At 50.0% G+C, this 71,100-nt stretch overlaps 1 protein-coding gene across 5 annotated transcripts; it reads right to left on the bottom strand.

The window, feature by feature from the left end:
- Positions 1–2,476: 2,476 nt before the first annotated feature.
- Positions 2,477–40,472, bottom strand: ZBTB17 (zinc finger and BTB domain containing 17). Of its 5 annotated transcripts, none has more exons than XM_073317224.2 (15): positions 40,338–40,472; positions 24,827–25,033; positions 20,645–20,833; positions 19,604–19,783; positions 19,207–19,332; positions 14,640–14,884; positions 14,347–14,552; positions 13,371–13,671; positions 10,217–10,304; positions 8,818–8,934; positions 6,619–6,739; positions 5,455–5,585; positions 4,816–5,031; positions 4,093–4,182; positions 2,477–3,009 (listed from the first exon to the last, which is right to left on the bottom strand). In XM_073317224.2, exons 1-15 carry the CDS (start codon positions 40,342–40,344, stop codon positions 2,744–2,746), a joined length of 2,490 nt encoding a protein of 829 aa, XP_073173325.2. In that variant the 5' UTR covers positions 40,345–40,472; the 3' UTR covers positions 2,477–2,743. The 5 variants fall into 5 exon arrangements, with proteins under 5 accessions (XP_073173325.2, XP_073173328.2, XP_073173327.2 ...); XM_073317227.2 differs by having other exon boundaries at positions 14,410–14,552; positions 40,338–40,420; XM_073317226.2 differs by lacking the exon at positions 40,338–40,472 and adding an exon at positions 39,492–39,709.
- Between the last annotated feature and the right edge of the window lie 30,628 nt (positions 40,473–71,100).

The following is a 71,100-nucleotide window of genomic DNA, read 5'->3' on the forward strand; positions in this document are numbered from 1 at the left end:
TGCTGCCAACCAGTGGAACCCCCCTCCCCAGGTCATGGCAGACAAGGCCCCTGCCTGCTTCAGCCCGTCCTACAAATCCTACAAAGCCCCCCTGCTGATCTTGGACTAGAGCCCCCTGTACAGCTTGGTGCAGGTAACCACAGGCGTGTCCCTGAGGTCTGCTCTCTTCTCTGCACCCTGTCCCCATGAGCGCCTGGACCACAGCCAGCCCCCTGCTCCCACAGCCTTATCTCCAGTAATAGACCTGGCTTTGCTCCCGCACCCAGATTTGCGGTTGTAACATCAGGTTCCTGCAATTTAGCCCCTCTCTGAGGTTGGACCCAGCAGTGGGATTGCATGTGCTGTACTGCAGCCTACTGGACAGACAGGGAACTGCAGGCACTGCCTGCCTGATTTGCTTGCAGAGACGGGCTGGCAGGTTGGGGATTGGCACCTTGGCCACAGGCAGGTCAGTTGTTTGGTGCAAACTGCTCCCTGCCAACACCACTCGCGGGGGCAGGCGACAGGCCAGACCTGCAAGGCTGAAATGCTGAGAGCCGCCAACCCAGCTTTGCCCACCCGTGATACTGAGCCTCCTACACTAGCTGACCGACTCAGTGGCATCAAGCTAGGTGGGGCATGGGAAACTACTAAGGAGCCAGGGTCACACTTCGCCCTTGGTGTCTGTGCTTACTGGCCCTTGCACAGCCTTAGGGGACTCTGGGCTCCTGTAGGTGCCAGACAATGGCCCCATTACTCATGCACACGTTGTGCTGTGCCTGAGAGCAGGGGCCACATCCATGGCCCAGGGTCCCATTCTGCACTGTACAGGGCGCGTCCCTGTGCCTGTCGGGGCCCCTTTGGGAGGAGTGGTGCATTGGGAACATGCATCTCCCTCTAGCTGCCAGGGCCAGCGGTTGAGTTTGTGCAGAAACCCTCCCAGCCAGACACATGCCCTTGCTGTGCAGTGTTGAAGCTGGGGCTGGCAGGGCCCCGCCCGTGAAATCCCCATCACTGGAGCAGTTTGCCAGGGGGCTGCACGCTGATTGGGCAGAACCCCTTGGAGAGCAGGTAGGTATCAAGTGTGGCTGGTGGGCCTGGAGTAGGGGGAGCTGGTTTCCTACTGGGGGAAGGTGCTGGCTCAATGGGCCTGCAGCATGAAACTCCACAGCCCAGGTGGAGGCAGTGAACTGCCAGTGCCCACCTTGGGGAAGCAAAGGGCAGCTGGAGAGGAGGCCAAGCTGCAGGGCCCAATCTCACCTGGGCCCCCTGTGCTGAGACAGCTCCCCCTGGAGCAGGTTTCAGAACCTGCAATACCCAGGGTGGACACAGCCCAGCACAAGGGAGACAGCACAGGCCTCCCTATAGCTCCGGAGCGAGATCACTGCAGTCGCTCCCAAACTAAGTTGTTTTATAACAACGTCCTTCCCCTTCCTGGGCTCTCAGACAGGTCGCTCTTCCCCCTGTACCTCGCCTTAGCTGCTGAGTCCTTGAACAAGTGTCACTGGCCAGAGTGAATGCACCTGCACAGGGAGGGGGCCAGCTGAGCAGCTGGTTCCCCCTTTCGCCTCTCCACTGTTTCTCATTCCATGAATTAGCTCAGCCCCCCGCATTTAACTGCCTTGTGATCAGCCCTCCCTGCCCTGCCCGAGGCCCAGTTTGTAGGGCCAGTGACCCACAGGTACAAATCACCGAGGGATGATGTGGAATCCCCATCACTGGAGGGTTTTCAGAACAGGAAAGCAAACCCCAGTCAGGGATGGGCTAGATCAGTGGTTCTCAACCCACAGCCTGCAGGTGGCCCAATCAGCACACAGTTGTGGCCCATGTGACATCCTCAGGGCCATACAAATAGTATATATATTGTGTGGATGCGGCTCACATAACACACAGAGGGTTGTATGTGTGGCCCACAATGGTAAAGATGTTGAGAACCACTGGTCTAGAGGATACTTGTCCCGCAGCAGTGCAGGGGCTGGACTAGATGGCCTATCGAGGTCCCTCCCAGCCCCACATTTCTATGATTCTAAGGCGCAGCAGCAGGGGCTCCCCTAGACGGCCCTTCGATCCGGATGGGCCTGAAACTGGCTCCATGGGAGGTGTCAAAACATCGAATGAGCTTGTGGGCAGCAGATGGGGATGAAGTTTTGTCTGGCCAGCATCTTCTCGGGCTGTGCAAGCTTCTCTCAGCCCAGCTATGCTGCAGTGAAGCTGGGCCAACTCTAGCCACCCGAGCAGAGAGCTTTTTCTACAGTTCTCACCCTACAATCCCCCTTTGTTGGGCCAGAAACACCCAGTAACATCCGGCAGTCTCAGGAGGGTAGCATGGCCCCTGGCCACAGCACATGGCTCAGCCCCGGGCCACGGGCTTCGCCCGAGACTGGAAGCAGAAGTGTAGCTCTGCAGCTGGCCCTAAGTGCTCGGGGAGGTTTGAGTGCAAAAGGCAGAAAGCAGAGACGGCACCAATCGGCCGGGGAGGGGGGTCGGTTTTAAATAGGATTTAGAAAATAATGGATTTATTTTTCTCTAGATATTACACAACTTAGTGCGGATTCTCTCATTACAGAAATACATTTTTTACATCATTCCATGGATCTGTCTTTAAATAACTGGTCAGGACGTGTCCAGCAGCTGACTCAGCAGCGCCCCCATGTGCGCTCCTGCTTCTTTTTCAGACCATTAGTAGCCAAATGCTGTAGCATGATCGGTCTCCTCTCCTGGTCCCCACTCCCAGGGGCGTCCTGACTGGCCCGGTGCTGCTGATTCACTCTGCAGGGTTCTGGCACTCCTCAGCCATGGGGGTCTGCACCTCCGCCCCATCACGGGCTCGGAAGAGCAGCTCCCCTGACTGAATCACTTGCTCAGCCTGCCACGTGGTGGCGGCTCCGTACTGCTGGTAAAAGTCCGTGTCTGCCTGGAACATCACCAGGGCCTGCGCCGTGTGGATCCGCACGTGCTGGGCCAGGCTGTTGGCATCCAGGAACTTCTCCCCACACGAGTCGCAGGCGTAGAGGATCTGGGTGTTGGGGTCTGTAACGAAGGGGGGAAGTGACTCACCCAAAGGCCGTGCAGACGGACAGATGCCCTGGGAGCTAGGGCTGGGACCCTGCCCCTGCTCACACACAGCATGACCCTCTCACGAAGAAATCCACCCACCGGGGGAACAGTCCCCATCCAGGGAGTGCAGGAGGGACCCAAAGGGCTGAGTTCTTTACACACTAGCACGGCCATAGCCCTGGAAATCTCCAGGGAACCACCCTGCCCGGTCCCCAGGGGATGGGCTAAACAGTTAGCAGGGATGGAAGGACTGAGGAGAGTGTTCAAATCCAGCCAACCAGAGGCCAGGGTTCCCCACGAGCCCTTGACAGCAGGAGTGCTGCATTGCTTGCCCCCCCTACCCCGCAACTGTTAAAAACACTGTGAGGATCCCGTGCAGCCCAAGGTGTTGCCCAGCCTCCATCACCATCAAGCCTAGACTCCAAGGGCAGAAGGCGCCAACTTGCTCTGCTCTGGACCCCATCCCCATGGGCCCAGCAGACAGGAGAGTGGAGAACCCTGAGTCTTCTGATCCTTTAACGGCCCGCGTGGGGCTCTGTGTCACCCCAGATCTGCAAACAGCTGCCTTCACTTTGCTGAGCTCAGCGGGGAAATAACTGCGGCTGCCTCCTGGTGCGAGCGGGGCCAGCAGAGAGGGGCTGGAGACATGAGGCGCAGGCAGAAGGATGTTGCAGAGGGATCAGGCATCTCTGTGCTGGAGCATTAAGCCCTGCATCAGTGAGAACGGCTGCAACGCCAAGCTGCGAGGACCTGCTCCGAGAACAAAGGGAGCCCTGCAAACCCCTGCAGTGAGTCAGCCCAGAGGCTCCCGGCCAGCGTGGGGAGGGTGCATTGACGGACGCTCCCCAAACGTATGGGCTGCTCCTAGAACGCCACTAGACCACTGGAGTTCAGTATCTCCTCTCTGGGACTGAAGCAGGTCCCAGGTTTGCTCCCCTTGGAACAATCGGTACGTGGCCGTGAAATGCCCCCTATAGGCTCAGGAGTGGGAAGCCCCCATGTGCACAGACTGGCGTCTCCCCTCCCCCAGAACGCAGCCCTTCAGCTGCTCCTCACCTGCTTCCTGCACCTGCTTCACAGCCTTGGTTATCTCTGCCTTAAGTGCTTCGGTCTCGTCTGCCGTCACGGCGGCTGTCACGGGGACCACTGCAGTTTGAGGAGGGGAGAAGGAGGGTGATTTGGCTTGAATGAACCTCGGTGCTCAGCCACCCCCTTCTCCAGCCAGGCTGCCGGCTGATCTAGCTCAAGAGCCCACGTGGGGCCCACAGGTACAGTCCAGTCCCTGCCAGTCCAGTCCCTGCCAGTCCAGTCCCCTGTTCCATGCAGGTGCTGGCGGAAGGGGACAGCTCCACCGGCCTAGAGAGCAGGGACAGCTGGTTCAGCAGCAGGGCGGGTGTCCCACCCCATGCCAACGAGCATGGAGCCAGCCCTAGGAGCAAGAGCGGCACTCCCTCGGCAGGCGGTTCTGACTTTGGCTGCTGCTGAGCCTGCCAACAGGTGGGCAGTTAGTGCCAATGCGGGGCGTGAATTGGCCAAAGGACCTACAGGGCAGCCGAGCTGTGTTCAGATGGTAACGACCCCCAGCCATGCTCCACAGCGCAGCAGACTTGACCCAGAGACCGAGAAGGGGAAGGGCCCTGGGACCCCAGGGGGAGGCGAGATCCTCGGAGAGCCGTAGCTAGGTTTCCCTTTGGTGCAGCAGGCCCCTCCCGCCCCACACCCAGTGCAGGGAGGGTGGCTCCCGCTCTGCTAACAGTGCAGGGAGACTCCCAGGCTCACCTGTCAGCTGCGTGACCGCCGTGGCTGCCAGCGCCTCCGTGGCCAAAGTGACCATGTCGTCTGAGGCCACGGTGACGATGTTGACCTCGTCGCCTTCCTCCGGCTCCAGGATCTTGATGCCGGCCTTGCCCTGGTGCACGGTTTTCACGTGGGAGCGCAGGTTGTCCACGCGGTTGAAGCCGCGGCCACACTTGTCGCAGAGGAATGGCTTCTCTCCTGCACGGAACCAAGCCCCGGCCTGGGTTAACTCTGCAGGGAAACGCTACAGGAGCGGGGAGCGGAGATGGCTCAGGGGCAGGGCCAGGGAGTCGGTCACAGCCTGTTGGATGGACGCCCAGGTCGTTTCAAGAGCACAGAATAATCAAGACCCCAAACATGGGTGAGGAACAGGACTGCCAGGATCCCCCTCCCCACCCTCTCCCAACCCAGCGTGTGCCTGGCTCTGACCCATGGTATCTCCCCGTGGCTGTGCAGGGGCAGAGCTGCTAATGAGTGGGACATGATTCTTTTCCAGTCGGGTCGCAAGCAGGTGCCCGGCAAGAAGGGCCTTCTCCCCATGGGTTTTCCAGGTTGCGGGGCCCAGCAGTTTCCAGGTGGGTGAAGAAGCTGTGTCTGCCGGAAGGGGGAGGTGGGACCCACCGGTGTGGATGATGATGTGCTTGGAGAGGTCGCCCACATTCACAAAGGCCTTGTTGCACACGTTGCATTTGTGTGGTCGGATGTTGTCGTGGTGACGGATGTGGTTGGCCAGCTGACTGGACTGGACGAACCTAGTGGGGAGGAAGGGGGAGGCCATTAGTGGGGAGCCGAGGGAGCTGGGTGCAGTCCTAGGACCCCAGCACAGAGATCAGTCTGACGCATGGGCCTCCCCTGAAAGCAGAGAGAAGGCCTGGTTCAGAGCCTACAGCCTCTTCACTGAGCTGACCCAGTGCAGCCTGCAACGGCTGGGAGCATGCGGCAGGTGGGCACCTTGTGCCCCCAGGTTCCCATCGCCAGCCCTGCCCCTTTAAACCGGAAAGAGACGGGATAAGCTCACATGCTCGGCTCCCATCAAATGGCCCCCGAATGCGGAGCCTCATCGTAACAATCCCCAGCCCTGGACAGAGAATCATTCTGACAACATGCAGTCAAGCATAGGCCAGGCCAAGAAATGGCAAAATCACACCCCCTCACCCCGCACTTTGTCCAGTGCCAAGTGGCGCACGTCCTGGCACAAGCAGAGATGGGCCTGGACTGTGCTCTGAAGGTTAGTCCCTCGGAGCTAAGAGCCCCACTGAGAACCCTTCGCCTGCGTCCCCTGCCATGTGCAGCCCAACCCCGCAGCTGATCTCAGGACCAAGGGGTACCAGCGAGGCTGAGAGGAGACCAGCTCCCAGAGAACCAGGGCCCAACCATAGAGCTCTGATCTCCCCCACTGCGGGCACCCCCTGGGAATGGAAGCAGTCCCTTGGCACCAGGCTGGCAGACCCCTCCCATCCTCAGCTGGGCACAACAACCCTTGTGCTTCACTGGCGATTCCCCAGACTAGTCTGGCGCTCACCCCGCTCCTCCCCAGGACCATAAGGGAAAGAAAGCGCCAAACCAACGAAAGCAACTGTTCCTCTGCCAGGCCGGAGCTAGATCCTGTGCAGCGGGCGAGGTGCCCAGGCTGCAGGGAAGCAGGAGCACACGTGGGTAGCAGGGGATCCCCACGGGGCGGCAAGAATTGAGCCCCATTGCTGTATTTGCTGGGCTAAGATCCAGGGCTGCCTGGGAGGGAGGCGGGGCCCAGCCAGGAGCCTGGGAAGGGGGGCGGGGCCTCACCTCTTGCCGCAGCGCTCACACACGTAGGGTTTCTCTCCGGTGTGCTGGCGCACGTGGGCGATGAGGGAGCTGGCCTGCGTGAAGGCCTTGCCACAGATCAGGCACTGGCAGGGCTTCTCGCCTGGGGAGAAACGGGGAGAGCTCACACAGCTCAGCAGCCAGACGCAGCAGCCCCCAACCCCACCCATGCCTACAGCCAGTGGGGTGCCACCCCATCCAGCTGCCCCACACATGGCCATAGGGGCAGCGGTCTAGAGATCCTGAGGGCTCTGCTGCTTCAGGCCTTTCCCAAGCTGGTGGAAAGAGGCAGCTCACTTGACCCCTTGGGGCCTGAAATGAAGAGCTCTGGGATGGACGGACATGGGCGCTTCACACGTGCTTGGGAGGCCCAAAGGGACACATGAGCCGCTCCGAGGAGCCGACTCTCATTCAGACATGGCACAACATAAGAATAGCCAGACTGGGTCAAACCCAAGGTCCATCTAGCCCAGTGTCCTGTCTACCGACAGTGGCCAAGGCCAGGTGCCCCAGAGGGAATGAACAGAACAGATAATCATCAAGTGATCCATCCCCTGTCACCCATTCCCAGCTTCTGGCAAAAAGAGCCTAGGGGCATCTCTGCCCATCCTGGTTAATAGCCATTGATGGACCTATCCTCCATGAACTTATCTAGTGCTTTTTTGAACCCTGTTATAGTCTTGGCCTTCACAACATCCTCTGGCAATGAGTTCAACAGATCGACTGTGCGTTGTGTGAAACAATACTTCCTTTTGTCTGTTTTAAACCTGCTGTCTCTTAATTTCATTGGGTGACCCCTACTTCTTGTGTTATGAGAGTGGGTAAATAACACTTCCTGATTCGCTTTTTCCACTCCAGTCATGATTTTATAGGCCTCAATCAACTCCCCGCTTAGTCCTCTCTTGTCCAAGCTGAAAAGTCCCCGTCTTTTTACTCTCCCCTCACACGGAAGCTGTTCCACACCCTGAATCATTTCTGTTGCCCTTCTCAGAACCTTTTCCAATTCTAATATCTCTGTTTGGAGATCTACACGCAGTATTCCAGATGTGGGCATGCTATGGATTTATACAGAGGCAATATGATATTTTTTGTCTTATTATCTATCCCTTTCCTAATGTTTCCTAATAATCTGTTTGCTTTTTTGACGGCCGCTGCACAGTGAGTGGATGTTTTCGGAAACTATCCACGATGACTCCGAGATCTCTTTCCTGAGTGGGAACAGCTAATTCAGACTCCATCATTTTATATGTATGGTTGGGATGATGTTTTCCAATGTGCATTACTTTGCATTTATCAACACTGAATTTAATCTGCCATTTTGTCACCCAGTTTTGTGAGATCCCTTCGTAACTCCTCGCAGTCTGCTCTGGACTTAATTATCTGGAGTCATTTTAACGAGCTAAAGGAATGGGCCAGTGTATGGCAGGAGGGGGATAAAGAGGAGACCATGTCTCAGACCAGGCCCTCGGCATGTCTGTCACAACAGCACTGTTCCGTTGCTCATCAGCAGTGTGTCATTACTACGGTCACACTGAGCACATCGGCTTCTTATGCCACTTGCTTGACCCCGGGCAGCCACCAGTCTGTGCTCTGGTGAGTTACAGCCTGGCTGGGCAGGTCGGCTCTATGCTCTCCCAAATAGAGCTCTGGCACCAAAATGGGGTGAGTGTCAGAGACCCCAAGAATCCACCAGAGACTTCGCTTTTGCTGTTGATTTTACACGGAGAGCGCCCAGATACTGCGATGATGGGCAGCAGACCAGGTCTCCGAAGGACCCGGGCCTGGGTGTCCCACTACACTGGGGTACGCCGAGTACATACGTATGCTCTGGAATCCCGGGAGGGGGTAGCACAGGCCCCTGGGCGTGGGGCGGGAGGGGGAGTGTTCTGAAGGGCTGGAAACACACAGCTGTTGTGTTTGTGCACACAGGAGACCCCACTGTTTGTTGCACAACAGACACGCGAAACCAAAGCCTCTTGGCAGCTACTGCTGGCACTTGGCAGAGGTCAGAGAGGAACGTGGCCCTGCAAAGTCAGCCCGGCCCCAGTCCTGCTTCTTGCTTTGCTTCCCACCAGCCCCTGCTGTCTCATCGGCAGAGCTGGAGCTAAGTCTAGCCCCCGGAGCAAGAGGATGGGGGTCTCGGGGCCTGGTCTCTCGCTGGCCCAGGCTGGGGTTCCCTACCTGTGTGAATGCGAACGTGCCGCTGCAGGGCCCCAGGGTCTGCAAACTGCCTCTGGCAATGCACACACACGTACGGCTTCTCTCCACTGTGGATCCGCAGGTGCCTCTTCAAGTTCCCTTGGAGGACCAGACAAGAGGGAGTCAGTAGCCCAGAGGGCTCTGCGTGCATGAGCGCTCCCCCCACCCCCTCCAGACTGGCTCACTCGGTATGTGCTCAGCCGGTGAGAAATCCTCTTGCTCCACGCCCACGGGCCCAGCTAGCAGCTGGCACCAAACGAGAGCGGGCACTTTCCATGGCCTCATGCCTCCTTAGCTTTCCATTTCTGCTGAGGCCACAGGGACGGGTATTGTTCATAGAATCATAGAATATCAGGGTTGGAAGGAACCTCAGGAGGTCATCTAGTCCAACCCCCTGCTCAAAGCAGGACCAATCCCCGACTAAATCATCCCAGCCAGGGCTTTGTTCAGTTACTGAGTGCAACATTCGGGGAGGCCCCGGGATTTCTAGCCTGTTTCACAAATACACACTGGCTAGTGTGCTCTCAGCCACACTCAATGCAGCAGGAAGCGAGGGATCCATGTTATGCCATGAGGGGTGCTTTGTGTTGGCAAACAGCAATCCAGGGCGGCAGAAATGGCTCAGATCAAGAAGTGACTCCCACTGCCTGACCCTAGCAGTGGCTTTAGAGGATTTTAGATTTAACTCCCCCACTGTATTAAATGCTAATGGGCAGCGTTGTCAGCTCTCAGGTTGGCAGCACAGGTCTCGCCATATTTGGTGTTCTTCTTAAAGCCCCAGCTCCTGGAGTCAGGTGATTACACAAGAATCTCAGCTTCCATTTTAAAAACCAGAAATTTTCTAGCCTTCATGGCTACAGAGAAAAGCCTGGAGCTCTGACCCCTAAAGGCTCAGACACCTGAGGGCAAACCACCACCACAATTTCATTATTTATTTCTGTTTAAATCATGCATGTCTTAAGCCCAACTCATGATCTTTTGGGGCCTGACTCATGATCCTTGAAGTCTTGGGGCTGATGATAGTGAATAGGGTACCAGCTGTCCCTCTGCCACCTTACAAGGGAGCTAGGCTTGCTTCTAGCAGTGCCAGAAGTTCCTTTTGCTAACCTAAGCAGTGCTTTCTTTCCAAGCAGGGGGTGCCCCTGGGAAATCTTGACCTCAAGGATGCTGCGCCCATGCTGAGTATCTGGTGTCTCACTGAGTGTCTCTGAGGTCTGGTGTCTCACTGAGGAGTAGCTCACCCCACCCCTAATGCTTCTTCCCAAGCCAGCCTAAGCATGCAAAGCCGCGGCCTCTACTCTAGGTGGCGCTGTCTGCAAATGCCAGGAGACAGCCAAGCGTGAACACGCTTGTACCCAACCACCTGTGCCCCATATGGTACCTGACGTGGTGAACTGCTTGCCGCATTCCCGGCACTTCAGTGGCCCGTCCGCGATGTGAATCTTCAAGTGCGCCTTTAAATTCCCCACCTGCAGGAAGACAAAACAGCTCCTTTGAGCCTTGCTGCCCTCTGGGAACAGAGGGATTGCTGTGGGCAGCCCCGTGTACATTAGAAGCACGTAGGTGGGCAGCATTTAGGGTTGCCAACTTTCTAATCACACAAAACCGAACACCCTTTCCCCCTGCCCTGCCCCTTCCCAGAGGCCCTGCCTTTGCCCCACCCTTTCCCTAAGGCCCCGCCTCCAGCTCACTCCATCTCCCCTCCCTCTGTCACTCACTCTCCCGCACCCTCTCCCCCACTCACTTTCACCAGGCTGGTTCAGAGGGTTGAAGTGCAGGGATGTGGGGGTGGGGGGCGCTTAGGGCTCTAGCTGGGGGTGCAGAATTTGGAGTGGGGCCGGAGATGAGGGCTTTGGGGTGCAGGAGGGGACTCAGGGCTGGGGACGGGGGTTGAGGTGCAGGCTCCAGCTAGGGGTGTAGACTCTGGGGTGGGGCCAGGGATGAGGGGTTTGGGGTACAGGAGGGGACTCAGGCGTGGGGTAGAGGGTTGGGGTGCGGGTTCTGGCTGGGGATGCAGATTCCGGCTGGGGGTTTGGGTTCTGGAGTGGGACCGGGGATGAGCGGTTTGGGGTGCAGGAGGGGGCTCTGGGCTGGGGCAGGGGGTTGGGATGTGGGCTCCGGGAGGGAGTTTGGGTGCGGGTTCCAAGCTAGGGTAGGGAGTTGGGGTGTGAGAGGGGTGCGTGTTCTGGCCAGGTGGAGCTTACCTCAGGTCGTTCCCGGAAGTGACCGCCATGTCCGGTTCCTAGACAGGGGGCCAGGGAACTAGACACCACCCCCTCAGCTCCCATTGGCTGTAGTTCCTGGCCAGTGGGAGCTACGGAGCCTCCCTGGCCCCTGCGCCTAGGAGTTGGACACGCCAGCCACTTCCGGAAGCCACGCGGAATCAGGGCAGGCAGGGAGCCTGCTTTAGCCCCACTGCGCCGCCAACCGGACTTTCAATGGCCCGGTCAGCGGTGCTGATAGGAGCTGCCAGAGTCCCTTTTTGACTGGGCATTCTGGTCAAAAACCAGACGCCTGGTGACCCTAGCAGCACTGCAGTGACAATGTTAGCGTAGCACAGACGTGTGAAATCTGTTAATCCGCCACTGCTTCGTCCTGGGTTCGTGCTGCATACTCGTGGCAAACCGGCATTCGTGCTGTACCCAAATCTGGCCTTGGGGTTCAGGTGCTGGACCGGGGGCATAGGTTGGAGCGAGATGGAGAAAGGCAGAGGATGCAGCGTTTGCTGGAAACGATCCCATTGCTAGTCCTGACATACGACCGACCTGAGCAGGGGACTGGCTCCCTAGGAACACACTGGGTGCCCAGCACATCCAGCCCCACTCAGCACCTACCTAGAAGCTGAATCTTCACCTCCTGTACTCAGGAAACTCAAGGGCATGGTGAAGAGAACCTGATATCAAAGAGGACGCTGAAATATCAGCTCCATAATAAAATACCCCTGGAGGTCTGGTTAAGGTGTCCGCACAGCTGTGAGCCAGTGCAGCCCAGCAATCCAGCATTGCTACCTAGACCAAAGCCTGGCAAAGGTGCCCGCTTTGGTACGGTGCTTCCTTCACACAGACTTGGCAGGATATCAAGAACCATCATCCTGGTCCGAGAGGAAACATCAAGGGGCTGATTGTCTTTGGTTCTGGCTGAGCTCAGGCAGTCCGATGTCAAAACCAGAAGCCACCCAGGCACGGGGCACAAGCCTGTGTTGAAATCAGAAGCTGGCACCATAGAAAGAAAAGGAGTACTTGTGGCACCTTAGAGACTACAGCTCACTTCAGACCCCATAGCAAACAGGAGATGCAGCCCAGAGAGACCCATTTACCGCGATCGGCCTCCCTCCAGCGGCTCTGGATTCGAGGCTGGTGAATGCAACCCAACCAGCAACTTCTCTGGCAGACAGTGTTAGGATAAAGATATTCAGGCCTATCTGCAAAGGCCTGTACTTTAAGAATTTAGGTGTATTCTTATCACTTGGCTAGTTCTAGAAGTATAAAAGAAGAATCAAAATCACTGTCTGCTGGTGTAAGGGCCTTCTCTTACTGTGACAATCTCAGGCCCTGTTCTTAGGCTAAGGCCTTTGGCTAAGAGGCAGAGGCAGCCATAAGCTAGGAAGCGAACAGTCACATCCTCACATTCCAAACCAGTCACATTGAAATAAGGTGTTATTGGGCTGTTAGGCACTATCAGGACAGGATTGTATTCCTATCACCTCCAGAGAAAGGGAAGTGCCTAGAAAATGTAAAAGGAAACTTAGTTTGATAGCATCCTGTCTGGCAAGAACTCACTTATCAGTAGCTGGGATGTGAAATCCTCACTTCTGTATTGTTTTGTCATTATAGTTCCCACTTTGCTGTTGTTTGTCTATATAATCTCTGTCTGGTTCTGTGATTGTTCCTGTCTGCTGTATAATTAATTTTGCTGGGTGTAAACTAATTAAGGTGGTGGGATATAATTGGGTACATAATCATGTTACAATATGTTAGGATTGGTTAGTTAAATTTCAGGAACATGATTGGTTAAGGTATAGCAAAGCAGAACTCAAGTTTTACTATATAGTCTGCAGTCAATCAGGAATTAGGGGGGTGGGGGTGGGCATGTGGGTGAGGGAAATGGGAACAGGGAATGGGGGTAAGAAAATTGGAATCATGTTTTGCTAAAGGGGGAAATAGGAACAGGGAATGGGAGTAAGGAAGTTGGAATCATGTTTGGCTAAGGGCAGGAATGGGAACAGGGACACAGGTGTAAGGCTCTGTGGTGTCAGAGCTGGGAAGGAGGATACTAAGGAAGGAAACTGGAATCATGCTTGCTGGAAGTTCACCCCAATAAACATCAAATTGTTTGCACCTTTGGACTTCGGGTATTGTTGCTCTCTGTTCATGCGAGAAGGACCAGGGAAGTAAGTGGGTGAAGGAATAAGCCCCCTAACAGACAGAAGGACAAGCAAGTCTGTGGTGGGGGTGCTTGCTGCCCACAGGCGCTGGGGGTGCCCCTGGAGGTCCTGGCAAGCTGTCGGAGAAGCTCCCCAGCCACTGTCCACTCACCTGATTGAATTTCTTGTCACAGTGAGGACACTTGTGCTCCTTGTCTGTGTCGTGGGTCTCCAGGTGGCGCATCTTGGAGGTGGGATCGGAGAAGGAGCGCCCGCAGTAGTCACACTGGTAGGGCTTTTCCCCGCTGTGCACCAGCTGGTGCCGTTTGAGGTTGCCCGAGGTGGTGAAGAGCTTGCCGCAGTCGTCACACCGGTACTTGGCCTCTCCCGTATGCCGCTTCTTGTGCAGGTTCAGCAGGCTGATGAGCCGGTAGCTCTTGCCGCACTCTTCGCAGCCATAGGGTTTCAGAGGGCTGAAAGAGAGATTCAGAAGGGACTGAGGTACTCCACACGGCAGCCAGGTGACTTGTCTGTTCAGGACAGACTTTTCTGATCCTTCTCCTTTTGGCAGCTCTAAGATCAACTCTCACACAAGACACCTGCCTAGAGAGTCAACATAGGCATGTTCTGGAATACCTCCCTGCATCAAGACGTCAGCACCAGAGACTAGGACTCCAGTGGGCAGTAATGGGTGAGCTCTGCTGTAGCCAGGCAGCAGAGATGGATTGTTCCCTGGGTCAAAGAGACTTCACCCCTTTAGAAGCATTATAGTGAGCCGGGGCGAAAGCAGGCAGAGGAAGAATTAGACAGTGCATCAACCTGGCTGAGCGGAGTTCACTCCGTTAGCAGCCCCTCACTCCACCTACTAAGCCCTTTCAACCTCCCAGCTGCTGGCACGCAGTGATGGGATCTGCAGCCCGTCCAGGCATCCCCAAGCTAGGGTGAATCTAGCTAACTTGATAAAAATAAAAGTGAGAATGCAGCAGTGCAGGCTGCCCAGCCAGTACGTATGTGGGGGGCATCAGGTGGGCTTGGGCAGCCCACAGCACACTTCTGTTTTCATTGAGCTAGCTAGATTAAAGCTAGCACGGGTACGTCTACATGAGCTGCAGCTCACACACCTGGCTGCAGTGCAGGCCGGCACTGACCTCAGCTGCAGCGAAGAGCAGGCGCTCACTGGCACGTTGTTCTTGGTTGGCAGCAAGCCGTACCTGTGTGTCTTCTCGTGGGCTTTGCAGGCCGCCGGGTCGGAGAACGCTTTGTTACATTCCCTGCAAGAAAAAGGCTTTTCTCCGGTGTGGATCCGGATGTGCCGCTTGAAGTTACCGGTGTGCGTGAATTCCTTTCCGCAGTCCTATGGACAAAGACACACGAAGTAAAGAACCAGCCCCGCAGTGGTCCAGGGGAACTAAGGCCCCGGAGGAAGCTGCTCTGGCCTTACCTCACACTTGTGAGTCACCGAGCCGTAGGCTTTCGACTCAGTCCTGTCGCTGTAGGTGCCTGATCGCAGCAGCCTGGCTTCCCCGGAGTTCTCCTGCCCGGAGTCTGTGCCCCCTGACTCGTTATCCTCGGGATTGTCTCCGTTTTCCAACCGTGGTTTCTCTTCCTCTGAGATTTTGGCTTCCTCCTCTTCCTCCGCTGTCATCTCCTCCTCTTCCTCCTTCCCTTCCAGCTCCACCTCCATTTCTGCAGGTTTAGGAGACAGAGGGATGCTGAAAACCAGGAATAAAAGGTGGGAGACAAAAATTCGACTGCGGCATTGCACATGGTTCATAAAACAAGCCTGGACACTTGGGAGACAAAGACCCTGGTGTGAGAGCTGGTTGGAAAAGGGAGTTACACCCCCAGGGGACATTTTGAGTTTTTGGCAGAAACAAAAAATCAAAACCTGAATTTTTTCGGCTGAAAACCAAAAAAGTTTGGAATCTGACAGGCAGCCACAGCGCTGCAGGCTTCCAGTCTCCTCGAGATGCCAGGCTCCTGGTTTAGACTCCGTCTGCCATGCTGGGCCACAGCCCCTGCCCTGTGTGAGGGGAAGGGGTGCTTCACAGCAGTCACATGGCCACAAAGCGTCAGGGGAAACCAAGTCTGACCGGGGAGTCCAACCCAGAGCAGGGGCTGGGAATATGAGACACCAGAACTACAATTCCTATGAGGTTCCATGGGGTTTTATTTGAGAATTGAAACATTTTGGTTTTCAGCTACTCGGATTGATGGAAAAAAAAAATCTAAATTTTTCCATGGAAAGCAGACCCTGTTTGTGCAAAATTTTGTTTAGATGCCAAATTGTTTTTTGGCAAAAATAGGTTTTGATGGAAAGCTTCCAACCAACCCTGCTATATATAGTTCCTAAATATGGGTCCCAGGCTTAAGGGACCAGTGATGGGATATGGCTAGTGATGAGCTGCCAAAATCTTAACAACCAGTTCCCTCCTCACCCCACGAGGGGGTCGTGGCCCGCCCCCCGGGACTCCTGCCCCATCCCCCTCAGCATTCCTTGACACACACCCCCCGGGGACCCCTGCCCCATCCACCCCCCTCCCCTGTCCCCTGACTGCCCCCAGAACCGGGCAGGAGGGTCTCGTGGGCCACCCTAGTGAGTGCCCACCCCACCCTGCCCCTAAGAGCCAGAGGGACCTGACAGGGGGCGAGATGGGGAGCCCCGGGGGTGCTTACCAGGGGAGGCTCCCAGGAAGCATCCGGCAGGTCCCTCTGGCTCCTAGGGGCGGGTGGCGGCTGCTCCCCCACTGATCACATCAAAAATGGCGCCTTAGGCACTAGCACCCATGGGGAAAATTTGGTGGGTTCAGAGCACCCACCGGCAGCTCCCCGCCCCATGCCCGGCTCCAGCTCCGCCCCGAATGCACCCCCCCCAGTTTCCCGTGAATTAGCTGTTTGCGCGGGAAGCCTGGGAGGGCTGAGAAGTGAGCGGCAGCTTGGCGCTCAAGCCCTGGGAGGCGGAGGTGAGCTGGGGCAGGGAGCAGTTCCCCTGCGTGTCCCCTGAGTTACCTGCTGCGGCACGGGCCGCCCTCCTCGCGCCCCCCCACCTCAGCTCACCTCCGCTCCACCTCCTTGGGCCTGAGTGCGAAGCTGCTGCTTGCTTCTCAGCCCTCCCAGGCTTCCCACGCGAACAGCTGATTCGTGGGAAACAGGGGGGGCGGGGAGAAGCAGAGTGGGGCGGTGCATTCGGGGAGGAGACAGAGCGGAGGTGAGGTGAGCTGGGTCTGGGTGGGGAGCTGCCGGTGGGTGCTCTGCACCCACCAAATTTTCCCCATGAGTGCTCCAGCCCCAGAGCACCCATGGAGCCTAAGGCACCACTTTTGGCCGGTTGTTAAATTTAGAAGCCCTGTTAGAACCGGTTGTCCCTCGTGGGACAACCGGTCTAAAAGGGCTTCTAAATTTAACAACTGGTTCCAGCGAACCGGTTCCAGGTCACCACGGGATACGGCCTTTCACTTCTAGGTTACCGATGCAAAGAGTCGGGAGTGACTGAAAGATCTTCCCCCTGGTGTGCTGTTTGGTGGCCCCCCAGTCTGACGATCTCAGTTCAGTTCCCATTGGACAGGTGCTTACACAGCAGTAAATCCACCATCAACTGAGTGGCTGGCAGGCTCAGCAGTTTCCATGGCCTGAATGGGAACCCAAGCTATGCCACCACGTGGGAGCGGGGCAGGCTGGCAGGACAGCACCGGAGAGCTTGCATTGCTGTTGTCTGTGGGGTACCTGTGCTGTACATAGAAGGCTCCTGTTTCCAGGTCTGTCCATTGTTCAGCACCTACTCCCAGAGTCTCTTGTACAAATGCAGTTATATGGCCATGCAAATGGGCCTCTAACTGTCACTTCTTGCCGAAATTGCTACACCTTATAAATATGATAAAGGACGTGTTTGGCATTTAAAGAAGCAGTGCATGAGGAGTTTGGGGCTTCTGACCAGCCAGCCTTCCCCACGCCCGTCAGAGGTAAAAGTAAGCTGGTACGCCCCGGTACGGCGTACTGGTAAGAGCCGGTGCGCCGTACCAGGACTGGCTTTCCCAGAGGGCAATTTAAAGCCCTGCGGTAGTGGCGGCAGGACTGGGATTTGAAGGGCTCTGGAGCTCCAGTCGCTGCTACCGCCCTCGCCCTTTAAATCCCCGCCACCGCTACCCCAGGGCTCGGGCAGCAGGGCTCAGGCGGGGATTTAAAGGGCTCGGGGCTCTGGCAGCTGCTACCACAGCGGAGCCCCAGGCCCTTTAAAGCTCTGCCAGAGCCCAGAGCCCTGGGGTAGCAGTGGCAGCCAGGAGCCCCCAGGGCTCCTCATTGATTTAAAGGGCCCGGGGCTCCACTGCGGTAGCGGCAGCTGGAGCTCTGGGCCCTTTAAATTGCCCCCGAGCCCTGGGGTTTCGAGCCGCCTCTGCAGCTGGTAGCTCGGGGGTGATTTAAAGGGCCCTGGGCTCCCATCCACCACTACCGCAGCTGGAGCCCTGGCGCTTTAAATCAAGATTGAAAGGGCCCGGGGATTTAAGGCCCTGCCTCTTTTGGTTGAGGCCAAGCCCCCTGCTCGGGACTCCGGCGTACCGGTAAGTCCTCTAACTTACTTTCACCCCTGACGCCCATACACTTCCTAAAGTGCACAGAAGTTGGAACTGATTTGATCCCTCCGTGCCCTTCTGGTGTTTGCGTGCTGGAGCAGCAGAGAGGGCTCAGGGAACAGGGCCACTCAGATCTGGCGTCCCCAACATAATTCAGGACTAATGTGCTGCCTGGGACATGGGGCCTCTCTCATTGCTTGGGATGTGAGATCTGCAACCGCTTTAATGGAAAAAGTTGTCTAGAGTTACTGTAACTTCTCTACGTGCCTCTATTAAAGCTACTGAAATGCTTTTACCAACATCAGAGGGATAGCTGTGTTAGTCTGTACCCACAAAAACAACGAGGAGTCCGGTGGCACCTTAAAGACTGACAGATTTATTTGGGCATAAGCTTTCGTGGGTAAAAAAAACCTTACTTCTTCAGATGCATGGAGTGAAAATTACAGATGCAGGCATTTTCATACTGGCACATGAAGAGAAGGGAGTTACAAGCAGAGAACCAGGGTTGACAAGGCCAATTCAGTCAGGGTGGATGTGGTCCACGCCCAATAATTGACGAGGAGGTGTCAATATCAAGAGAGGGAAAATTGCCTTCTCTGCGCATGTCAGTAGATTTATGCCCGTGTCTGTAATTTTCACCCCATGCATCTGAAAATGTGGGTTTTTTTACCCATGAAAGCTTATGCCCAAATAAATCTGTTAGTCTTTAAGGTGCCACCGGACTCCTCATTCTTTTTCTAACCATTCTTGGTGTTTCACAACAGCTCCCCCGTGCCTGGCTCACCTGCCCAGCTGTGGTATGCTGAAAGGCTAGGTTTCCTCCTCCTCTAGGGGTATTAGCTTTTTGCCAGCATGAAAGGGATCTAGGTTTATGTATACAAAACCCAGGGAAGTCCCGTGCTTTCAAACAGGATGTATCTAACAAGCAGGATGATCCTCAGTTCCTCTATTTTCAAATGTAAGCTCCTGCACCAATGAAAACTACAGCCCTTAAAATTCCCAACTTAAGCTCCAGCTATTTGCTGCTCAGAGCAATGCAATCCTGATGTACTTGACAAACTAGACAGCCCAGGCTGCAGGTTTCATGGCCTGCTGCAACAGCAAGGGCTGTACAGCATACAGTGACACCTGTTCCAATCCGACTTCACATCCTTCTGTGGCATTCCACTCGGGCCTGTTCCCTGTGGAGCTGGGAGCAGCCAAGTATCTGGGCGAGAACCAGAGGGAGCAGCGAGCTCCACACTGGTGAAATCAAACACACAGGGCAGAAACATCTGACAAGTATGGGGGTGTAGCCATGAGGAGCCTGGGGTCTGGAGCTATTCCTCTGTGCCAAAGGACGCAGAGACAACAAAGTTGGATGTAAGGGGGGGAAGTTACTGTCACTACTTTCATTTCAAAATGGCAAACCACCATCCTGTGCCAGCTGTAGGTCAGCACCTTGCTCTGAACTCTGGGAGGAGCTGCACTTTGCAGCCGGGCTGGCACTGTTGGGCCTGGTACCCTCTGGCTGCTGGCTACTGGGCATCTCAGAGGGAGAGTCCTCCCGTACAGCGTCGCCTGGACCTAGAAACAAAGAAGAGCACGTTCGAACCATTCACTGCGACGGCTGCGATGTGCTGTGCGGAAACAGGGCAGCCTGGCAGCAGCTCAGCTAAACAGATCCCCGGGGGTGGGGAGGGCAGAGCAGGGAGGGCTGTGGAAAGGATTAGGAGAGAGTAAGGGGTGTGGGGGAGGCGAAAGGCTGCCCCAAGGGCTAGTGGCAGCACAAGTGAAGGCGTGAAGCTGGGAAGCTTAATTACCTTCACTTTCTATACATAACCTTCCTTGGGCTGACCTGCTCTGATGCTGGTCTCCTTGCTGCCCTCCTCCTCAGGCTCTTTCTCCTTTGGCTTTGCTGCAGCCTCCGTCACCTCCTCCTCCTCTTGTCTCTTGGACGGGACCTGCTCAGCTTTGTCGAGTTCACCGAACGTTTCTGCTGCTGCTGCTTTACCTTCTTCAGGTGCTTTTTCGTCCCCTGCCGGGGAAACACACACAAGCAAACCACAGTCCCTTCGCATTCGGAGACAACAGAGGGGCAAAGCAACCAGAACTGCCGCATTGTACTCTCCGAGAGTCCAAACAACGGACACAGCAGTCAGCAAGGCCAGCCAATAGCACTAATTGTCTTAAGTATCGACACATACTAACAGAGGGACAAGAAAGGAAAACTAACATTTAGTAGCAAACACATGACGCCTGGTGCCATCCATGGGGGTGAGACGGATACAAAAGCTTCATCTATATCTGGGGAGGGTGAGTTAGAGGGAACAGATCTAAGCCAGGACTCATGATTTGCAATACTGAAACGTGCTGCATGTCTGACCAACCTTAGTGCACCAAATCCCTGTCCCCTAAGTCTTGCAGTGCCAAGATTAGGATTTGGAGCCACTGAAGCTACAGAGAGGGACAGAGCAGCCAGTGACCAGGAGATGGACGTTGCCAGGTGTAGCTGTGCTCTTCATCTGCCCCCAAAGCCTGGGAGCCAATGTTCTGCATTCCGATCTGCGGCTTCACAGGCCACATGCACAGCTTGTGGTGACCTCACCTGCACCTTCCTTACATTTCTTTTGGAAGGAAATGTTCTTTATTGACTGACTAACCACTGAGTTCACCACAGTCTACAGGCCAGCTTATTACAGTAAAGAAAACATCTGGCTGGGGATGGATCAGTGTTTAGCTTCTCCTCTCAGCTGCTTCCTGATTTAAGTATGCTTCAGTAACAGATCCACACTAAAGAGAGCAATCAAATCCTGGCTGAACCAGCATCCCCTGAGAACCGTTTTGAACATATTCCTATGGGGAACGGGAAGCCCCAGGGGGTAAGAAGGCTGCATACCGGTCACTTCAGGGACCTTGTGGCTTTCTGAATGGGGTTCAGCTGACACGGTGAGAGACTTCAAAGCATTGCAAGCACTGACAATTTCCTGCATCTGGAGAAAACCGGCAACTGCTAGCACATCCTCCACGTTCTCTGGGCTCAGGCTGAGCTTGGCTGTGTACATGAACTCCAGTACCTGACCAAGGCCTGCAATAAAACAGACCCAGAAATAAAATAAACACAAATCAAAGCTCCAGAGATGAGTGGCCTTTTTCATAGCAAGCTAAGTTGCCAACATTTTAGAGACTGAACATGCACTAGTGACTGAATGCCAGATTTTTAAAAGGGATTTAGGTGGCTAACTCCCATTGATTCAAAGGCCCTAGAAATTTATCCTATATGCTGCAATAAAACTCCCTGAAAAGCCTACCCGAAACTATGCCAGATTCTTACTTTCTAGGTAAGAGTAACAAATAATTATACTTTAACCAGCTGGTGCCATTGTTAGTGTTAGTTTAGCACAAGAGAGGGGGGAAGGTAAAATTCTGTAGGCTGAAATAAATAAGATCTTGAACTCAGCGAGTGTGACTGTCTGTACCCTTATATTCATCCTTTTTATAAGACTATGATAAATTTTGTACAAAGTATGCCTTGTGAGGTATCATTCGAAAACTCATAATCTGCTGAACATTATTGTCCTAGTAAAACATATGTGGCCACAGTGTTACTGTCTAAGACATATTCCAAGTCTAGGGAAGCAGCCCAAACCAGTTCACCAGAGACAAAAGGCAAACTGACGCCTCAGCCAAGTGTCAACAAAATCAAATGGAGCATCACCTGGGTAAACAGCTTTTCTTTGGCAGGAAGAAAGATGTGAACGAGAAGTTTACATCTTGGCAACAGAACAGCTGGGGGTTCCCGTGCAAACAGACTGGCTATTGCCTGAACCCCAGCTGGTGATGATTCTCAAAGAGGAGGCAAAGATACAAAAATCAGGAACAGAGACCTCAAATCACCTCTCACCTCTACTCACAGCACCAACATTTGAAAGAAAAAGGAAGCATCATTGAACTGGGGGAGTGGTCATGGCTGAAGGGATCCAGCCAGATTGCTGTGAGCAGGTGGTGAGATAAAACTTTTGTGTTGAATTCACTTAACTTATTAAGTATTAGTTGCATTTTATCTTTTATCTCTTTGTAACCAATTCTGACTTTTATGCCTCATTACTTGTAATCACTTAAAATCTATCTTTCTGTAGCTAACAAACTTGTTTTATTGTTTTATCTAAACCAGTGTGTGTTTGGATTGAAGTGTTTGGGAAACTCCATTTGAGATACCATGGTTTGTGCATATCATTTTCTATTAATGAAATGACGGACTTTCTATGAGCTTGTGTTGCACAGAAGGAAAGAGCTGGGAAGTACAAAACGCACATTTCTGGGGACAAGTCTGGGACTGGGAATACGCTGGAGTCACTCTGCAATACAATTCAGGAGTGGTTGGCTAAAAGCACTCATATAACTCAGCTGGGAGTAATTTACATGCTAGAGGCTGTGTGACAGCAGACCAGGAGTGGTTGCTCTCACAGTGAAGCAGTGTAAAAGGCACCCCAGACTGGAGAATTGAAGGGACCCAGCAGTTCAGCAGTCCAGACTGTACCCTGAGGAATGTCAGAGCGAGGCAGGATGATTCTGTGGTTATGGCTCTAGACTGGGACTCAGGAGACCTGGGTTCAATTCCTGGCTCTGCCACAGACGCCCTGTGTGACCTTGGGTGAGTCCCTTCCTCTCTCCGGGCCTCATTGCCCCATTTGTAAAATGAGGATAATAATACTTCTGTTCTCTCATCCTTTGGCTTGTCTGTTTTGACTGGAAATTCTTTGAAGCAGGAACTGTCTCTAACGATGGTGTTAGTACAGAGCCTAGCACAACGGGCTCTGCATCTTGGTGGGAGCCTTTAAGTGCTAATGCAAGACGATTAATGAATCTTCTTCTAATATTAACAATAAAAATCTTCCTGTTCTACTCTAAGACCATTAGCTTCCAGACGCGATGCACATCTGTCCAACCACACATACTGAAGTAATAGCTATTGGGCATATACTATATATTGGCAGGATCACTGTTTCCCTTTTCCCTTTAGATGATTGTTAGACAGCTATCTCTACAGTGGTGCGTGTTTGTATAGGGTACTGGCCAAACAGGAATCCAATAGGTTGTATCTGGCTGGCTGTTGAGCTGCCATAGGGGTGACTCAGGGAATTACAACAGACGAGCAAGTCCTACATCTGTACCTAGTACGTTGGTTGAAAGGACAACTAAAAATAGAACAACAAAACACGTGGAAGATCATGATATGATGGGTCTCATCTCACTGATGTATCAGAATTCTTTGAACACGTCAATAAGGTAATGGTTTACGGAGAACCTGTGAACATCCTTTCAACTTTCAAAAGACCTTTCACAAGGTTCTGCACAAGAAGCTACTAAAGGAGCTAAGTATTCATGGAGGGAGAGGCAAGGTATTGTCATGGATCAAAAACTGGCTAAAAGACAGAAAATAATTAAGAATAGGGATAAACAGCCAGTTTCCATCATAAAAGATTAACAGTGGGGTGCCGCTAGGTTCCTACCAGGTCCTGAGTTGTTTAATATATTTATTCATGATCTGGAAATGAGGTGGAAAGAATGATCAGTGAGGAGGCAACCTTCTCAGAAGGCACAGAGTCATTTAGGTTAGTCAAGCCCAGAGAAGACAGAGAAACTTCAGCACTTAATCATGCTAGGTGAATGGACAATACAATGGCAGACGAAATTCAGTGTTGATCAATGCCAAACAATGCACATTGGAGGGAAAAATTTAAACCAGACAGGTTCATGAACCTAGCAGAGTTCTGAACGAATTGATCAACTCAGGAAAGAGATCAGGGCATCACCGATGATAATTCATTGGGAACCTCTACTCAATGAGCAGCTGCAGTCGAAGAGCAAACAAGATGGTAGGATACATAAGGAATGGGATGGAGAATAATATAAAAAAAACTGTAATGCCACGATCTGAATTGATGGTACCCTCCCACCTCTAGAATACTGTGCACAGAATTGGTCATCCCATTAGAAAATAATACTGTAGAATTAGAACAAGTTCAGAGAAGGGTGATGAGAATGATTGGGGGCATGAAAACACTCCCTGTGAAGAGATATGGAGAAGACTGGGCTTGTTACCTTAGGCTTGGTCTACACTGAAAAGTTATATCAGCATAGCTGTGTCAGTCAGGGGCATGAGAAAACCCACACGATTGACTGGCACAACTATGTCAACAACCCCACCCAGTGTGGACGCAGCAGTGTCGATGGAAGAGGGCCTAGCTAATGGCGTTCGGGGAGGTGGAGTTCTCTGCATCAGCAAAAAAACCTTCTTCTGTTGGTGTAGGCTGCGTCTATTGTAGGCGGCTATGCCAGTATAGCTATCCGGTATGGTCTCCGTAGTGGAGACACAAGGAGATGAATAAAAGGACTCATGATAAAGTCATATAAAACAATGAATGGTTTAGAGAAGAAAGAGCAGGAGCTGCTATCCTCTCTGTCTCGTAACACAAGAACCAGGGGACAGTCAATGAAACTGAAAGGTAGCAAGTCCAAAACTGGTCAAAGGAAAAATACTTTGCTGCACAAAGTATAATGAGGCTGTGGAACTCCCTGCCACAGGAGGTCATTGAGGCCAAGAACTTAGCAAGATTCAAAGAGCGAGTGGACATTTCTCATGGATAACAAGAATAGGCAGAGTTATAACAGTTATTACAAACCAAGTTCTAGAAACCTTATGCTTTAGGGTTTAAACCAGTCTCTATTAGGGATTAGGAGGAGACCTTAATGAGGTCAGATTATCCCATGTCTGTTACTTCATGGTTCCTGCACTCTGGGGCATCTGGTGCTGGGCACTGTCAGAGATGGGACACTGGGCTATGGCAACTCCAGTGTTCAGGAGGAACGTCACTATCCCCACCACAGCCCTAATGTTTTCTAGGAGGTTCTGCACACTTTGGGTCTGAGTCACAGCTGGCGTGACTTGGTGCGGCTCCACTGACTTCAACAGGAACACACTGATTTACACCTGCTGAGGATACGGCCCGCCATCTCAGGGCCACAGCTCCTCTCCCAAGTGCAGCCTTGGCTTCTCCCAGGAGCCGCACCTGCATACCTGCTGCATTGCTGATGTCAAGATGCACCACATCCTTCTGATCCACAAACAGCATCCTGAAGTACTCGCTGCAGGCTGCCAGCACGGCCTTGTGGGCCTTGAAGTCAATGCCGTCCACCACGAAGGTGCAGTCACACAGCAAGCCCAGCTGCCTCTGCTGGTTCAGCTGCTCCAGGACCTGCTTGCTGTGCTGAGGGAAATCCATAGCTGAGGAGAGAAAGCACAATCACCTGGCTGACCAGAGCCTACGCTCCATCCCTCCAGCTACTGTGCTTGAGCCTGGTGCTGGAGCAAGGGAGGTTTTATTAAAATCCATTTTTATGGTGTGCAAGCACCCACTGACGGTGCTTAAAACTGAAGCAGTGCGCAGACCAACTTCCACCCACGCGCCTCAGCCTTGATCTGGAGGAACCGGTAGGGCTGAGAAGCTAATTCAGTCTCCACTGTGCAGTTAGTCATTGGTCCTGCAAGAAAGTCGGCCTCACACTGCACCATTGGTCATTATTATGCATTATTTGTATTGCAGGAGCACCTGGAGGCCAGGACTTTACTGTGGCACACACATAGGTCCCTGCACCAAAGTACAAAACTACAGACAACAGGCGGATGAAGACAGATGGGAGTATATGAGGAAACAATACGATGATACTGTCGAGTGGGTTGTAGGAATCATGACTGAGAAGTGTTTTAAGGAGAGCTCTGAGGGAAGACCTGGCATCCTTGCAGAAGCTCCTGAGGCTCCTCCCGTGCACAAGGACCGGTGTGGGAGAAAGCGTGAAGGTGCTTCTTGGAAAGTTTTTTAAATGGGCAATCAAGGTTAGGAGGAGGCTGTTAGGAATTTTTGCCTCCATCTGAAGTACTGGCCACTGCTGGTGGGATGATCAAGTGTGCCGAATGCTACGGCCCTCCATGGTCAATTGTATCAGACCCACCTGATTAAACATCCCCCTGCAAAGCTGCCGGCCGCAGCTCTGTTTTAAACCTGGTTTGGCATAAAATCTGCTTCTGTTATTTTGTCACATTCTCTTTCAAAAAGAGACTGCTGTTTTCTGACTGAAATTCACTGGTTGAGGCCTGCAAATGAAGGCCCACCAGTGGCTGTAGGAGCAACACTAGGAAGTGCCAAAAGGAATTTTAAATACTGATTTATAGTATCACATTTACTAACACTTCCCCTGGTCCTTCCAATCAGACAGCCATCTAAAGCGGAAAGTCCTACTGATCAGCCTCCTATAACCTCTTCTTTGCACCCAGCTTGGCTCCATCCAACTGCAGCTGCTAACATCAAACCATCCGCTTGGCCTGTTTTCACCATGTTGCAGTTTCCACCAGCTCCCACTTTCCCAGTACTGCCCCTTACACACAGGACTCTCCCTGAATTAGCACATAAAGCCCTGACCCTCTTCCTTCTTCAAATCCCTCCCCAAACCCCACTTCTGCTGTGAAGTCCCTGGACATCAACTGATCCCAGCTTAAGAGGGCGCGGTGGGGACTGCCAATATATATTTATATCTTTTAAATATTTCAACACATGTCAAATTGTACATGCAGGCAGCCTATGTAACTGCAGGAACATACCTGATGCTCCCTCACCCCATTCTATCCTATGATTACATCTAAAAATAAACAGACAAAAGATTAAGGCTGCAAAAAGTCAAGCACTCCAGAGTTTAAAAACGCTAGATTTAAGGTAAACTGTGCAACCTTAATACAGCCCCCTGTGCGTATGCATTAGGACACAGTCTTTAACTGCATGATCATGTATTATGTTCTCACAGGATCCCTGCCTCCTTCAGAGAGTGGCTTTATCCTCCTCATTCAATGCGTGGTCCCGGGCGTTATTTAACGCACACCATCCATCCTTGCACTGAATACAATATGACTAATTTCCTCCCAGGCATTTGTACGGTGCTCTCACCACCTGAGCGAGTCACAAACGTTAGGGGATTTATCTTCATAACACTCTAGAGAGCGGGGGGGAGGGGGTGGGGATGGCGTCATCCCCATTTTCCAGCTGAGGAACTGAGATCCAGCTAGATTTTCAAAATACTTTATTTGACAAAATTGCCAAGTGACCAACTCATGATGCCCAGGGTCCAATTTTTCAGAGTGTTCAGCATTTTAATAGTACTTTAGGAGGCCAAAGCAGAGCTCCAGTCAACTTCAGCTGCAGGTGTGAATCCTCTGCACTTCTGCAAATCAGCCCCCAGGTGTCTCATGGTACCCAGAACCACTGAGGAACATACAAGGACCCCAAGAAGCACACTTTGGCACAAAGTAGAGCCGATTGCAGAAGCCCTCATCTTCAATATGAAGGTGAGGCTCATAGAGACTACGGTGCCATGGGAAGCTCCACCTTGATCTCAGTGGGAGAGGTGGTCACAGACCACATTAGAATGCCTTTGGCTACACATGGCCACCTACCCAAAAGGAATCCTCTATCTTTACGCAGGCCATTCCAAATTGAAGAGAAAGGTTTAACTCAAACAAGCTGCCCCATGCAGTCAGTGTGCTGTAAAGAGCAGCCGCCCTGAGTGATTATCAAACTGAAGAGCAGACAAACAACACTTAATAGCGATATCTCAAGTGGCCCAGGAACGGGGGTGGGAAGGCTGGTGTTGCAATGTATGGAAGGCATCCTGTCTTTAAATAACCTGCGGAAGGAACTCTTGTTGAAAGCACCTCTCACAGCAAAGTGGAATGTAGTGAGGGGGGAGAAGACTCCATCTGGGCTAAGTATAGCCAAGTGATATAGAGATCTTAGTGCACTGGCAAATTTCAGCTTCAGTCTTTCAACTGGATCTGTATAGGCAGACCCTTGTGTCTGTACACAAGCTAACTGGGCTCCAGACAGGTGCAAGGGTCTGTCCATGTGGACTCAATTACAAGACTGGGGCCTTAAAGTAGACTTTACAGTAGATTTCATAAGCAGTCATGGGAAAGGAGGGAAGGTCCTCTCATGGATCAATACCTGGTTAAAAGATAGGAAACAAAGGGTAGGAATAAATGGTCAGTTTTCAGAATGGAGAGAGGTAAATAATGGTGTGTGTCCCCCAGAGATCTGTACTGGGACGGGTGCTGTTCAACATATTCATAAATGATCTGGAAAAAGGGGTAAACAGTGAGGTGGTAACATTTGCAGATGATATAAAATTACTCAAGATGGTTAAGTCCAAAGCAGACCAAGAAGAGTTACAAAAGGATCTCACAAAACTGGGTGACTGGGCAACTAAATGGCAGCTAAAATTCAATGTTGATAAATGCAAAGTAATGCACATTGGAAAACATCATCCCAACTATACATACAAAATGATGGGGTCTAAATTAGCTGTTACCATACAAGAAAGAGATCTTGGAATCATTGTGGATAGTTCTCTGAAAATGTCCGCTAAATGCGCAGCGGCAGTCAAAAAAGCGAACAGAATGTTAAGAACCATTCAGAAAGGGATAGATAAGACGACAAAATGAGGAGAGATTAAAAAGACTGGAACTGTTCAACTTGGACAAGAAACGACTAAGGGGGTATATGACAGAGGTCTATAAAATCGTGAATGGTAAGGAGAAAGTGAATAAGGAAGTTTAATTTACTCCTTCACATAACACAAGAATCAAGTGTCACCCGATGAAATTAATGGGCATCAGGTTTAAAATAAACATAAGGAAGTACTTCTTCAACACATAGTCAACCTGTGGAACTCATTGCCAGGGGATGTTGTGAAGGCCAAAACTATAACAGGTTTCAAAAAGGAGTTAGATAAGTTCAGGAGGATAGGTCCATCAATGATTATTAGCCAAGATGTTCAGGGATGCAATTTCAGGCTCTGGGCGTCCATAGCCTCTGAGTACCAGAAGCTGAGAATGGGCAACAGGAGATGGATCACTTGGTGATTGCCTCTTCTGTTCATTCCCACTGAAGCATCTGGAATTGGCCCCTGTCAGAAGACAGGATACTGGGCTAGATGGACCACTGGTCTGACCCAGTGTGGCCGCTCTTATGTACTATCTGGAAGAGTCATAGATTCTAAGTCCAGAAGGGACCACTGTGATCATCTAGTCCGACCTCCTATATAACACAGGTCAAAGACCTTCCCCGAAACAATTCCTGTTAGAATTAGAGAAGCTCTTTTAGAAAAAAACAGATAAGTTAAGATTTTGAGAGGATACAGTCTTTACTTTGAGTTATATAATGATCAAGTTTTCTATTATAATATAAACGGGTGTGTGTAATTTCATGGACGTAATCCCTGTTCTTTCCTGCATGACTGCCAACCCTTAACAAAATGAAAAATATTTCAAGCACAAAAAAGGGCAGCTGACCCCACAGGAAAACCTTGAAAGAACACTCTGTGACTCATCTGCTCATTTGGGGGGTGTGGGGTGAATCAAGGCCATTTGTAGGAGAGAGAGATACACCTGTTCTCAAGAGCTCATCAGCTCCCACAGTTTATTTGCCACCTGAAATCCTAATCCTCCATTTGTGACTCACTTGCACAGCAGCTATCTACAATGTCACAAACACAGGGTTTACGGTTTCAAATGCGGAATAAGCAGCAGGAATAGACACTAAAATATATGGATAATTAAATAAAAAATAAACCAAAGACCCTGTATTCATGCCCCTGTTAATAAAGGCAAGGAGAAGAGAGGCAGAATGTGAGCTTTTTTTAACTGAAGAACTCTTATAACAGAATTAGAGAAACCATAGGAAATGATGCAAACAGAGCAAAAAGTACCCCCATGCTAGATGATATTCAACAGCATCCGTTTCATGCTCAAAATGGGCTTACAAATGTTGTATATACTTTGTGTGTGCTTGCAGCATTGGTAAAGGGAATCAAGTCTCAATGACATATAGAGAAGAAGCCAACTTTAAAGTTTCTAACTCTTGCTCAGAATTACCCAAGTGCAAAGTTTCTGATCTCAGAACACATGGGGGAAAAGTACATTTTCACACTCAAACTAACTCAAAAATGGTTGCACAAAATTTGATCACATTTCCCAAAAGCGTGTGTGTGTGTGAGTGCGTGTACACACACCCTAACGATAGCAAGGGAGCAGTCACAGTCCTGAACAGAGAGTTTTGTGCTGTAGAGTCTAAGGGCTTGTCTATACTTGAAATGCTACAGTGGCACAGATATACACAGCGGCAGACACTACCTCTGCTAATGGGAGGGTTCTACCATCAGTGTAGTTAATCCAGGTGCCCAAGAGGCTGTAGCTAAATCAATGGAAGCATTCTTCTATCAACCTAGCATTGTCTACACCAGGGGTTAGGCCAGCTTAACTACTTCACTCGGGTGTGGATTTTTCACACCCGAGTGACATAGCTGGTTTGACCTAATTTTTCAGTATAGACCAGGCCTCCACTAGAGGCAATGAAGGATAAGAATGGATTCACCAAGGGCAAGTCATGCCTGACTAATCTAATTGCCTTCTATGACGAGATAACTGGTTCTGTGGATGAGGGGAAAGCGGTGGACGTGTTGTTCCTTGACTTTAGCAAAGCTTTTGACACTATCTCCCACAGTATTCTTGCCAGCAAGTTAAAGAAGTATGGGCTGGCTGAATGGACTATAAGGTGGATAGAAAGCTGGCTAGATTGTCGGGCTCAATGGGTAGTGATCAATGGCTCCATGTCTAGTTGGCAGCCGGTATCAAGTGGAGTGCCCCAAGAGTCAGTCCTGGAGCCGGTTTTGTTCAATATCTTCATAAATGATCTGGAGGATGGTGTGGATTGCACCCTCCTCAAGTTTGCAGATGACACCAAATTGGGAGGAGAGGTAGATACGCTGGAAGGTAGGGATAGGATACAGAGGGACCTAGACAAATTGGAGGATTGGGCCAAAAGAAATCTGATGAGGTTCAACAAGGACAAGTGCAGAGTCCTGCACTTAGGACGGAAGAATCCAATGCACCGCTACAGACTAGGGACCGAATGGCTCGGCAGCAGTTCTGCAGAAAAGGACCTAGGGGTTACAGTGGACGAGAAGTTGGATATGAGTCAACAGTGTGCCCTTGTTGCCAAGAAGGCCAATGGCATTTTGGGATGTATAAGTAGGGGCATTGCCAGCAGATCGAGGGACGTGATCGTTCCCCTCTATTCAACACTGGTGAGGCCTCATCTGGAGTACTGTGTCCAGTTTTGGGCCCCACACTACAAGAAGGATGTGGAAAAATTGGAAAGAGTCCAGCGGAGGGCAACAAAAATGATTAAGGGACTGAAACACATGAGTTATGAGGAGAGGCTGAGGGAACTGGGGATGTTTAGTCTACGGAAGAGAAGAATGAGGGGGGATTTGATAGCTGCTTTTAACTACCTGAAAGGGGGTTCCAAAGAGGACGGCTCTAGACTGTTTTCAGTGGTAGCAGATGACAGAACAAGGAGTAATGGTCTCAAGTTGCAGTGGGGGAGATTTAGATTGGATATTGGGAAAAACTTTTTCACTAGGAGGGTGAAACACTGGAATGCGTTACCTAGGGAGGTGGTGGAATCTCCTTCCTTAGAAGTTTTTAAGGTTTGACAAAGCCCTGGCTGGGATGATTTAGTTGGGGATCGGCCCTGCTTTGAGCAGGGGGTTGGACTAGATGACCTCCTGAGGTCCCTTCCAACCCTGATATTCTATGATTCTATGAAGAATAAAGTCCTTTCCAGATGGCCAACATTCTCCCTTGTTACCAACAGCAAAGACACTATGTTGGTCTGGGCGCAAGACCTGGGTTGAAAACTAATTATTCCAGAAACAGACAAGAGAAATGGGGATGCTCACCCACAAGAGGCGTTCGGCAATCTTCATCTGGCTGGATGACAACTGCTCATATGATATCATTTTAAGGCAGTGGTTCCAGCAGAATTGGATGGCCACAAAGTAGTTGGAGAATGGTAGCCTGACATCACAACACAATGTCAAGGAGTTGTGACCACTCTGTGGTTGTGTGACTCCATCCAGTGCAACAGTCTCACTTTCTCCTGCCTCAGGGTGCTCTAGAGGCATAGAAAGGGATCACAACAGCCAGGATTGATTGGGTCAACCCACAGCCTGGCATATTGATAACATGCAATGAAGATCATGATGTATTTACAAGGAGACACCTGATATGACTCCCAAATAAGTAAAGAATGCCCCCAAATAACCGTAGGTAAGAGAGAATCTTCTTTCTTAAAGCACAATCCTGTAGCTACCATGGAAACCCATGACAAGTTAGCCTGCTGCATGGGGAAGACTAGGAAAACACCTAAGGTAACAGCTCTGGGTACATGAGGAAAGCAAGAGGAGAAGGCTCTTCCTCCTGACAAATTAGAAGCCCTGGAGTCAGCTTTGAAACCAAAATTCAATCCGAAAGTTGCTGTTAATGGATATTTTCTTCCAGGAAGATACAGTTACTGCTGTGGGATCTGACTTATTTCTTACAGCGCTTGTGTTTCAATGCGAACAAAATTCCATCTGTGCAGAAATGCCCTTCATTGAGTCCCTTGGCCACACCATGACAGCATGCTCGGCCTGCTTGCTTCTTCAGAATCAAAGCCCTCCACGTGAAATCTGCCTTGAAGGCTAACCGGTATCCTTGCTGTTTACAGCAGATGCAGTTTGCCAGAACAAGCTATTAATTTGTTAAACCAGGGCTCCAAAAATTCACAAGACAGAGGCCAGGGCCAGAAGGAAAGAACTAATCACCAGAAGCCAGCACAAAGTGTAGTCTAAGCACCCACCTGCTCCATTATTTAGTCTCTGTGACCTTGCTAGTGTGCTGAGGAAAGCAGCTGCAGTTTAATGACCTGCATCTGAACAAAACTGGGGCACCCCTGACTTACAAACAATACGGTAATGGATGGACCCAGATATCAAGACATGGATACATTTTGACAATGTCTAGCTTGCTCCAAAATTTTGCAGTGCCCTGTCATTTTATGGCTAGGGCCAACAACATCATATTTAAAATGTATCAGCTGTGCCATGCTATCAAGTTAATTTGATTCTCATGATCACCTTGGAGTCCTCCTCACACGAATGCTGAGCTGTCCCCTTTTCAGATCTTCAGAGATCCCGGGATGGCAATTTGCGGCACGACTGTTACAAATTTATTAAAGTAACAGTGTCAACGATTACCAAGAGTGATAATGAGCAGGGAAAGCCAGATGTGTTCTAATTACAGAGACAGGAGGACAAGCGATCAGCGATGCTCAGTAAGAATAAAAAAATCCCTCACTTAGCATTAGGCTGTAAAAACCTGACAACCTAAAATCTGCTTGCATCTGCCAAAAGAAATCAAGGGAGTATCAGTGGCTCATTGCATGCGTCCGTCAAAGAGCCAAGGAGACCAGATGTACCAATCCAACCTAATGCATTTATCACATTTCAAGACAGAAAGAAGCCTTTTTACTTTCTACGAGGTTTGTTGCAGAGAACAGAAGCTATTTTCCCTCCAAAGACTTAGTTAACGTCTTTCAAATGCCATTTACACTAGCCCCTCCTACTGGTGTACTAACATCACCACCAGGTTTTACTTCTATAACACCGCCTTTTATCTGTGCCTCTCAAAGTGTTTTACAAACATTAGTAAACTAAGCCCCACAATAGCCCTGAAAGTATTCTCGGAATTTTACAAGCAAATCAACTGAGGCACTGGGAGTTCAAGTGACTTGCCCATGGCAACACAGTGAGTAAGTGGCAGAGTCATAAATAGAGCTCAGGTCTCCTGACTCATGGTCCTGTGATTTAACCATAGACCATCCTGCCTCTAATCAAAATGCATTTCCCGTAACTAACTCACTCCTATTCTGGAAAGAAATTCTGCCTCTAGCACCCAGACCTTTGAGATAAAATTCACCAACCCTTTGGTGGAGAAAGGGAAAACATAGCTCTTGAAAAGCCCCCTTTTGGTTGGACTGGGAGCTGTTTTGACTTGCTCAGAAGGTTCAGTGCAGTCTTGGAAGAGTGCTTCATTGGAGTTTTGTGGTTCTGCTGGCAGCGTGCTGATGTGATTGCATGGACAGGAAGTTTTGCAAGACTTTCCTCATCTGGGCAACTGGGAATTTGCCTTTCTATTCTACTGAGGTTCTTACATGGCATCTGTCACTTGGCATCCGAATTTATGTGGAAGACTTGGGATGCCTGTATTCCTGTATCAAATATAAACCCACCATCCCTTTTCTAGCCAGCCATCCGTCGTATGTGCAAGTCTGATCGTCACACTGATACCTGCCATACTCAACTAGGAGTATAAAGCTGCTTTTAGACTCACAAAGCCTCAGTCTCTGATATGCAACCAGGTTTTTTAGATTCACTCAAGTAGTACAGCCATATATCAGCCTTTTGCAAAGGCAAACGCAGAGGTTGTCAGTACAGTAACAGCTCCTTTGGTTACTGCTTTAAAGAGCTAGCCCATCTTCTAGGCACTGTCTCCTCTTTGAGAACAAATTAGCTTGACACTCTTCAACCTTCCATCATTATAGAACCAGGTATGCTCCAAACCCATCAATCTGGTGTTCTCATTACAAAGTGGAAATTTCCATCAGAAACAGTGAAGTCCTGAGATGAGGTTACAGCACAAAATATTTTCTTCTAAAGTAATGAATCCCACTAAAACGGCTAAGATCCATTTTCCTTTGTCTCAGAACAAGGGGTCTTGAGGGACATGTCTCAGAACTGCTGGTCTTAGCAGGGTATGAGATGTACTTAAATTTTCTGGATGTCTCTTATTCTGCCCCTTGCCGGTGTTTCTATGACAAAATCAATTTCCTAATGTCTTGGATCTTCTATTTTTAAATACAGGCAATGCACTGGCCTTTCCTTAAATCAACAGATTTACTTCAAAAGTTTTCAAGAGCTAATACACCCTGTAGTAATGACAGCCATGTAATAAATGGCATTACCTCACCTGCACTCTGACCACCTTCCTTGGGACAACTTCAAACAAGCCAATCCCCCAAGCAGCTTCAAACAGCTGCCATTTTTCTTAACTTGCCACCAAGACGTTTCCTTTTTTCCCTCCTTCACCAACAGCCCTGCTCCCTCCTAAAATGACCCTGACCCAAAGCCCAGCACAAGCAATAAGTAGTTCAAAGCCAGTAACGGGCTTATGTTCTGGAAATGGGAACTGCACACCACTGGAAAAGGAGGGGTTCTCCGTTCCAATGGAACAACCAACACTAGCTTCCAGGCCCTGAAGATCCTGAGAGATGGGACTTTAAAATCAAGATGTTTGTATGTATCAAAGGGGTTATTTCAGTCATTTTTAAAAGATGTTTCATATTTTAATTATAATCTTCCCCTGGTTCTGATCCCCGTACAACCGGACTCATGATAGATAGGGTACCTGGGCTTTATAAATGGAGGGATACAAGACGTTGCCCCAATACATATTTTTTAAGAATTCTAAAACTTTTCTGTGAACTCTGTGGCCTATGCAAAGTACATGATAATGTGGCATTATATGAAGGATTTTACTGGTATCAGTTGGGATGACCTGCATAACTCACTTAAATTAGAACTGAAATATTTGGTCAGGCAAAAGACATCACCTCTGCCCCGCCACCACCATTATCCACCTTCCTCATGTGGCTGGAGAATTTTTTTTTTAAGTCTTAAAATGTTAAAATACAATAAAACAGACCACCCACTAAAATTATTCAGAGCTCAGGGCCAGTGAGAACTGAATGTTACAGAACTGAAGAAGGTTTAGATCCATTTGATCAATATTTCAATAATACATGTAGTAACACAGTGGAATCTCCTTCCTTAGACGTTTTTAAGGTCAGGCTTGACAAAGCCCTGGCTGGGATGATTTAATTGGGGATGGGTCCTGCTTTTGAGCAGGGGGTTGGACTAAATGACCTCCTGAGGTCCCTTCCAACCCTGATATTCTATGATTCTATGAACACTGAACACTTTCCATAAGAGAGCATCATGATCCCTATTTTTATAGATGAGGACACTGACACACAGAGAGGTTAAGTGACTTCCCCAAGGTCACAGAGTCAGTGGCAGAGATGGGACTTAGAACACGCATCTCTGAATTCCCAGTTTTGCATCTTAAGCTTTATACTGTACTACCCTCTGAAGGTGCTGCTGGGAACCTTTCCTCAGTAGGTTTCAATAGAACAATTACTCAAATCAGCCGTGATTATTATTACATAATGGTCCACAGTTAATAGCAAAAAGCAATGTTAATGTTGCTTTATATTAAAAGGTGATAACTGTCAAATATGCAGGGCATAGCTGAGATGCCATAATGGTTATTAATGTTGATAAAAGACAGGCTCAGTTTAAAGTTACACAGAAAGTGGCGGGGAGAGAATCTTTTGGGAACATTAGCCCACATTCCTACTGTTAGATAAAATGAAAGAAGGTAACCAGTGTGATGAATCCACCAAGGAGAAAGGCAAAGACTCCTCATGCAGAAGACACTGGCAATTCTGGTCCACATCAGAGTCATGCAACTGCTAAGAATTCTTTAGTTTGGTCAATGTCTTCTTTACATTTCATCTTAGTGTTATTCTACACCATTCAAATACCATATAGAACACGATACCATTGGGATAATAACCAATACAGCTGCTGCTGAATTATAAATATTGATGTTTTTACCCATCCTACCCACCTTAGAACAGTGGTTTATGGGCATACATTATATCAAGCATATTAACACAATACTTGCTCTCAGTGAAACGGATGTCTCATTTCCTTCATACAGCTTAATTATTACTTTACTGCTTTTTTTCCTCCTTTAAACAGTAAATACATGTTAACATTGTAAGAGGAAGGATTGCCCAGTGGTTAGGGTGCCAGCCTGGCACTTGAGTAACTTGTGTGTGATTCCCTGCTCTGCGTATGTGAGAGGGGGCAAGTCACTTAGTCTCTGCAGGCTCAGTTCTCCATGTATAAATTGGGAACAATAGCCTTTTCCTCTTTCGCAGCCCTGTTGTGAGGGTAAATACAATCAAGTGCTCAGATACAAAACTAGAAAGACTATTCCTCTTGGAAGCCTCTCTCCATAACCTCTTCAATAGAATAGAGCTGACTGCTATATGTCTTACCTTAAGTGGCTGTCTTGGATAGATTCAACAAAAAATTGCATTTTAAAATACAAAACCACTGCCCCAAAGTCAATCTACTCCCTAAAAAGGGAAAACAAGTTGGACTGCATATGTGACACTCCTTTACCAGGGCTCTGTTCTACTCACGAGCGATACTGTGACCATCAAAGTGGTATTTGGCCTCAGCTAAAATAAAAAGCAAGGGAACTCAATTCCCAGAGTTTAATGGAGCCAAGAAACTAGAATGATAGCAACTTTTGAGTCTCACCCTCTCCAAATCACATCAGTAGTGTTTTCCCTTTCAATCTTCCTCTGACACTGCTGTCAAGTCTTTTATTACTGTATCAATCATAGTGATGGAAAGCTCAGTACTAGACACCTGCATTTGTGGCATGCAGTTAAAGATAAATAAATCTGCTAAGTTTAAATTAAGCTTGCCACGTGAGCCACCCCTCGTGACTGCCTATGGGGAACGAGAGACAAGCCAATGCCACAAAGCATTAGAGACAGAGTTTAAGGCTGGAAAGGACTACCAGATCACCTAGTATGACCTGACTTCCTATATATCACAGGCCACTATCCATTGCCCAGCACCCACACATGAAACCCAACAAGTGAAATTAGAGCAAAGTACTACAGCCCTCAAGAGACTAAACTGTTATGTGCCACAGGCAAAGAACGGGGGGACCAAGATACACAAATGCCCAGAGCCCCTGCAATGGCAGGGAATTAAGTAAGATATACAAAGATGACACCTGCAAGTAGATGAGCTAAGGTGGTCTCTCACTTGGGGTCTCCCACATGTGGCTCTGTTTTCAGTGGACCTTGTATACCAGTGGTGGGATTGTGGCACTCACTGAAATTGTGGACAAGGCCTAGAGGTGCTGGCCGGAGTGTTGTAGGAGGCGGTTTCCCTTATTGGTTAGGTATGTAGCAAACAAATTGCACAGGCAGATCATAATTTTGGATTATTTGTGGAAGTTTAGATCTGAATTTATGCCTGTGCAGTTGTGTTAATAAAGGGCCACAGTCCAGACTGTATGTGGAACCTTGAGTTTGAATTTTACTGATGTAATTAATTAATACTTGGTGTAAATACAAGTCACTAGGAAGAAAGTGCCATGCTGCTCTGATCTGGTGGTCTCTATAGACTGTATTCTGTTTCCAACAATGGCGAGTGCCAGATGCTTCAGAGGAAGGTATAAAATCTCCATAATGGACAAATATGGAATATCCTGACAACAGATGTTTCTTCTGTTGGTTGGAAGGGACCTCAGGTCGTCATCTAGTCACATGTTGTGTAAAAAACTGTTTCCTTTTATCACTTTTAAATTTGTTGCCTTTTAATTTCATTGAATGTCCATTGACTCTTGTATTGCAAGGAGAAATAGGAGCAGCTGATTTACTTTCTGTTTACCATCATCTCCCCTCTTATGTATCTACTCTATAAACTACATTGTTCTAATCTTTTCACTCCCTCAGTACTTGGGAAGCCTTTCCTATTCCTACTCATTTTTGTTGCCTGTCTCTGGATGCCTTCTATTTCAGCAGTACCTTTTTTAACATGGGCAATCTAAACCAAACACAGTATTCAAAGTTATGGTGTGCCATTAATTTGCACAATTGCTTTATCATCTTTTCAGTATTATTCTCTGTCCCATTCCTTATGCATCCTAATATGGTTTGCTTTTTTGGATTGTTACTGTGTATTGACTTGAGCTGATGATTTTACTGAGCTGCTACAATGATGCCCAACTCCTTTTCCTGAGTGACTTCTGGCTCTCAGCTACTACAGTGACGAGCACGGTACAACAGAGGACCAACACCACATTGTGTGTTGGAGACACCCACCCCCGAACAAATTTGGGAAGGTCACAGTTTACGCCAACAATCCCTTGCAAAGAATTATGTTAATGGATCATATTCTACCATGTGTTATATGTCACAGTCCATAATACTGAGCTGATATTAAAATTCGGTAATGTTGGATCTATGCACCACCATATTAACTATAATATACACACACTGCTCATGTATTTAACCAAAATAATATGATGAGCTATGTATTTCCACAGCAACTCTCTCCAGTATCTGGGCGTTAAGCTAGTAAAAACTGAATTTTTTCCACCCTTAAACAAACCCTCAAGTTACTCCCTGCTGTACTAACTTTAGGTGGTTTAGCAAGGGCAGTAAGTGTCCAACATACGAACACAATGGCAAAGCAAATGTCATATTGGTTTGAAATGTTGATACAGATCAATTACACTTTGACAGGCAGATACCGCAATTGCATGTAGGGGTGTGTGTATAATACGCGTGGATTATTGATATTGTGCTGGGAATTTCAGAACTGCTATCAGAACAAAAAAATATATTCTTGGGTAGAAGTCCATTGCATAGACACGTATAAGGCAGTTTTCCTAATCCATTCTACTAGTGATTTATTTGGCAAACAGTTAAACATCTTATATAATATTACGAAGCTCACGCTAATGCCTAACATGATGAATTCATTGCTTGGGCTTGCAGAGTTAATGTGTCAAATGAACTATCAGCAAGGAAAGAAGAGCAAGAGGAGCACAACCCCACAAGCAGATTCAGTTGCCTGGTCCACAGCAGGAAATTCCTTACCCAGTTTTCACCAGCAGGGCAGCTGCATCAGTGTTACCAAGAGTGTAAAGTCTAGGGTAGACTAGGCATAGATGCCTTTTCTCACTGTGTCCTTAGTAGGATTAGGTGTGTCAGGACCCTTATGCCAGGGCTATGCTGAAGCTTACACCACTGAAAAAATCGGCACAACTGAACAGTTGTTCTGGAATAAGAAATTTCCCGTTGTAGACAGATGCATCCTGGAGGAAGTAGGTAAAACTCAAATGCTGATTAAACCAGAAATTGCTGTCTCGCAGCCTGCGGTTCCCTACCCTTCGGGGTGACTGTAACAGTTTCTCAGACTGAGTTCAGCTGTGCCTGCCAGAGCCCACTGCCTGCACTCTGACCCACCCCCCACCTTGGCCCGCCACAGACTCCAGCCTTGGCCCCGGTGCCACAGGGGGTGAGAAGATGTAAACCCGAATGGAAAGCTGCAGTGTGGTGCGGAGCCCAGTGCCAGATGTGCGGGGGGGGGGGGTGGTTCACGTGGAGACAGCAGATTTAAGAGCAAGATTTTGCTTTTATTACAGACCAGCAACAATCACCACCTCACGGAGCGGGTCCCATTCACCCCCTGCAGAGACACGCCCAGCCCCTGCCCCTCCCACCTCCCCCTAGCTCCACTTGCCCCCCTAGCTCCCCCCTGCCCTATTACTGCCCCCCTCCCCCAGTGCCCCCTCCCCTCCAGCTCCCCCTCCCCACAGATCCCCCCTCCCCTCACTCCTACCAGGGCTGCCCCCTCCCCCAGCGCTACACCTGCCCTGGCTGCCCCTCCCACTCTGGCTGCCCCCTGGAGCTGCCCTGGCTCCCCCCGGCTGCCCCCGCTACCTGCCATCCCGGGACCCGCAGGTGAGTCACATTTCGGCAAGCAGGACTCAGACTGACACGGAACGGACAAAGGGCGCCGCCATTTTGGAGACGGGCGGAAGCGGCGGCGTCTCACCAACCCATCCCCATGCCCCACCAGCTTCCGGCGCATGCGCAGCTACAGCGGGAGAGGCACTGGCGGTTGACAGGGCTCTCTAGCGCATGCGCCGCTGTTCTGCAGCGTCAGGGCGGGGCATGGAGAGCTAGCGGCGGGCCTTGCGGACCACGTGGTGTTCCCCAGGACTCTCCCCAGCGCCATGACACCAGAGGCAGCAGCAAGCACTAGAGGCAGCCCCGTGCGGTGAGGCGAAGGAAGGCCCCTGGGCATTGCACAGGCAGTGCAGCAGAGGTGGGCTCAGGAAGGGGCCTGGCTTTGTAGCCATAGCCACGGTCAAAGGGCCTGGGCTGTGCCTCCCAATGCACTGTGGTCATACACCATGGTGGAGCATGGGTGCCCCGGAGAAACATTATGCCACCCCTGTGCCATGTCACTTCCTGGCACAATCCCAGCCTGGGCAGGCTAAAACTGTGGCTATCGGGCAAACTGACATCAGCATTGCCATCCTCAGGTGTTCACAAATCATGAGTCAGGTCTTGAAGAGCCATGTGTTGGCTTAAAACTCATGAGCGATTTAAAAAATAAAAGAATGTTTTTCTTTTTCTTTGTATTCTGGGCTTGAGGCTGCACTGAGGTCTCATTTTCAAGCTTTTCTTTGCAACCATAAGGGCTAGACACTCACTCATTTTGAAAGGGAAGCTGAGATTCTCACATGATTCCAGCAGCTGGGGCTTTAGGGAAGAAACACCAATTACAAGACTTTCAATAGAATGGTGAGAGTTTGTAACAGCATTATGTGGGCATGGAGGGAGAGGTGATCTTTCAGGGATCAAGCATGCAGGGCTTTGACTATCAGGGCAAGGCAGAGACCTTGAACTGGACTTCCCTGAAAGCGTCAGGATATGCCAGGTCTTCAGGGCCACTCTGGATCTGGATATGTCTACACAGCAACTAGACTAGTCTACGCAGCTGGCCTGTGCCAGGCAACTCAGGCTTGCGGGGCTTGGGCTGCGGGGCTGTTTCACTGCTGTGTAGACTTCCAGGCTTGGGCTGGAGCCCAAGCTCTGGGACCCTTCCACCTCCAAGGCGTCGATCCTGAAACAAGTGTGGATCTTGAGCACATGGAATGCATCTAGCAGGGGTCTATCAGAGAGGAAGAGCAGGGTATTTACTAAGCTGCAGATAAAGATCCTAAGAGGTGAACTTTGCAACATGCCAGCCTCTGATCAGAAGGTCTTATTTGGACTAAAAACACACTTTCTTATTGCAACACCAAACACAGACTTATCCTAACACTGATTGGTGTTGAAATAAAAGAGATACAGTGCCATGACTGCTCCTCTCCTTAGACTGGGTTGGTGTCCTCTGGATGCTTACATTATAACCTCAAATTAGCCTCAAGGCAAAAGTTACATTTGTAGGTTGCCCTGATTGTGTGTAATTAAACACGGCAGCACTGAGAGCGGCTTACAACGCTGATGTCTTGTTCTGCATCACACTGGCTAAGTTGTGTTGAATCCCAGTTTTACACATGTGAGCAACTGAGTGCACAGATGTTTGCAGGAACGGGCCTATGGAAGCACATGGTTCTTAGTGTAACATCAGCCCTTTCAGATTGTCAGGAAATACATTGAAAGACAGAAGCATTTTGAAGTAAATCCCCTTCGAAGGTGCATCTGGTTAAATTTTAGATCATAGTTAAGTGCTGTCCCAGCTGTGGACATCCCAATACGCAATATCCTGCCGCAGCCTTCCCTGACAAGCCCAGGAGTTGCCAATGGAAAAATGTACAGGATTTTTAATGCCTCATACCCAGCAAAGTTCCTGTCTCAGTGTTCCCATCATTTTCTGATGCTGCCGGTCATCTGTTTGTTTTTCCTTCTTCTTTCAGATGTGCTGCTGATGTGCTCCTGTTAATTAACCCAGGTCTAGCCAAACAATAGCTGCAGCAATGGTTTGAATATATGCCTCACCCTGTTCCACTAACTTAGGTGAGGTGGAAGTCTGCTCCCCGCCTCCCCATTCATCTGAAAACTTTGAGCTTAGCTGAAACTATTTAACATCTTTAAATCAGACTGGATCTCTTGATGTATTTATGAGATCTGCAAGGCATGATCAGCAACTCTTCCAAAAGTGCGTGCTTGCCCCAGGCTGGGAGTTGTGAATGCCCCTGGCTCAGCTGGGCGATGATACCTTAATTGTCAGCATTAGCCATTTCATTTTTAGCAGAGGTAACTGGGAAGAGAGAGGGAGCAAGCCCCATGGAGATAGGGATTAGGGGGGTAAATGCAGAGGGCAGAAAGGATGAGAGACATAAAGGCTCTGTCTACACAGCAAAAGCCGTGCACAGGTCAGCCTACCACAGGGAGTGTGACGCCAGCTAACTTGGGTAATGACTGCAATGAAGAGAGCTCAGCACAGGCTAGAGAGTGGAGTATGTGCCCAGGGCCTGTGCCAACCCACACGGTTACCTGGACAAGGTAGATTCAAGCTAGCCTGTTTGCAGCTTTTGCTGTGTAGTCTGACCCGAATACAAGGGCAGGAAATGGGGACAGCAACAAAACACTGGGCAGAAACAGCAACAGTCCTAAAGCGGAGAATATTTTCCCACTGAGACCCGGTGGACACTTCAAACTTAGATTGATCTCGCCACATTGCTCAGGGCTGTGAAAAATGTCACGCCCTGTATGAGGTGGTTAGGTCGAGTGTCTACACTACAGTGGCGCGGCTGCAGTCCCGTAGCTGCGCCACTGGAGCTGCTGTGGTGTAGACATACCCTGAGTCACACCGAATAATAAACATGACCTCATACATCCCCACATGAAAGTAACACTCTGCTGTATGAGAAACGTCCGGGGTTACCCGAAGGTGAATCACTGTCACTGGCTTACAGCGTGAGGGGGCTTCATCTGTGTCCACTGGGAGAGTTTTGCCCAAAACTACTGGCTGCTGGAAACACAAGTGCCCCGCTCTGGGCTCTGCAAGCCCTGCTCTTTCCATCTGCAGCATGACACCTTGCACTCCCCAGCCCATAGGCTCCCTAAGTGCAGAGCAGAGAGAACCTGGAGCTGAATCTATATAGATAGTTAGCCCCCCTCCACAACCCCGAGTTCTGCTCTGGCCCTGGAGCACAGGTCCTTCCAACCTGTCTGTACGTCCCTGCTTTGTTAGACTCGAGTAGGGTGACCAGACAGCAAGTGTGAAAACTCAGGACGGGGGGGGGGGGGTAATAGGAGCCTATAAAAGAAAAAGACCCAAAAATCGGGACTTCTGGTCACCCTAGACTCGAGTGCCCTCTGCCTCGCCCTCTGGCTGCCCGCAGTGCCCCCAGATGCACTGTCCGGGGAGCAGCTTCCCCAGTTCAACGCTCTCCTTAGCCCACAGCACTTAGACGTAGCTGTAGTAAAACCAAACGGAAGTTTATGTGACAAAGCTTCAGACAGAGATTCACATAAAGGCCAGGATAAGGACTGGAAACATGGTTACAGATAAAGGAAAAATGTCAAACGCCAGCTGGACCCTGCACTTATTACCACGTTCCTCTCTTGTCTGTTGTCTCCTTTCATAACCAGGCTGTGTCTTTAACTTCACTTTGCCCCGATGGTCCATCTATTCAGGGGGTTTTCTTGGCTCTTTTGTGCTCTGTAAAGGCCAACGCCTACACCTTGTCTAGAGGTGGGCTAAGCTAGGTGGAAAGATGTCAGTTATTCTCTCTTGGTTGTGTGAGTGCCGAGAACCCCCAGACCCCAGGTGACCAGTTTCACGTCTAGCAGCTTGGAACACAGCATTCGACATGGTCACATAACTCTTCAGATATTTTTTGTACATCCATCCCTCAATAACTAGGACAACCTGCGAGTTCTTAGTGTCCGGCAGAGACCACACCTGGTCCCCTTTGACAAAATAGTATGAATATGGTGATCCCAGGAATACATGCTCATCCGGGTATGCCCAGGCAAGTCCCGGAGCAAAGACTCATAACTGTGTGCCCTGCCCCCCGCATCAGTTGCCACGTGGGGTACCTGGGTCACAATATATTACATGGTTCACCAATGCACTGATGGCTGCCCAGCAGACACATATGATGCTGAGGTCAGAGCTAAGGATTAGTGTTATAGCATGGTCACAATCAATGTGATATGTATGTGGTTACTGTACATGTTGGAGGTGTATGGGGCTTATTTAGAGAATGGCCTAGTCTGTCAAGGAAAGGTGTGAATGGAATGCCTGAGGTTACTCACACTCGTAACCATGTGTGTTCATTGTGCACCTACACATCCTAGTGTATGTAAAGAGCTGGGCAGTGTGTATGTGTGTTATTGTCCTCTCCTGAGTGGAGTTGGCACTTCTCAGATTTGTCTCATCTGCTGTCCCTTACTCACAGTGAATCTCCTTTAGCTCAGGGGAGGAGGCCTGTGCTTCCACAGTCAGAGAAGCTGATTTCTATTCCTGCTGCGGCCATGAAGTTACTCATAGAGCAAAGTGAAGGCTGCAAAACTCCTACATAGCAGTAATATCTTCAAGTCATCGCTGGGCTATTAAATGTCTGGCTAAATACAGACAGGGGCAAATTCTGCTCTGGGTTCTAAATCACTGTCCAGATGTAACTGAAAGTGGAATTTGGCCCAGTGTCTGTAATAGAGGCCAGTTAATTTTACCAGGAATTTCTTAAATCATTGGTTAAAGTAAATAACTGTAATCGTGACCAGCCCATTTCTCTCTCTGGGTGTGTGCACACCCTTTGATTGGATTAGCTCCGCCTATGGACGTTATCAGCAAGAGAAATTTCCACGCCAGCCCTTATCCATCCTAGTGGGTCCTGGCCATGGTTTGTCTCATCCCCTATAAAAAAATCATCTTCAAAGACCGCAAGGAAAACAGTGAATCTGTGTTGCAAAGAGAGAGAGCCTGGCACCTATTTATCTGCAGCTGAATTTCAGCTTGTAATGTCGCCCCAGATAAAGAAAAGACACCAAGGTCCTGGGACCGAATAAGGGGCTTCTCTGAGGGCTTTGGGTTTTATCTGGTTGTTTGTCCGCGATTAGGGAGGGATGAGTGTTGGTGCCTAGGTGGCCAGGCAGCAGCCAATCTGCATACAACTGGTTTATGACACCCTAAACAAATCGATAACATTAAACTGCCCGTGGCCGGTTCTTGCCCCAGCCACTGGTCCTTGGGTTAATTACAATGTAGTTCAGCCAGTGCAGACAGGGCTGGCAGGGCCGTTGTGTGTGTTGGAAGTGGGCTGGCTCCTGCATGCAGATGTCCCCTGCTTGGGTGGTATAAACTCAGGGAGTGGAGGCTGCTTCCTTGGCAGGTTCTGAAAGCTTCTGGAGGAAGAAGGAGAACACACACGACCATGTGCTTGAAATATTCCCTGCACGACAGACAAGGTAAGAGACAACGCAACATTTCCCTCTCTTTGTCTATCTGCTGCTGGACACGCATAACTGGGCAATATTAGGGCTCTACAGTAACTTACAACATCGGCATAGCAGTCTAGCCCGACAAAGGAACTGGGGACATTTCAAAACTCTTGGGACAGTTCCTAGATTTATTTTGAAAGTCACTGCAGAACCAGATGGGCTGTGGCAGAGTTTACTCCAAGAGTCTGATGAGCCGTTAAATCTGTTCACTTGCTATATCATGTTGCCCGTGTGGAACAGCAGTGCGGTGTAGTGGTCTGAGCACAGGGCTCCTAGATTCTAATCCTGACTTTGTCACTGGCTTCCCATGTGACCTTGGATGAGTCTTTCCCCTGTGCCGTGCCTCAGTTTCTCCATCTGTAAAATATGGATGCTGCTGGTGACCCGACCCACCTGGCTGCAGGGTTGTGAGGGTTAATTACGCGGTTATTTGACAAACCCAAAGTGCTGGGATTATGAAATGCATTGAAGAGGAATTTCTTAGGGCATGGAGTAGTTTCCACTTGATTGAAATATGCGTGCGTGTGTGTGTGTGTGTAGCCCAATTTGTACACACGAGACAGACCCGCATACAGCACACGCCCCATGCATTCTGCACACACAGCTACATTCTGTACATGCAACGTTCCCCTCTCCGCACACATCGAGTACTCACACCCACCAGAGCGTGTCCACAGGCGCAAGTGTCAGTGGTCTAACGTGAATTGGTTTTTGAACTGATCTGAATTAAAGCAGTTCAGAAGGGTGTGTGGTAGGGCGACCATATTTCCCAAAGGGAAAATGGGACATTGCCCAAGCCCCGCCGTTCACTCCCTATGTGGCTGGCCTGAGCCACCTGGCATCACCGCTTGCCCAAGCCCCGCCGTGCGGGACTGGCGTTGCCGCTCACTCGCCCCTCCAAACGTTCCTCCTTGCCCCACTCATTTTGGCAAAACTGGGTATTTGTCCCGTTTGCTCTTGATAACTGATGATCAGTTGGCAAGAGTAAATGGGACAAATGCCCGGTTTTGCAAAAAAAAACCCAGGACCCCCAGGACAGGGCATAAGAAGGGGATGCTTGTCTTTCGTAGGAGTGGGTTATTGTGGTTAAGCGTTGACCTGTTCCAAACTGACTTGGCTTAAACTGTAAGAGAGGAAGAGTGGTCCAGCGGCCGAGGAGTTGGGGGCCCTGGGTTCTATTCCCCGCTCTGTCACAGACTTCCTGTATGACCTTGGGCAAGTCACTTCATCTCTGTGTGTGTCAGTCCCTCATCTGTAGCACTGCCCCCTGCTCATCTGCATGGGAATAGGCCCAACAAAGTAGCGCCCCGAGTGAGCCATCCTTGTACTGAAACAAGAGTCTTGTCCGCCAGTTCATAGGCGTCGGCTTCTTCCGGGCCCCAGGGTGCTCAGCCCCCCCTTCTCCACCCCGCCCCAGGCCCCACCCCCACCAGTAGCCTTCCCCAAGTACCCATTCCTGCCCCGCCCCAGGCCCTGCCCCCACCCTTTCTTCCAAGCCCCCACCCACGCCTGGCCTCTTCCCACCCAGTTCTGCCCCCTCCCCTGAGTGTGCCCCCTCCCCGCTCTTCCCCCTCCCCCAGCGCCTCCTACGTGCAGTGCGGTTGAACAGCTGATCGTGGTGGGCGGGAGGCGCTGGGAGGGAGGGAGATAAATTGACCAGCAGGGCTTGGGGGGAGGGGAGGAGCTGGCTGCCGGTGGGTGCTGAGCCACCCTCCAACACAAGTGGACTAGAGGTTAGAGCAGGAGGGGCCCCTTAAATTGATTCAGGGAGGAGAGGATAGTTGAGTGGCTTTCTAATGCCCCAGCCCTGGGGAGGTTAGCTGCAGTGGGGATTGAACCTGAAACCTCAGGGGCCTCTGCTGTTCGAGCTAAAGAGCCTAGCTCTGGTTAGTCAAAGGCCGCACAGTCTGATAGGCCTCTCTAGGATCCAGCCACTTGTGGGGCACAGAGAGCACAGGATGTCAGCGTGGGTTACAGTTAGAAGAGGGTTACTACGTTAGGGAGGGAAAGCTGGACTCCGGGTTCCTATCCCTAGCTTTGGGAGGGAGCAGGGACTAAAGGTTAGAGCCAGAGGACTGGGATTTGGGACTTTGCTGCCGACTCCCTGTGTGATCCTGAGTGATAACTAGGGCCGAGTAGGGCTGGGGGAACATGGATAAAAATTCAGCAAGTGTCACAAGAACGACACAGGTTGGTGGGAAACGGTGCAAAAAGGGAGATGGAAAGACTGGATTAGTCTAACTAAAAAGGCCTCCTGTTATAATTCAGGGACAGGGTTATAGTCATGCTGGGGGAACCAGAGAAAGTGTGGGACTGGAAATCAATGGAGCAAACTTGGGGTGCTAAAAATTAGGCCTAATTAGCTGACAAAATAACGAGGGGATGGGGCTATTCTCCATCACTCCCTCTTGGGGGTCCTTACAAGAAATGACTATTCTAGAAAAATTGGGAAGCAAATGCAACAATTGCTGACTGGCTGAAGGGGAATGCGCGTGCTTCCCATATCACAGCTGCTGCCCCAGGATCTCCTGGGATCCCCGCGTCCACTGTGGCTCCATTGGGCCTATGTCGTCCTGATCCTGAGAGACGTCCTCATCGGGCGGGGCCAGAGAGAGGGACCCGGTTGACATCGCCATTTCCAGTGACTCTGGCTGAATCTCGAACCCCCCCTGGGATGTGTGACTTTGGCCTGGTCTGCACTACAGTCTGACATGGGTAGAACTACGGTGCTCTGGGCTGTGAAAAAGCCGCACCCCTGAGTGATGTAATTGCACTGACCTAACCCCGTGCAGACAACACTAGCTTGGTGGGAGAGCTTCTCCCGCAGACATAGCTCCTGTCTCTCGGGGAGGTGGATTCACTGCGCTGACAGGAGACCCTTTCCTGTTGCCGTAGGAGCGTCTCCACTAAAACGCTACAGCAGCGCAGCTGAGCCGGTGCAACTGGGGCACGATATGTGAGACAAGCCCTTTGTCCCGTCCTTTTCCTCCGCTACTTTCGTTTTTCTCTTTCCTTTTGCCTTCAGTCTAACAAAGGGTGGGCTTAGCCGGCCAAGACTGAACATTGTGCAATACTGCTGTGAGCCCATGAACAGAAAAATGCAGCTAAAAGCAATGTCCTAAGCAGCCCGACCCTGGGACTAGTTTGCCAGGTCTTGGAGGGGCTGATAGGGCCGTGTGCCATTCCTGTGTTTTTCCATCAGTGAGCTGGCTGCAAGGGAAAGTCGGCACCAGAGACAGAAACTGCTTGGCAGTTCTTTTCTCTCCCTTCTTGTGTGTGTTTGTCTTTCCAGGAAATGGTGTCGGACTTTAACAACAGCACCCATAACCCCACCTCCAGCCCATCTCAACTAACTTTTCCCCTTTTTCCCAAAAGGCACATTATTTATTGTCAGATCTAAGAGCTTGTCAGACCAGGGGGTTTTCCCTTCTAAAGGCTTTCTATAGCTAATGGCAAAGGACAAGGGATGTGGTTACAAAGAAAGGCTGACTCCACACTGTTTACATTCCCAACACTTTCCTGTTTTCTGTATCTTTAATAGAAGGTTGCAGAGCTATTCAGTGGTGTGTTTACCATGGTACAAAGCAGACGAGATCTCTGTCTACCAAACCTTGATCCTCGGTCTAAACAGTTTAATGTTGGGCAGCGAGAGGGTCGCGTTGACACCTTTGCCTCCTTGGGCCCATTTATTCCACTGAAATTAATACAATGGAAGATCACTTCACTTCTGTGCCTCGGTTTCCCTCTCTGTAGTGGGACAATACCGACTTCCCAAAGGGTCGGTAACTACTGGTAATGAAGGAATGTTTGGAGTTTGGAGGGAGGATGCCTCAGTCTTATTCCGTTTGCACCTCTTCCAGAGCATTGAGATTTGTTCCAATTAGGGTGACCAGATGTCCCGATTTTATAGGGACAGTCCCGATTTTTGGGTCTTTTTCTTATATAGGCTCCTATTACCCCCCACCCCCGTCCCGATTTTTCACATTTGCTGTCTGGTCACCCTAGTTACCATGCAGGGCATTGTCACAAAAGCAAAGGTGCCTCTGGTCTGGTTTGTTTTTCACTTGCACAGGTCAGCTGCTCCAACTTCCTCCCGCGGAAGCTGAAACGGCTGACATCTCATCTCCTTCCTCGTCAATTTCCTCCTGTAATTTGATTCTTTCCCCCTCCTCTAGATCTGGAGAACTGCTGGTGTCTGGTTGGAAAACGAGAAAACAGGGGATCCCCCATGCGCCCGACCTTCCTTGTAGACTGTTCCAGCGGGAGAAGGGAACTGCTGAACGCATGGCCTGACAGCCAACTGTATGGGCGTCCTCGCAGCCACTTCCCCTGCAGACTCAGGATGGAGACTTATGTGATATTCTGCTGTGATGTGTCCAGTTGTGGCCACCAGATTGTCCACAGCAAAGGAAGCGAGGAGGGCGTGTTCTGTGCTCCGGCCCGAGTCTCGGCTTCATCACAGCCGGGCACTGGAGCTTCTGTGGAGGCACCTGAGTCCTTCAGGAACAAGGCTCCTGTCTCTATGCACCAGCAATGCCACGTTAGGAGTTGTGCTAAGAGTGATGCTGCAGCTGGGGGGTCTGATTCCAGGTCCCTGCAGCGCTCTGCTTGGTGCACAGTCAAACACTTCCTGAAGGGCTTAGCCAGGTGTGTCTTTGGGCAAACTGATTGGGAGTATCCAGGCAACGGGTACAAGGAAACACTCTTATTTAATGCAATGTATAATTGACCTGCAGAACTCACCCCTGTGGGATGTTATTGAGGCTAATATCATGGTAAAATTTAAGAATGGCTCAGGCCCTTCTACAAGACAGGGGTCTATTAGTCCTCCTGCTTTGTAAACTAATTGCCGGCTGACAATAGGAATAAACATCCCTCCCAGGTGATGGCTTGGATTAGATGCCCAGTGCTTTGCCCCAGGTCAGCAGTTCTTGTGTTACTGGCAAATGCAGAAATGTGAATTCTTGCTCCGGCCAGTAGAACAATGGGTATGTTTATGTCTTTGTTCCTAAAGGATCCCCAAACATCTGACAAACTAGAGATATTATAGAAGTCACCCAGCACTGAAATGCAGTCACCTCTGGGGAGAAACATGGCTTAACTGTCCACAGCATCACTGTAGCAAATACTTTCAGGCAAGAGGGAAAGTGCATAAAGGGAGAGGCTGGATTGTGGATTCCATAGGGAGAGGTTGGATTACACATGCCCCAAGTGTTCTTTCCTGGGTGGAAAGTAGTTTAGAAGTGCTATTATTATTGGACAGGTAAGCCCTGCTCCCACTGCTGCTGGACCCATGACACTTGCCTGGTTGGGAACTGTTTAAATCTGCTTTTCTCTAGGGATGTGTTGGGTGGCTGATAGTTTGGGGGTGACTTGGCTTTGGGGCCACCTATCACATCAGGTCCACTGAGGTGTCTGCCTGTCTAATTCAGGTAACACAGAGGCCAGGTGGGAATTTGTGTGGATTGGGGGGGAAGGAAGGGGGTGTTCCTGGTGCTGCTTGCAGGCTAGGGGGCTCTGTAGGGAAGTGTGTGATCAGAGTCAGTCTGGAACAAGGTGGGATGAGTTGTGCCTCGCTACCTTAGGGAGCAGCCTGCTTCGTTTCCCTCTGATTTAGGTTACTGTGTGTTATTGCTCTGGATTCTAAGAATAAAAGTAGTGTTTCATTTTGATTGACTTTCTCTAACTTCTCTGGGGGTGTGCCGTGAACATAACAGAGAGGGAGAGAGGAAGGGCTTGTGCTTTCTCCATTTTAGGATGGCCTCTCACCTGGGGGAATCTGGAAAGGTCCCACTTCCATCTTCCATCGCCCAGCTGGGGGAAGGTTGGATTGTTATATAATGGCTGGTTTTGAACTGTGTGCTGCTGTAGCCATGTGGACATCTTGCTGGAGGCATCTTGGCTGCCATCATGGAAACACTACAGCTGCTAATGTACAGCACCAAATCTAACTAATGAGATATGCACAGAGCTCTTGCAGCGCACCCAGACAGAGGCTCTCCCTATGCTACCCCAGACAGAGCCTAGGAGAACAGAAGAGCAGCAGCTGGGAGGTCAGTTGTGTTCCAGCTCTGGCAGGCAGACAGGGAGAAGCAAGTTTGAGAGCTGAGAACCCCTCATCAGGAACTCATGTCTCCAGCCACGCCAAGGGGCTGGTAGCTTGAGTGCCTAAGAGATGTTGTGTCACATGGGGTGAATGAACTGGCCCCAGGCCTTTCACAGTTGGTTAAAGCAGCATGTAAAGATAACGGGCCAGATTCTTGGGTTCCTGATGGACCGAACTGGTCTTTGGCTGGCCCCAGAACATGGACAGTGTGAAGGTGGCATGCAGGAACTTTGCCACCCGCCCCTTCTTGGGTTGTGCACCAGGTGGAGTTCAGTAGGACTCAAGCATCTGTACCTGACTCCAGAGAGGGTTGGCAAGACCCTACCCAGAAGCCCCCCCCTCCCCTTGATATCTAAGTTTGATCATGACCCAGCCATCTAGGGTGTTTCACACAAATAAAGTTTGACTTATTAGATCTGTGGGACACAATCCTATGGACTGTGTCCCAGTGCTGACATAGGGGACAAAGTGAGCCCCATCGAGCCCTTGATATGCTATGTTGAGCACCATGTATAAGCTAGGGTGTCCCCTAAAATGAGGGACAGGCAGGTGGTCAACCTAGGAGCAGCCCAGTCTTGGCCTACCCTAAATCATCAATGCACCTAGGGCTGAGCCTTGCACAGCTGCTGCCCGGGCTGTACCCAGTGTGTGTGGAGTAAGGGATTTGCTGTCAGCCTAGCATTTTCCACCAGCATTAGTGTGGCTTGGTGCAAAGAGCCTTGTTCTGCCTCTGGCCTGCTGGTTGACCTTGGGCAAGGCACGTCACCTCTCTGTGCCTCAGTTTCCCCAAAGGGCTTTGAGATCTGCTGATGAAAAGGGATCTGTTAGGGATTCACAGTCAGATGGTCTATTTTTTCCTGACATGGGCATGCGCAGCCAGTTGGATGCCACTAGGCGTCACTGTTTTACCAGCCATGGAGGTTGACTCCGTTGCTTTTGGTGGTTCTTTGCCTTTCCCAGCCTGGACTGCAGTTGGCAAGAGGCAACTGTGACTTGATTGAGGATCAGCCCTGGTGGTTGCTCTGTCCCAGAAACCCAGCCTGAGCCTGCAGCCATGCACTAACAGGAACACCCAAGGGACTCAGGTGCTAGCCACATAAATGGAGGAGCTGCATACGGGGAAGGATATGCACAAGCATCTGCTCCAGAAACACAGCCCTCTGCTGGGGATGCTAAAGTAGCTCTTGCCGGTAACTGGGCTTATGCCAGGAAGTGCCCAGCTTTGCGGGAGACAGCAAGGGCTGCACCTGAGTGGCATGAAATGGAGCTGATTGCAGTCTCCCTCACCTACCACATGGTCCGGAGAGCTACCGAGAGAGGTCAGCTCCCAGACTGGCTGGAATGGTGCATCCTGGGAGTTGTAGTCTGTAGCTTGCACCTTCAGATTAAAGGGCTATGCGCCCCGTCTTAGCTCTGTGTAGCAGGGACTGCCTTTGCATGTGTACAGCGCCTAACACAACAGGGGCCACAATCTTGGACTGGAGCCTCTTGGCACTGCCCCAGGGAAGCTATTAAATATTAATTGCCACATTGGGCCGCATTTGGCCTGTTAGCCTCATTGTGCCCCCACTGTCATACCTGGACCAAAGGGCACCTGGGTTGACATCATTTTGATCTACTCACTTAATGAATTGAAGATCCACCGGCCTGGCTCCCCCAGTTTTTGCCTCTCCCCACTGCGGTCCTAAGACATGCGTCATTTTCCTGGCTACATCTGTACTCTCATCCCGTCCTGTTCCCCGACTCGTCAAGTGCTGGTTCCCCCTTCCCAGAGCAGGGAGGACACAGCGACCTCTGAGCTAATCACAGAGCTTCACAAACACAACACCAGGCCTGCCAGGCTTGTGGTAACTATAAACAGCCTCCACCCAGAACAAAATACAGGCACCTGGCACTGTTTATATACACAGTTCCATGATAATCCAGCCATTCCTCACCCCCTGGAGTCAGTCCAAAGCCTTATGCAAGCATCTTGCACTTCCTCTTTTCAGATGCTGTTGCCCTGGAGGGGATGATGTTCTGTGGAGCTTACAGGAGCTCTCTGCACCCCCCTTAGAAGAGCAAAAGACAATTAGCCTCGTGAACAGAAGGCTGGGGCTCCCAGAGGGGTCCTGCTGACTCTGGAACCAAGATCAGGAGAACATCCTCCAGGAACTGGCTGTGTTGGAAAGGACCAGGAGCCAGTGTCTGCTCCCCGTACAGTCACTCCTGATCTACTCTGGTGTAGGATTTGCCTTGATGTCAAGGGACCAGGCCCCAAAGCTCTACCTGGTCCATATCCTGCCTTCCCCCGAATGCAAACTCATTGGAGTGGCCCATAAAATCCTGCCTGGGCCAGACTCCTTAACTAGCACTGATTTGCCAGGGCTGTTTTTCGGGGAGGGGTCAGTATAGTCTCTGCAGCTCAAACCCTGCAGTGTGGTGTAGGCTGAGATGGCAGCATCAGACATGAGCGTTAAACTAATGAGCTGAACATCTCCCATGGCTGATGATCATGTCCAACTCCTTCCCATTCCTGCCCACGCTTTCCCTCTGTTCTACACGACACCTCTTTGTTTCTTTGTGTCCCATCACCAACCACCCATCCTATCCCCTGTATCCACCTGCGCACTTTCCTGCCCCGACGATTCCATACTGGGTGCAGCTCTCAGACCCCAAAGAGAGCCAACGGGACTTTGAGGTTATAACGTCAGGGCAGCCCTTTCTGGGCATAAATTTGCTTACACTGCAAATTCTTACTCCAGGGCTGATTCTGCCCCCAGGCGAATAACCCAGGGACCTTGGCAACACACTATCAGAGCGGCTCTGGAACGCTGGCCTTTCCCAATCCAGATCCCAAAGTCACCTTCACTAATATCTTGATCGCCCTGGATGTACTCTGCTGCTGGGGAGTGACAGGAGAGATCAGGAATCAGAGGAATTTTCCATTTGCCTGAGGGCTTAGTACTGGTGACTGGAAATTTAAGTCGTCCATTTAACCCCAGGGCAGACTTCCTCCTGTGCAGTTTTGCGGGAGTACTTTCTGGCATTCAGCCATTGAGTGCCCGAGCCCGTGCAGCCAGGCCAGAGCTCAGGACCTCAGAGTGACTGACTAGATGGCCAAGGGACTGGTCGGGGGCGATCAGAATTTTTCCCTTCCATGTGGCTGATTCCAGGAGAGCCCAGGCTGGCAAGGACCAAAAGTAGCCACTGTCTGATGTGTATCCACACCGCAAATCTCTTGCAATGTTCTTTGTGTTGTTTGGAGCACCCTGAGATGACACAGCATGGCAGGAGACCTCATGGTATGTTACAGGCTTGTGCAAACACACACAGGTATGCAGGCATGCACTCACAAACTCACTCACACTGCAGCAGACAGTACCTCAGCTGGGCCTAGTGTAAATTACAAGTGAAACTAATGCAAAGCACTGGGACATACTCTGCTCTCTCACTTTGCGGGGGGGAGGGGGGAAGGAATTGGATACAGCTTTCTGCTATAGCCACTGATATTGGTACAGTAGGTGCTGTTCAGATGTTCCAGTGGGTGCGGATTGTGCTCAGGGAGCCCCCACGCCAGGTGTGGCGATGGAGGAGCCCGTGTGCTGAAGCGCGTCTGGGAGCCGAGCCGGGCACAATCGCTCAGGACCCCTACTCAGGCCTCTGTCTCTGCCGCCCCGTGACCTTTCGCACGGGATGCCAGAACCTGCTCTGCCGGCCCCGCTCAGCGGGTTGGTTGTGAGACTGAAGCCCAGGCTGAAATGACTCAGGCAGCTGGGACTGCGATAAACGCCCGTCTCCGTGCGGCTGGCTGACCTTCTGGGAGGCTGGCTGCTGGCGAAGGCCGATTTGCGCAGGGGAAAGGGGGAACAGAAGGCTGATGTTCTAGGGGGTATTTAGGGAGAAGCCACCCCCTGAATTCACCTTCGCAAGCAACAGGGGGCTGATTCTGCTCCTGCTCCCGTTCTACACGAGTGTGACTCTGCTGACTCCAGTGGTGTCACTCCTGATTTACCACTGTGTAAGCGAGGTGAGGGTCAGGCCCCATCTGCCTCGCTGCAGGGGCTCGCTGAAGGCGGGGACGCTCGGTCCTGGAACACAGTAGCTGCCGAATTGCAATGGCAGAGTCCTGTCTGAACTGCACTCAGCCAGCCAAGGATCAAGAAGCTGTTTGCTGTCTCGTAGGCTCGTGCCTGGCTGGAATCTGGGTGGCTTTTCAGGCTGGGAATTGAGGCTGACAGAGGCCAGGACGGCTGGGTTCCTGCTGGGGGTGGCGGGAAGAGAGACCCGGGGAACATGCAGCAGGAGGCAGAGGCTCTGGGCCTGACTTTAAGCTGCTAGCTCAGAGAGTGAGAAGGGCAGAGGAAGGTCAGGGCAGGACTGAAAGGCTGTGCTAAAGTTGATGGAGTCACCCTGATTTCCACCCGCTGAGGATTTGGCCCAGAGCGTGAGAGTGAAAGGCAGAGTGAGGGAGTGGGATGGAGGAAGCAGGAAAGAGCCAGAAGGAGACACTGGCTGTCGCTGCTGCTGGCAGCGGTGTGTGACCGGGCAACAGGGTGTGGGGCAGTCCTGTATGCAGCTGTCAAGGTTCCTCCCCCACTCTGAACTCTAGGGTACAGATGTGGGGACCTGCATGAAAAACCTCCTAAGCTTATCTTTACCAGCTTAGGTCAAAACTTCCCCAAGGTACAAAATATTACACCCGTTGTCCTTGGACTGGCCGCTACCACCACCAAACTAATACTGGTTACTGGGGAAGAGCTGTTTGGATGCGTCTTTCCCCCCAAAATACTTCCCAAAACCTTGCACCTCACTTCCTGGACAAGGTTTGGTAAAAAGCCTCACCAATTTGCCTAGGTGACTACAGACCCAGACCCTTGGATCTTAAGAACAATGAACAATCCTCCCAACACTTGCACCCCCCCTCTTTCCTGGGAAATGTTGGATAAAAAGCCTCACCAATTTGCATAGGTGACCACAGACCCAAACCCTTGGATCTGAGAACAATGAAAAAGCATTCAGTTTTTTACAAGAAGACTTTTAATAAAAAATAGAAGTAAATAGAAATAAAGAAATCCCCCCTGTAAAATCAGGATGGTAGATATCTTACAGGGTAATTAGATTCAAAAACATAGAGAACCCCTCTAGGCAAAACCTTAAGTTACAAAAAAGATACATAGACAGAAATAGTTATTCTATTCAGCACAATTCTTTTCTCAGCCATTTAAAGAAATCATAATCTAACACATACCTAGCTAGATTACTTACTAAAAGTTCTAAGACTCCATTCCTGGTCTATCCCCGGTAAAGACCAGCATATAGACAGACCCAGACCCTTTGTTTCTCTCCCTCCTCCCAGCTTTTGAAAGTATCTTGTCTCCTCATTGGTCATTTTGGTCAGGTGCCAGCGAGGTTACCTTTAGCTTCTTAACCCTTTACAGGTGAGAGGAGCTTTCCCCTGGCCAGGAGGGATTTCAAAGGGGTTTACACTTCCCTTTATATTTATGACAGCAGCGCTGGGTGACCCCTTGTCAGCAAGCCAAGAATAGCTCGATGGCCAGGTAGGCCATGGGGTGCAGTTCTGGGAAGGCATTAGAAGACCAGCAGCCCTTGAATGTTGTGTCCAAGTGCTACACTTAGATATCTGCCCTACACACCGACCTTGCCAGCTGACTCAGGATTGCAGGGGTTTGGTGTCTGGATGCAGCGGTGAGTTATCGGCAACACTCAAGCCCTAACTCAGAGGTGAGAACGCTAGTGCAGACTAAGTGAGCTGTAGCTCACGAAAGCTCATGCTCAAATAAATTGGTTAGTCTCTAAGGTGCCACAAGTACTCCTTTTCTTTTTGCGAATACAGACTAACACGGCTGCTACTCTGAAACCTCTCAGAGAATAAGACGGACCCTGATAGACTCAACAGGACTGAGGGGCAGAGGTGTGTGGGGAGCCCAAGAGAGTCGTCACAGGGGGCGCTGTAGGTCAGCGTGGAGGAAAAGTAGCTGAGCTCTGGCTGGTGGGGAGCCAGGCCCAGAGTGGCCTGGGGCTGCAGGTAAGGAAGATGGGGCACCAGCAGAGCCGTGGAGGGTCCCGGGGGATGTGGGTTAGCAGTCCAAGCCTTTGGCCCAACCCTATATGGGATCTGTCACTTGCTTGACTCCAGCGTTGTTAACTCTTCCCTTTCACGAGCCCTAAAGTTCACCAGCTCTGCTCAGAATGAAATGAGCAAAGCAAAATCAGCCGCTTAAGAAAACGCTGTTTGTTGCCTTTTGGAGCTGCGCTGGGGTCTACGAGCCAGGCCAGTTCGGATGGTGAGCAAGGAGTGCTGGGGACAAATGCCCCGGCTGGATTCTGATCTCAGCCAGCCCAGGGTAAATCAGGAGCAGCATCAGCATGAAACTGGCATCAGTGAAATCAGAATCAGGCCCCATGTCTCCAGGGTGCTGGGCAAACAGTGTCACTTTCTAATTTTAAACCCCACAAGTGGAAATGAAGATAAAACAAAACAAAGGGCTGCCAGGGATCCAACTTCACCCTTTAAAGAGCTGACAAAAGTCCCGGCAGTCTCCCGAAATGGGTGTCTTCTGGCTGCTGGTCTGACACACAGAGGTCACCTTGCCTGCCTGTTGTCAGCTCTGGGAACTCACGGGGAGCAAACTCAGAACTCTGTCTCCCTCAAGATCCTGGAGAGACTCGCTCATCCCTGCAAAGTGAATCTGGATCCAAATACCCCCAGCAGCTGGGGAAGTTTGGATCCAGGTTTTGGTTTCATGTCATTATTGAAGGACAAGGTTTGGCTCTGGATAATAAATAGAGATAGGGATTGTGAAGAGCCCCACCAAATCTGGATCCAACCCTCTCCCTCCCAGGTGCTAGTGACCCAAAGCTCTTGTTAGCTGATGGCTGTTTGGTGACCTATGAGAATGAGTTTCACTGGTCCCAGTTCCAGTCTGTCCTGGGGATTTCAGCCATCCATGTCCAGCCCCTAATGCACACAGACAAAGCTGCTGCCTGCTGCAGGTTGCACTGATGCTGTTAGCTCTGCTTGAAACCAGTTTGGCCTGTTTACACTCTGGCTTCGAGTAGTGCCTGACCTCTTGGCTGCCACACCAGGGAGGTTCGGAAACCTCCACAGCTAAAAGCATGAACTGCTACAGCTTGAGCTAAAATTCCCTAGCTGGGGCTGTAACAGACTCACCAGTGGGTTACATTTGCACTGGTGCAGCTATACTGGGAGCTGAAACTGCAGAAAAGCCCCTGTGTAGACAAGGCCTGAGTTAGAGCGAGGCAGGGTGTGTGTGAGAAAATCTGGTCTCCAGCCACTTGGTGAATGCAAACCCGGGTTTGAATGCAGCCAGTTCACCACCCTGTATTACCCACAGCTTGCCAACCTTCGCATGCCTGGTGCTGAGTTCGGAGGACTGTTTGCAAACAGAGAACTGCACCCAGAGCTGAGATTCAATTAATCAGGAAACTCACTTTGTTTTGGGTGGAAGCAGTTTGTAAAAAAACAGCTCATGCAATCAGAGAATAGGAACAATATTGCTTGACTCAGGTGACCAATCACAAAGCTTGCCTGGCTCTTGTCCCTACTGTACAGGTATCAACCTCACAAAATGCACCCTGCAGTTGGCACCGATTGGCCCTGTTTGCCCACGGTCTTAGTAAAAAGAGGCCAAGGAGTGAATGGTCCATAAAGACCGAACTCCCCCTGAGCGGTAGAAGGGGTCCCTCCAGTGCAGGACTGGCTGGGCAGGGTGCGTGGGAAGCCAGCTTTGCTCTGTGGTTACGCAGAGATAGGCATTGCTGTGAGCACCACCAAACTCACTGCACTTGTGACTGAAACCAGAGAGAGGCCCAGCTCCCAGCACTGAGGCTAATGACCCCTCTAGCCCCCTCCGCTCCCGACAGGGGTGTTGAGTTCCCCCCTCACTAGCTGCCTGCGTGTAAAATTTCCCAGGTCATAAGACAGAGTGAGCCGTCTGCCCTGGCAGCGGGCCGTGCCTTGCGCTCCCTTGGAGTGGGTCCCAGGGCTGCCAACGTCACTGAATGTGCCATTCGAGTGGCTCACTGTTCTAATCCCCCGGCTGCGCCTGGGCTGGGTGTCCTCTTATGGGCCGGATGCTTCCCTATTCCCCTCGCTCCTCGTCCAGGCCTGCAAACTGAGCTCATCTCTGTCTTTCTCCTGGGAGCCAGTCCAGCCCCCCGGATTATAAATAAGACTGACAGGTTTATAGCAGCCTCCTTCCCGTTACATGGCCCGACCCAAACAGCATTGCATGGAGGCCTGGTGCCCACGCAGGGAAGCTAATTGTTTATCTTCCTTCTTACCCAGCAGATAGGACAGTTACAGCTGGGCTCTCCCCCGGGGCAGGCGGGGGGGGGGGGAAGCCCCCTCTCATCACTGCACAGCTCTGCTCTCTCCTGGTCCCTTGGCTTAACTCTTTGGTGCTGCTTCCCACAGTCCCAGGTCGGCCCAGAGCTCAGCTGGGGGTGGGTCTGTGTCCTCCTTAGGACCACGCATGGAATTAACCCTGATTCTTATACCCCAAGGGCTGGTTACAGCCAGCATGGCTGGATCTTGGGGATCCAGATGCCGTGGTCTGAGGGGGGAGCCCACACACTGGCTTACTGAGAATCATCTCTCTGTGGGGTGTGAGAGGCAGTGTTTTTCCCAGGAATTGAAATTAGAGGGGGGGATGTTCAAATTTACTGGAGGGGGGGGGAATCAGGACCGATGAGGGGTGAGACTGTGAGGGTGAAGGTGGGCTGTATGGCACCATAGTAAAAACTGAAAAATGTTTCATGACTATTTTATTAGATTTACCTCATGTTTTAAAATCACCACACAAATTAAAGTCGGCTACTCAAGCTTCCTATGAAGCACAACAACTACATCCTTCTTGGTTTCTTGTTATAATTTTGCTCAACTCTGTTAAGGAACTTCTTGAATGCCATGCGTTCATCTTCAGTGGCTTTTCGTGTGTCCGGTACTGCCAGTCCTTCCATTGATACGCTCATTAGTTCATTCCCATGATCTGGCAGAAGGTGACGTCTTTCAGAACATGAAATACTATTCGATGATGAAAAAGATCGCTTGACTGTAGCTGTTGTGACTGGGAGTAGCAAGAGAGGAATTCCTTCTTCTTTCAGCCCAGGAAACAGAGCACAAAGATCGGGTCGAGCCACCAGTGATGATAAAAACGAAGTTGAAGTCAAATCTTCATTCGTTCTTCTTATGATGTTCCACTCTGTGTTCAAATTCTCTGTTCTGTCCTGAGCACGTGGCAGCTCCATGGCTGGTAGCATCTCACTCCGCTCAACTGTTGGCGTTTATAGGACAGGGATCTGTAAAAGCTACGTAGAGGTTGAGCAGAATCTGGAAGTCGCTGTTGTAGATTTTTAAGAACCAAGGCTGTGTACTTTTTCAGTTGTCTTAACAAACACTTCTTGTTCTCTTCACTTAAGGATTCAATATAAATGCCTTCATTAGTCAATTTCTGAACTGAAGTCTTTGCTTCTTCCAGTACTTTTTCAATGGATAGCTCTCTGATTGATCCAAATGTAGCTTCTATTGCTGGACAAAGACCTACTACTGTTGTAGCAGATGCCTGGATGGCATTGTTTAATGACCCAAGTGGTTTCAACAGTAGACTTACAAGAGAGATGATGGCAGTAGTCTTCTCTGAATGTAGAAGCAAAAGTAATCCACCAGCCTCACTACTTAGATCCATCCCATCTTGGTAGATACTTTCCAAAGCCAGTAATAAGAGCTGGAGTAATTTTAAGACAAAAGCCAAGGATCACTCATGAGAAAGCCAGCGGGTTTTCCCAGGCTGTACTAATTTGAACTTCAGTCCCAGTATATCTTCTATATTTTCCAAGATATTCAGTCTTTTTGGACTCTTGCTGAACAAAGAATGTAATGAAGATGTTAGATTTATAACTTTTTAAATGTCTTTTGAAGAGTCTGCAGCTCATACTAGCTCTAGTTGGAGTAGATGGCCTCTGCAGTGTATATAGGAGAGACTAGGGTTACACTTTTCTCTGAGCAAAGCTTGTGCTCCACCATGTCTTCCAGAGAAGTTTGCAGCTCCATCAAATGCACAAGCAGCCATCTCTTTGGGGTCCAATTGACAAGCATTTATCTCTTCTAAGATGTGGGTTGTCACAGATGCAGCCGATGTGTCTTCTATAACTTGAACATCTAGAAATACATCTACTGGCCTACCACTGACATCATGGTAACATACACAATGACTTAAATACTTGATGCCCATTTGCATCGGTGCATTCATCAGCCGTGTATGCAAATTTTTTGAATGTGGTGAGAGAGTTCTTCACTTTTTCAACTGTTGTGTCTTTCACTGTTGCACCACACGCGTCTAGCCAGTCAGTTGAGTTTCTTAAAGAAAGACAGTGAGCATTTGCTGGTCTTGTTCAGAACCGGTGTTCAACTTCAGGGTGAACAAATGACAATGCACTTAACACTGGCCTCCAGTTTGTAGTGTGCAGTATCTCTTGCTTAAATAGAAAGTATGATGCCACGGCCATGTTTATTTGCATGAACTGTGTTGTGTCTCCAGCATTCTTAACAGCCTCATTAACATTCACCGGTGTTGTCCTTGGTCAGTGGAGACTCAGAGTTCAGAGCTGCTTTCACATGAGTTCACCTCCCAGGTTGGGGGGGCAAGAAGGCTGGGGGGAGGGATAGCTCAGTGGTTTGAGCACTGGCCTGCTAAACTCAGGGTTGTGAGTTCAATCCTTGAGGGGGCCATTTAGGAATCTGGGGCAAAAATTGGGGATTGGTCCTGCTTTGAGCAGGGGTTGGACTAGATGATCTCCTGAGGTCCCTTCCAACCCTGAGATTCTATGATCCTAAGGCGCCTTGCTCGTTCCTCCAGCTGCTCACTATTCACTCTGGCCACTGTTGTTCGTTGTGCCACCGTTCACTCTATTGGTCTGTTGCCAATGGCCCTGCGCCATCACCTTCAGCTGCCACCTGCCACTGTGACGTCTGCGAGTGGGTTTCTTGAGGTTCCACCCAGCTCTCCGATTTCAGCTAAGCTCTCAGTGGGGGAACCTCGCTGCGAGTGCAGCTGGGCCGTCTCTTCCACAGAAACACTGTCCCACAGCAGGTCTAAGCACTTAGACCTGATTATCAGTGATTTCAGCTGTAGTGGTCACTTAACAGAACAAAAGACTCTCTATGGAGCCTAATCAGCGCTGTCTTTAAACAGTGGAGAGGGGCAGGTCCAATAGTCCTTGTGACTCAGACAGACCATCAAGCAAAACACCTGTCCCCACCCTCTCTCTTGATGCCCTCAATCAGCAGAGGCTAAGGATAGTTCTACTGCCTTTTACTCCTACAATAAGAACAACAACATTTATACCCCCCCACCCCACTCCACATTCAAGTGATTTGTAACCCAACCCCAGCCAAAATCTATCACTTGGGCAACACAGCTCTGTTTGCTGGATACCTAGGTAGATTAGGTGTGAATGTAAATACAATCTGGTCCTGAAGCCTTTCCCCCCAGCCCCCAGCTCATCACCTGCTGTCAGGGAGAGCTCATTTAGATGTTGCTTACAAATCATCATTTGAAATGATTAGGTTGGCCAGCGTCACCGAAATGAATGCTCTGACATGGTCATAAAAGCAACAGCTGTACAAGGAAGCTAGTCTATGTTCCTACCTTTCAAATCTATGATACTTTTCAGATACACGTATTTTATCATACACTGTATAAGCTTTAAAAGTGTGTATTAATGTTTCAATTTCAATTCACATTTCCAAACAATCACTAAATTGGCAATTGTCATAAATATAAAGGGAAGGGTAAACCCCTTTGAAATCCCTCCTGGCCAGAGGAAAGCTCCTCTCACCTGTAAAGGGTTAAGAAGCTAAAGGTAACCTCGCTGGCACCTGACCAAAATGACCAATGAGGAGACAAGATACTTTCAAAAGCTGGGAGGAGGGAGAGAAACAAAGGGTCTGGGTCTGTCTGTAGTCGTCTTGGCCGGGGACAGAACAGGAATGGAGTCTTAGAACTTTTAGTAAGTAATCTAGCTAGGTATGTGTTAGATTATGATTTCTTTAAATGGCTGAGAAAAGAATTGTGCTGAATAGAATAACTATTTCTGTCTGTGTATCTTTTTTGTAACTTAAGGTTTTGCCTAGAGGGGTTCTCTATGTTTTTGAATCTAATTACCCTGTAAGATATATACCATCCTGATTTTACAGGGGGGATTTCTTTATTTCTATTTACTTCTATTTTTTATTAAAAGTCTTCTTGTAAAACACTGAATGCTTTTTCATTGTTCTCAGATCCAAGGGTTTGGGTCTGTGGTCACCTATGCAAATTGGTGAGGCTTTTTATCCAACATTTCCCAGGAAAGGGGGAGTGCAAGTGTTGGGAGGATTGTTCATTGTTCTTAAGATCCAAGGGTCTGGGTCTGTAGTCACCTAGGCAAATTGGTGAGGCTTTTTACCAAACCTTGTCCAGGAAGTGGGGTGCAAGGTTTTGGGAAGTATTTTGGGGGGAAGGACGCGTCCAAACAGCTCTTCCCCAGTAACCAGTATTAGTTTGGTGGTGGTAGCGGCCAGTCTAAGGATAACGGGGGTAATATTTTGTACCTTGGGGAAGTTTTGACCTAAGCTGGTAAAGATAAGCTTAGGAGGTTTTTCATGCAGGTCCCCACATCTGTACCCTAGAGTTCAGAGTGGGGGAGGAACCTTGACATGGTGGCACAGTGGTGGGATTAACCTGAAATCATTTTGAGATCCAGTTGAGATTTTTTGAACTAGAAATACAGATTTTAAAAAGGAATTTTTAGGAAGTCCAGAAGGCAGCTTTGAAACTGAAAGCAGCTTGGTTTCTCTCTGCTTTGTGGCCAAGCAGAGACAAAAGTGGATTATCTTGTGAATTGCAGGTTTTCTTTGCCTGGAGGCAGGGTACTTAACTCCTGCAGGGAAATTCACAGTCTTCCAACCCAGAGGTTTTTTTCTTTTCTTTTCTTCCTAAAAGTAAATAGGGGGTGGGCTCTACCCATTTGCCTGGAGACAAAAGTGGCAGGGTTTTTTTTAGGATTTTGATTTTTTTTTTGTTTTACAAGGAGCACAGGTTTGAAAAGAAATTTTTTTTCTTCTTTGGGCTGGGTAAGCAGGTTTCCAAGTAGTTGGAGGTTTTTTGCTTTAATTTGGGCCCAGAGCAGAGACAAGGGAATTGTCTTTTTCTGTAGGCTGACAATCACTATCAGAGAATAGGTATTCTATTCCAGCACAGCAAAATTTTACAGCCAAGTTTTGTTTGTTTATTTCTAAACCTCGGGTGTAAAGTTAGTTAAAAACAGAGAGGTTAGAATGACCAAATCCTCAGCTCGACTACAGCTGGAATTAGCCAAATTTCAGGCTGAGGAAAAACAAAGGGAACATGAAAGACAGATAGAACTCATGCGGCTGAAGGAGAAGGAGAAGGAAAAAGAGAGGAAGCATGTGGAGGAGATGGAGAGGATAAAGGCCCAGCAGAATATACCAACAAACCCTAGCAATCCTTCTCCAGGTACCACTTCCCATCCCAGAAAGTTCCCCACCTACAAGGCAGGTGATGATACTGAGGCCTTCTTAGAAAACTTCGAAAGGGCCTGCCTTGGGTACAACATCTCTACTGACCAATACATGGTAGAGCTGAGGCCGCAGCTCAGTGGACCCTTAGCTGAGGTGGCAGCTGAAATGCCTAAAGAACACATGAACAAGTATGAACTGTTTAAATCCAAGGCGAGAGTCAGAATGGGGATAACACCCGAGCAGTCTCGTCGGAGGTTCAGAGCCCTAAGGTGGAAACCAGACATGTCATTTACCCGACATGCCTACCACATTGTAAAACATTGGGATGCCTGGATATCAGGAGCAAGTGTTGAATCTCCAGTAAATTTGCCCTTCCTAATGCAAATGGAACAATTCTTAGAGGGTGTTCCTGAGGAAATAGAAAGATACATCCTAGATGGGAAACCCAAAACTGTAATTGAGGCAGGAGAGATTGGAGCCAGATGGGTGGAGGTGGCAGAGAAGAAGAAAACTGGTCGCAGTTGGAGCGGAGACCAGAAGGGACCACCCCAGACCACACCCTATTACCGGGGGCCGCCCAAAGCCCCACCTACCTCCCAAAGAACCCTCCAGACCCCTTATCGTCCCACCACCCCGTTCTCCAGCAACCCTCCTCGCCCCAGTGACCCGTCAGCTGGACGATGTTTTAAGTGTAACGAGCTGGGGCATGTAAAGGCCAACTGCCCCAAGAACCCCAACAGATTACAGTTCATTGCACCGGAATCACACCAGAGGTCCACAGGCCCAGATACCTCCCAGATACCCTTGGAGCGGAGGGAAACTGTGAGTGTGGGTGGGAAGAAGGTCACCGCGTGGAGGGACACCGGAGCACAAGTGTCAGCTATCCATGCTTCCTTAGTGGACCCCAATTTAATCAACCCAGAGATCCAAGTGACGATTCAACCCTTCAAGTCCAACTCTTTCAATTTGCCTACAGCCAAGTTGCCTGTCCAGTACAAGGGCTGGTCAGGAATGTGGACTTTTGCAGTCTATGATGATTATCCCATCCCCATGCTGTTGGGGGAAGACTTGGCCAATCATGTGAAGCAGGCCAAGAGGGTGGGAATGGTCACCCGCAACCAGGCTAAACAAGCCGTGAGGCCTAGCTCTGTTCCGGAAACTTCTATCAGGACCCAGTCAGAGGTGATGGACCTGGACCCCAGGCCAATGTCTGCAACAGCAGTAGTGGATCCAGTCCCGGAGACCCAGACGGAACCAGTCCCAGAACCGGAACCAGCCAAACAACCAACACCAGACCCCGTGTCAGCACTGAATCCAGTACTTGCAACCTCAACACCAGAGGGCCCCACCGAACCTGAACTGGCAGCAGCCGATAACCCTACACAAGAGGCTCAGCCGGAGCCTGAATCCCAACATAGTGCACCAGCGGAGAGCGGTTCACAGTCAACAGAAACAGCTCCATCCCCTATATCGCTTCCAGAGGGACCAAGCCTAGGTCCACAATCCCATGAGGAACTGATGTCTCCAGCATCAAGGGAACAGTTCCAGACCGAACAGGAAGCAGATGAAAGCCTCCAGAGAGCTTGGACGGCGGCACGGAGCAACCCACCGCCTCTCAGCTCTTCTAATCGATCCAGGTTTGTTGTAGAAAGAGGACTTTTATACAAGGAAACTCTTTCTGGGGGACACCAGGAAGACTGGCATCCTCAGAGACAGTTGGTAGTTCCAACTAAATACCGGGCCAAGCTCTTGAGCTTAGCCCATGATCACCCTAGTGGCCATGCTGGGGTGAACAGGACCAAAGACCGTTTGGGGGGGTCATTCCACTGGGAGGGAATGGGCAAGGATGTTTCTACCTATGTCCAGTCTTGTGAGGTGTGCCAAAGAGTGGGAAAACCCCAAGACCAGGTCAAAGCTCCTCTCCAGCCACTCCCCATCATTGAAGTTCCATTTCAGCGAGTAGCTGTGGATATTCTGGGTCCTTTTCCGAAAAAGACACCCAGAGGAAAGCAGTACATACTGACTTTCATGGATTTTGCCACCCGATGGCCGGAAGCAGTAGCTCTAAGCAACACCAGGGCTAAAAGTGTGTGCCAGGCACTAGCAGACATTTTTGCCAGGGTAGGTTGGCCCTCCGACATCCTCACAGATGCAGGGACTAATTTCCTGGCAGGAACTATGAAAAACCTTTGGGAAGCTCATGGGGTAAATCACTTGGTTGCCACTCCTTACCATCATCAAACAAATGGCACGGTGGAGAAGTTTAATGGAACTTTGGGGGCCATGATACGTAAATTCGTAAATGAGCACTCCAATGATTGGGACCTAGTATTGCAGCAGTTGCTCTTTGCCTACAGAGCTGTACCACATCCCAGTTTAGGGTTTTCCCCATTTGAACTTGTATATGGCCGTGAGGTTAAGGGGCCATTGCAGTTGGTGAAGCAGCAATGGGAGGGATTTACACCTTCTCCAGGAACTAACATTCTGGACTTTGTAACCAACCTACAAAACACCCTCCGAACCTCTTTAGCCCTTGCTAAAGAAAACTTACAGGATGCTCAAAAAGAGCAAAAAGCCTGGTATGATAAACATGCCAGAGAGCGTTCCTTCAAAGTAGGAGACCAGGTCATGGTCTTAAAGGCGCTCCAGGCCCATAAAATGGAAGCATCGTGGGAAGGGCCATTCGTGGTCCAGGAGCGCCTGGGAGCTGTTAATTATCTCATAGCATTCCCCACCTCCAACCGAAAGCCTAAGGTGTATCATATTAATTCTCTAAAGCCCTTTTATTCCAGAGAATTAAAGGTTTGTCAGTTTACAGCCCAGGGAGGAGACGACGCTGAGTGGCCTGAAGGTGTCTACTACGAAGGGTAATGTGCTGGTGGTGTGGAAGAGGTGAACCTCTCCATGACCCTTGGGCGTATGCAGCGACAGCAGATCAAGGAGCTGTGCACTAGCTACGCGCCAACGTTCTCAGCCACCCCAGGACTGACTGAACGGGCATACCACTCCATTGACACAGGTAATGCTCACCCAATTAGGGTCCAACCTTACCGGGTGTCTCCTCAAGCTAAAACTGCTATAGAACGGGAGATCCAGGATATGTTACAGATGGGTGTAATCCGCCCCTCTGAAAGTGCATGGGCATCTCCAGTGGTTCTAGTTCCCAAACCAGATGGGGAAATACGTTTGTGCGTGGACTACCGTAAGCTAAATGCTGTAACTCGCCCAGACAACTATCCCATGCCACGCACAGATGAACTATTAGAGAAACTGGGAAGGGCCCAGTTCATCTCTACCTTGGACTTAACCAAGGGGTACTGGCAGGTACCGCTAGATGAATCTGCCAAGGAAAGGTCAGCCTTCATCACACATCTCGGGCTGTATGAATTTAATGTACTCCCTTTCGGGCTGCGAAATGCACCCGCCACTTTCCAAAGACTTGTAGATGGTCTCCTAGCGGGATTAGGAGAATATGCAGTCGCCTACCTTGACGATGTGGCCATATTTTCGGATTCCTGGGCAGACCACCTGGAACATCTACAAAAAGTCCTTGAGCGCATAAGGGAGGCAGGACTAACTGTTAAGGTTAAGAAGTGTCAAATAGGCCTAAACAGAGTGACTTACCTTGGACACCAGGTGGGTCAAGGAACTATCAGCCCCCTACAGGCCAAAGTGGATGCTATCCAAAAGTGGCCTGTCCCAAAGTCAAAGAAACAGGTTCAATCCTTCTTAGGCTTGGCCGGTTATTACAGACGATTTGTACCGCACTACAGCCAAATCGCTGCCCCACTGACAGACCTAACCAAAAAGAAACAGCCAAATGCTGTTCAGTGGACCGGAAAGTGTCAGAAGGCCTTTAACAAGCTTAAAGCGACACTCATGTCTGATCCTGTACTAAGGGCCCCAGACTTTGACAAACCGTTCCTAGTAACCACAGATGCATCCGAGCGTGGTGTGGGAGCAGTTTTAATGCAGAAAGGACCTGATCAAGAATTCCACCCTGTAGTGTTTCTCAGCAAAAAACTGTCTGAGAGGGAAAGCAACTGGTCAGTCACTGAAAAAGAATGTTACGCCATTGTCTACGCTCTGGAAAAGCTACGCCCATATGTTTGGGGACGGCGTTTCCACCTGCAAACCGACCATGCTGCACTGAAGTGGCTTCACACCGTCAAGGAAACTAACAAAAAACTTCTTCGGTGGAGTTTAGCTCTCCAAGATTTTGATTTCGACATCCAACACATCTCAGGAGCTTCTAACAAAGGGGCTGATGCACTCTCCCGTGAAAGTTTCCCAGAATCAACTGGTTAAAATCGTCCTTGAGATGTGGAAAATATTGTTAGTCTTTATGTACTTGGTAGTATATTTAGAGATGCATGTGTCTTATTAACTCTGTTTTTCCTAGAGCTCCAGGAAGAAATCCCAGCCAGTGTTTCACCCTAGCTGAGATTTGGGGGGCGTGTCATAAATATAAAGGGAAGGGTAAACCCCTTTGAAATCCCTCCTGGCCAGGGGAAAGCTCCTCTCACCTGTAAAGGGTTAAGAAGCTAAAGGTAACCTCGCTGGCACCTGACCAAAATGACCAATGAGGAGACAAGATACTTTCAAAAGCTGGGAGGAGGGAGAGAAACAAAGGGTCTGGGTCTGTCTGTATGCTGCGCTTGCCAGGGACAGAACAGGAATGGAGTCTTAGAACTTTTAGTAAGTAATCTAGCTAGGTATGTGTTAGATTATGATTTCTTTAAATGGCTGAGAAAAGAATTGTGCTGAATAGAATAACTATTTCTGTCTGTGTATCTTTTTTGTAACTTAAGGTTTTGCCTAGAGGGGTTCTCTATGTTTTTGAATCTAATTACCCTGTAAGATATCTACCATCCTGATTTTACAGGGGGGATTTCTTTATTTCTATTTACTTCTATTTTTTATTAAAAGTCTTCTTGTAAAACACTGAATGCTTTTTCATTGTTCTCAGATCCAAGGGTTTGGGTCTGTGGTCACCTATGCAAATTGGTGAGGCTTTTTATCCAACATTTCCCAGGAAAGAGGGGGGGGTGCAAGTGTTGGGAGGATTGTTCATTGTTCTTAAGATCCAAGGGTCTGGGTCTGTAGTCACCTAGGCAAATTGGTGAGGCTTTTTACCAAACCTTGTCCAGGAAGTGGGGTGCAAGGTTTTGGGAAGTATTTTGGGGGGAAGGACGCGTCCAAACAGCTCTTCCCCAGTAACCAGTATTAGTTTGGTGGTGGTAGCGGCCAGTCTAAGGATAACGGGGGTAATATTTTGTACCTTGGGGAAGTTTTGACCTAAGCTGGTAAAGATAAGCTTAGGAGGTTTTTCATGCAGGTCCCCACATCTGTACCCTAGAGTTCAGAGTAGGGGAGGAACCTTGACAGCAATACTGCATGTAACTAGTTCACAGAACTGGAGGGGGGTGTTGGGGAAATTCAGGGGGGTAAACACCCCCATGGGGGGGTCTAGGGAAATCCCTGGTGGGAGGGGGCCAGGTGGAAGAGATATTTGGCAGGCTGAGACCTTCTATGGGAGCCAGGCCCCATTTAATTGGCAAGCAGGCCAAACCCTGGGGCAAAGCAGGGCA

This window comes from Lepidochelys kempii, chromosome 18, assembly GCF_965140285.1.
Source record: "Lepidochelys kempii isolate rLepKem1 chromosome 18, rLepKem1.hap1, whole genome shotgun sequence".
NCBI lineage: Eukaryota > Metazoa > Chordata > Testudines > Cheloniidae > Lepidochelys > Lepidochelys kempii.

Excerpts from the sequence above, each read along its gene's own strand:
- ZBTB17 (XM_073317224.2), bottom strand. Across the intron at positions 13,672-14,346 it reads TGCTCTTCGCTGCAGCTGAG|CCCTCTGAAACCCTATGGCT; the intron begins GTCAGTGCCGGC and ends TCTCTCTTTCAG. Across the intron at positions 4,183-4,815 it reads GGCGGTCACGCAGCTGACAG|TGGTCCCCGTGACAGCCGCC; the intron begins GTGAGCCTGGGA and ends CTCAAACTGCAG.